The sequence below is a fragment of the Myotis yumanensis genome, unplaced genomic scaffold (genome assembly GCF_028538775.1).
Source record: "Myotis yumanensis isolate MYYU_CA2020_CCGP unplaced genomic scaffold, mMyoYum1.0.hap1 SCAF_11, whole genome shotgun sequence".
Taxonomy (NCBI): domain Eukaryota; kingdom Metazoa; phylum Chordata; class Mammalia; order Chiroptera; family Vespertilionidae; genus Myotis; species Myotis yumanensis.
In genome coordinates this window covers 59,243,753-59,297,138 of record NW_027223762.1, presented here as the reverse complement: position 1 = coordinate 59,297,138, position 53,386 = coordinate 59,243,753, and the positions used below count along the sequence as shown (strand labels likewise).

General features: G+C 47.2%; 2 protein-coding genes across 3 annotated transcripts; both read left to right on the top strand.

Annotated features, from left to right (window-relative positions):
* Nucleotides 1-2,616: 2,616 nt before the first annotated feature.
* On the top strand, nt 2,617-32,665 carry LOC139020103 (DNA-directed RNA polymerase I subunit RPA2). Of its 2 annotated transcripts, XM_070429702.1 has the most exons (15): nt 2,617-2,793; nt 3,999-4,166; nt 4,397-4,543; nt 5,760-5,892; nt 6,408-6,544; nt 7,286-7,509; nt 8,246-8,417; nt 9,694-9,865; nt 10,844-11,125; nt 12,841-12,974; nt 20,054-20,224; nt 21,252-21,408; nt 27,389-27,585; nt 28,042-28,295; nt 29,722-32,665. In XM_070429702.1, the coding sequence occupies exons 1-15, from the start codon at nt 2,617-2,619 to the stop codon at nt 30,602-30,604; spliced, it is 3,408 nt and encodes a 1,135-aa protein (XP_070285803.1). In that variant the 3' UTR covers nt 30,605-32,665. The 2 variants fall into 2 exon arrangements, with proteins under 2 accessions (XP_070285803.1, XP_070285804.1); XM_070429703.1 differs by lacking the exons at nt 2,617-2,793; nt 3,999-4,166 and adding an exon at nt 4,233-4,306.
* A 3,548-nt stretch (nt 32,666-36,213) lies between these two features.
* Nucleotides 36,214-40,226, top strand: LOC139020102 (coiled-coil-helix-coiled-coil-helix domain-containing protein 5). The gene is made up of 4 exons (XM_070429701.1): nt 36,214-36,428; nt 37,100-37,240; nt 37,688-37,853; nt 40,048-40,226. Coding segments are annotated over exons 1-4 (333 nt in total). The 5' UTR covers nt 36,214-36,426; the 3' UTR covers nt 40,072-40,226.
* Nucleotides 40,227-53,386: the final 13,160 nt, after the last annotated feature.

Sequence of the window (53,386 nt, the reverse complement as noted above, 5' to 3'; positions counted from 1 at the left end):
CTTGGAGTTTCTTTAGCCCAGGAACACAACTTGTTTTATAGCCAGGTGCAAATATTATACACTTTAACCAAATGTCTATGAAGCATTTTCCCCTGCCTCATCTCATTTGATCCTCACAGAAGTCCTGGAGTAGGAAATAGGAGACTCAGTAAAATCCTGTTTTCTTTTCATTAGCTGGAAAATGGAGATTTAGAAAGTTTAGAAACTTGACCCGACTGAAAAGAAGAAATGGTAGACCTTGAAAATGACGTCAGGTTTTCTCACTGCGCAGAATATAGTCAAACACTGCTACAGTTTTACCCTTTGTTCTCCCTGCATGATCTACAATAATAATCTCTTCATGTTGATATTTACTGCTGTGTTGCTGACATTTACCTGAAAGAGAAGTTGGGGTGCTTCACTGGGCTGGAAAAAGTTTAGCTACATCAGAAAGCAGGTCTAATTAAGCAAGTTTATTCTATATATATAAAAGGCTAAGTTGACTCGTGCATGTGTGATACATATAAAGCCCTTGCTGGCGCCAATTGCATGGGTGTGTTTCGATCTGTCATTGTCGATCATGAGTTTGGTTGGTGTCCGGTATTCGCTGGCACCCTGCCCCGGGGGCGAAAAGACCCCCTCCCTCTCTTGGGCCGGTGAAAAACTGACCTCACCACACTGACGTCCAGAAACTGCCCTACCCTGGTGGAAAGTCCCTGCCGGACAAACAGCTCCTGGAAATGGCCAAAACCGCAAGACAGACCGCAGGTTTCACCTGACCCCAGACAACCCCCACTGCCACCAGTCTCTGCCAGCATAAAAACTTGCCCCTGCTCCAGTCTGGCACGGCTTCTCCTGCTCCCCTCTCCGAGCTGGTGAACCCGCCCGTGTGCTCCCAATAAAGCCTGTTTAATCTGGTCTCTGATTGGACTCACAGTTTTTCCTTGCGGCGGCGTAAAACCTAATATTTGGCACTTCTATTATAAAGAAAGGGCAAATAGTGATATTAAAATATCCCTTCTAATTTATTTCCTTTCAATGAATCCATGCACCAGGCCACTAGTTATAACATAATGCACCTAGCAACAGAGCCCAAAGACACAGAAAGCAAAAGCTGGCAGAACTGAAGAGAGAAATAGACAATTCAACAATATTAGTTGGAACTTTCAATCCTCCATTTTCAAAAATGGATAAAACACCTAGTCAGAATATCAACAAGAAAATAGCAAACACTATAAACAACTAGATCTGACAAATATCTATAGAACTCTCCACCTAACAATATACATTTTTCTCAAGTGCACATGGAACATTCCCTGGAATGAACCATATGCCAAACCACAAACAAGCCTCAGTAAATTTAAAATGACCAAAATCATACTACATCTGTTATCTGACCACAATGGAATAAGTTAGAAATCATTAACAGAAATTTGGGAAAATCAGAAATATTTGGAAAATAAAAATACAGCCCTAAAAAAATCAATGGGTCAAATAAATAAATCACTAGGGAAATTAGAAAGTACTTTGAGATAAATGAAAATGAAAGCATACCAAAATTTATGGAATGCAGTTAAGCTCTGGCTAAAGAGAAATTTATATCTTTGAATGGCTACATTAAAAATCTCAAATCAATAGCCATTAGGTTTTTTCCACCTTAAGAAACTTTCCACCTTAGAAAAGAAAGTGTAAATCCCCAAAAAGTAGAAGAAGAAAAAAAGATTAGAATGGAAATGAACGACATTGAAAATAGAAAAACAATAGAGCAAATCAACATGACCAAAAGTTGGTGCTTTGAAATGATCTTCAAAATAGACAAAACTTTACCTGGACTGACCAAGAAAAAAAAATAGAGAACTCAAATTACTAAATTTACTACAACACAGAGGATTATAGAGGAATCCTATGAACAATTCTATGCCAACAAATCAGATAATTTATATGAAATGGGCACATTCCTAGACAGACACAAACTGGTGACACTGACACAGGCCTCTAGTGAGTATATCAAAGCTTACCAACGGGTAGAATTTAAGAGTGTGTGATTTATTGCCTGTTGATTTTACCTAAGTACCAAATGCAGCTGTTAAACACACACGAAGTTGAGGCACCTGAAGGTGCTGCTGAGCCCCCATTCAGAGAAGGTGCTTCCTAGGACTCAGACTAAAGGATCTTAAGACTGGGGGGCCCTTGGACGCTGCCATCCCCCACCTCCAGGACCCAGCCCACAGGAGGAGGGGAGCAGGCAGCGAGGCAGACCACTTCTTGAAATAGAGTGGAGCCTTTACAACTCAAATCGGTCAGAGAGCAGTCAGCTATTTACTCCCTCGAAGCCTCAGCAACAGCAACGATCCGAAAGCGATCACGGGGAGTAAGGGAACTTTTGAAGATTGCTCTCCTCGGGCCCTGGAGCGAAGGAGAACCCGAAGACAAAGCTGAGTTGGGCAGGGGGCATTCCGGCTCGGTACAGTTTCAGGCCGGCCCGTTCACGCCAGGGTTTCGTTTCCAAGTCGACCCTATAAAACGACGGACCGAGACCCGGTGGAAGTAGAGGAGCTGCATTTCCCAGCGGACCGTGGGCTCTGCGCCTTTTTCCGGCGCTGCACAGGCGTGCTTGGAACCGGCGTGTGGGGCTGCATGGATCCCGGCGGCCGGTGGCGGGGCTTGCCCGGCGGGCCCAGCCTCAAGCACCTGACGGATCCCGCTTACGGGATCCCCCGGGAGCAGCAAAAGCCGGCGCTACAGGAGCTGACGCAGGCGCACGTGGAGTCCTTCAACTACGCGGTGCGCGAGGGGCTCAGCCACGCGGTGCAGGTGAGTGCGGCTCCTCGGGGCTCCCTGCAGCTCGGCGCTCGCTGGCGCTGCTAGGTCGGGCGGAGGAGAGGGGCCCCGTTGGGCTGGAGGCGGGCGGCGGGTGGGAGACGGGGGATGGGGAGACCCAGGAGGCGGGGTGAGCGGGGCACTGGCCGGGGACAGGGTCCCAGACAGAGGGAATGGCTGGAGGTCACAGTAGAACCCCAAATAGTTGTGCTTCTTGATCGTGGCAGCCGCAGCTCGGGGCTTGAGCTCAAGCCGACCGGGGGAAGATGTGTTTGTGGTTCCTGGATTTTTATGGAATTGGGAGCCGCAGTGCTTTGTAGGACAGTAGGTGCTGGAGGGTGAGGAAGTGGCCCGCGTGGGCTGAGCTGAAGCTTCCAATCGTGACACATTGTTCTTAGTTAACCCGAGGAGAGCTCAGTGGAACAGCAGAGCTTTTCCAGGGGAGGAGGGCGGGTACCGAAAAGCAGATGCTGTGAAGGGGGGGCGGGGCAGGGAACCTGGGGGTACCACCTTTCCCTTGGCATGTATGAGATCAAGTGGAATGAAATGCACAACTATCAGCCTAAAGAATGACATTAGAGTGTCCGGTCCTGAGTCAGGAGGTGCTTCCATAACTTTGCTCTGTCAGCAGTCCTGTCAGTCTTACTACGGGTGGAGAAGCTACAAGGTAAGGAGAGAGAGGGCAGGCACTTGGTTCAGAGGACAGCTCTGTTCTGCACACAGTGGTCACTCTAGAGCAGTGGTTCTCAACCTTCTAATACTGCGACCCTTTAATACAGTTCCTCATGTTGTGGTGACCCCCAATTTCATTGTTACAAATTGAACATAATTAAAGCATAGTGATTAATCACAAAAACAATATGTAATTATATATGTGTTTTCCGATGGTCTTAAGCGACCCCTGTGAAAGGGTCGTTCCACCTCCAAAGGGGTCGCGACCCACAGATTGAGAACCGCTGCCCTAGAGCCTGCTGCAGAAGCTGACACACGGTAGACGTTCAGATGTCCAAGTTATCGCCGTATGCTCTTTGGTACATAGTAATGGTGTGAGTAGACTGGATGTAGCTTTAGCTGTCGTTTTAATGCCACATTAACATGAGAGGCAACAATGTGTGTAGGAAATTCATGGGCTTTGGAAGAGTCTCAGTGAAGAGGTACCTGGGACATGCAAGCAGTTAATAATGTGAATTGTATTTCAGGCTATACCTCCCTTTGAATTTGCTTTCAAAGATGAGCGGATCTCTCTCACTATTGTGGATGCCGTCATCAGCGCCCCCACCGTTCCCAAAGGGAGCATCTGCAAGGAGCTCAATGTTTATCCGGCAGAATGCCGGGGCAGGAGGAGCACCTACCGGGGAAAGTTGACAGTGAGTACAAGTGACAGTACGAGACTCAAACGCTGGACATGTCTACGAATATTGGTGTCCAATAAAATGTAACCAGAATTCTGCTTTGTGCTATCACCCAAGAGATCTCTTCTTTTAAATCTGAAGCATAAAATCATCTAGTATGTGATCTTTTTCCTCTTTTAAAATACTCGTTTGTTCTTGTAGATCCAAATACTTTGTTTTTTTCGTAACTAATTTTTTTCATTTAGGCTGATATCAGCTGGGCTGTAAACGGAATCTCAAAAGGAACCATTAAGCAGTTTCTTGGCTATGTTCCCATCATGGTGAAGTCCAAGCTTTGCAACTTACACAACCTTCCTCCAAAAGCCCTCATTGAGCACCATGAGGAACCAGAGGTAATTTCAGGGGTGCAGGGCACTGAATGGGCAGGCGACAATAGGAAGGACCTGAGTTGGGAGTGAGAGGACATGAAGCTTGCCAGAGGGAGTCAGTGTTTCTTTCTTCGCCTCTGATTTTGGATAGATAACGTGGAGCATTGATCTCTTGTCTGCGTACTGTGCACAACTCATAATGAGTCTCAAATGAAGCAATGTATGAAAAACTGGCTGCAATTAGGATATTATTATGATGATGGGGAAATAATTGGTAGGTTTTTCCCTAATTTTCTGAATGGTGTATATTTAGAGATATTTCTGTTTTTAAAGCCATCTTAAACGACAAAACAATTTTCTAAGATGTCTGCTTTACCGAACAGTAAGATTCTGTGAGGATATGAAGTGCCTTATATGCTTTCCCTTTGGCATTTCTTTTTAGCTGTGTCAGGTGGCTTTGCAGCATTGAGTTGTAGTAATCAAGATTACAGACGGTCTGTAATAAAAACTGTTACCTGGTGGGACGAGGGTTTGGTGTCAGATCTGGGTTTGACATTCAGCTGCTGTATTACCGGTTGTATGGCTTTGGAGCACAAGTTTAATACAATTAAACTTTGGGAAGTTTAATCTCCCTGGACCTGTTTCCTCTGCTAAAAATGGGCACAGTAGCTATCTTACTCATTATTATGAGGACTAAATGTTAGGATAACATAGAGCACCTGGTATGATATGCCTACTTAATAGTAGCTCTTTATTACAGAAATGTGATGTTGACGAGCAATTAAAATAATTTTCCTATTAATTTTAATATCTGATTTCAGGAGATTTCATATGGTTATCAGTTGTTTTTTAACGTATTTGGGAAATCATACTTGTCTGGAGGCAAAATGGTTGCTATTTTCATTTGCAGACTTTTCTTTGAAATAAGGTGTTTGTTTGTTTAATGTCATTTGAAGACTAAGGTCATTTTGGGGGACAGAAAGACAAGTTAGATCAAAGCTGTCTGAAAGTACCGACTTCCTTCCATACTTCCAGGTCCCTAAACCTTTTTCATGTACTTGAAAAGACTTAACTTACACACTGACAGCTTTCCGGGGATCCATGGCCCCCTTCACCTGCACTTTCCTCTCTTCTGCACTTTGAACAGGGTCTGCTAGGAGGTTAATTTTTGCAGTTAGTCAGTTTCATATTCACAGTTACTTATCTTTGTTTAATAAATTATAATTCATCTCTTTGGCAGGAAATGGGAGGCTATTTCATAATCAATGGCATTGAAAAGGTCATCCGAATGTTGATTATGCCTCGGAGAAATTTCCCTATTGCAATGATAAGACCAAAATGGAAAGCTAGAGGGCCTGGCTACACTCAATATGGTAAGCTCTAGTGATTTTTAGAATGTCTTAGAAAAGTTTTAAGCCATTTTTTAAAAAAGGAGTTGCATCTAAATAGAATCTTTGACATTTTTCTCTCGTATGTATATAAAATTTTATTTTTCTGTTAAGCATTTCTGTGTTAAGATTTCATAGTAGCAGATCTACTTTCTGATATCTTTCAAACTGAAAGAACGTGTGTGTATATGTTAGTCTGAGGCTGGAGGCTGGCCTGACTTTGCCAGAGGTGGGTGTGGGCCCCAGAAGTCTTCTGGTTCAGGTACCATGGCACTCCCCTCAGGGTCCCGGGCTGGCAGCCACTTGGCCTTTGTTTGGGGGAGATTTTGCACCTCGGGGGAAATTTGACAAGGTCTGAAGACATATTTTGTTGTCAATTTTGGCTTAACTTAGTGTTATGGCTCTTAATTATTTCTAAGAAGGTGAAAATAATTCAGAATGAAATGATTGAAGCAGTTACAGTGTTACTGAGTTTCCAGCTTTTTGTTCTGTTTCAACAGGAGTGTCAATGCACTGTGTGAGGGAAGAACACTCTGCTGTCAATATGAACCTTCACTACTTGGAAAATGGCACAGTTATGTTGAACTTTATTTACCAGAAAGAACTGTTTTTTCTTCCTTTGGGATTCGCACTTAAGGTGTGACTTGCTGAGTATATTTCTTTTGTTATGAAGGGGATCATTGGAAGCGTGTCTTATGCAGAATGAATAGGTTCTCTTTATCAGAGTTCATGCTGTACTTGTTACCTACTGCTCCATAACACATTACCTCGGAATTCAGTGGCTTAAAAGACATCAGTGAACGTTTCTCCCTCACAGTTTCTGTGGGCAGGAATGTGGGCAGCTCTGGCTGGGGTCTCAGAGGTTGCAGAGCGATGTCGCAGGGGCTGAGCTGTGTAGAAAGCTTGACCAGGGCTGGAGGATCCCTTCCAAGGTGGTTCCTCCGGGCTGGCAAGTCAGTGCAGGCTGTTGGCAGGAGGTCTCAGTTCCTCTCCAGTGGCCTCTCCATAGGCTGCTTGGGGCGGCCGTCTTCCCCAGAGCAATAGCCCAGTGAAGGGAGGGAAGCTGCAGTGCCCCTGGTAGCCTAGCCTTGAGAGCTAGGTGTCACCTTTTCCGCCGTATTCTCTTGTCACAAGGGCTCTGATTTGGTGTGGGAGGAAGTTATGCAAGCTTGTGAATCCCAGGAGGCGAGGATCATTGGGGCCATCTTGGTGCCTGTCTTCCAAGTGCCCTTACTTTGGAGAATTCACTTCAGTTTAACAATAGTGGAATGCTAGTGTTTCTCGGGTATTAAATAGAAAAGGAGAGACTTGTTCCTGAGTGAATTGGATGGTTTCGTTATTATTAGCAATGACAAAAAAAATCTCTTTTCTATTCTAGGCACTTGTCAGCTTTTCCGATTACCAGATTTTTCAGGAGCTCATCAAAGGAAAAGAGGACAACTCTTTCTTTAGGAACTCTGTTACTCAGATGTTAAGGATGGTGATGGATGAAGGTTGTTCCACACAGAAGCAGGTCCTTAACTATCTAGGTGAACGCTTCAGAGTAAAGCTTAGTCTCCCTGACTGGTATTCAAATGAACAAGCGGCAGAGTTTCTGTTTAAGTATGCGTGCTTTTGCCTACACTGTTTATTGGGGGTTGGGGGGTGTCACTGGTTCTTTGTGTTGATGTAGTTGGGACTGGTGAGTCATGCGGGTTGAATTTTGGCCTGGCGAAGCGGGCTAGCTTTGTTTCTGAGGCCATCTTCACCTTTCTCTGGTTTTAGGTAGTATCATTTTATTCTAATGTACTTTCTAACTTTTAGTTTGAAATAACTTCAAACTTCCAGGATTGCTGCAAAGATAGTACATTGGACACTCATGTTGACTGTTAACACTTTTACTATATTTGCTTTACTTGTCTGCACATGAGTAAATGTTGTTCCTTCTGAGCATTTGAAAGTTGCAGGCATCATGTCCCTTTATTTTCCCAAGACAAGGGCTCTGTCTTTGTGACCTGCTGTAGGTCAGCGTGGTCCAGTGCACAGCTGTGGGCCATGCTGAGTGCTTGAATGGCCAGTGCAGCTGAGAAACTGAGTTCTGAATCTTATTCCATTTTAATCAATTAATATTTAAAATAGTCCTTGTGGCTTGTCACTACCATGTTGGCCAACACCACTGTAGACCTTGTGTGAGACTATATTCTGCTCTTTTGCTGATGTTGTTGTAAGATGAAAAGGGGTTTTTCTGAATATAAATAAGGACTTTTAAGTAAACCTGAATTGGGGGTCTTGGTTAGTAGAAAGGCAAGTAGTGGTAAGCAGTTGAATCATTTTAAGCTTTTTCTTTCTATTTTGACAGCCAGTGTATCTGTATCCACTTAAAATCTAATACTGAGAAGTTTTATGTACTTTGTCTCATGACCCGGAAGCTGTTTGCTTTGGCCAAAGGAGAGTGCATGGAGGAGAATCCTGATAGTTTAGTGAATCAGGAAGTGCTCACACCCGGGCAGCTCTTCCTCATGTTTCTGAAGGTGGGTGCACACTGCTCTCCCCCGGGCCCCATTGTACCTCTGGATTGAGATGATAACACCCATGATGTAGTTTTGTGCATGTTCATAAGTTCTTGTTTTGGCAGTGTACATCTTCTCTTTTTTCTATTTGTTGTTTGTTTGCCTAGCAGGCAGGTACAGAATCAAACGTCCTAGCTTGTACCAGGTTCAAAAATGTCTGATATTTTCATGTAAGCTAAGTAAAGACAGCATCAAATCTTGGTCAGACATTGATGATAAAGTGTAAGTGGCCTGTATGCATATAGTGACCGTCAGCCCTCCTTTGCAGAGTCCCTGTTACAAATTCCCTTCCTCACTGAGGTTTACTTGTAAGCCCAGTATCAGTATTCACAGCTTTCCTGGTCCTTTGCAGATGTGCTTGGAGGGGTAATAATTGGGGTGTCCTGATGCCCACACTCCCAGCTGAGGTCTAGGAGGTGATGCTCTGCCTTGCTTCAGCTAATGCTGTGAACGAGAGTCTATTTATTTAGTACCATGTTTTTCACATTTTTGTGTTTTTCTTGGTGATTTTGTTGTTAAAAAATGGCCCACAAGCATAGTGCTGAAGTGCTGTGTGAGGTGCTGAGCACACGAAGGCTTGGATGTGCCTTACGAGAACATATGAGCGTTAGATGAGCTTTGTCAGTCACGAGTTACAGTGCTGCTGGCTGTGAGGCCGATGGTAGTACATCAGCAACATAAAACAAGGTATCTTTCAACAGAAACACACACAAAATCAGCTTACGTATTTCTCAGTTGACGAGAATGTTGTGACTTGAGACTTGGGGGAACCTAATCCTGTCTGTACCTAGGAGCAAAGGTTTAGTACCTGCTAATTCAGTGTTCACAGCAACATTACAGAGCATAGTTAACTGTCAGTCACGAGAGCTGTGTGTGTGTGTGTGTAGAGAGTGTTGGCTTAGCACAGATCAGTTCATAAGTAAGTTCATTTGGTGGTATTTCATATTTTGAATATTATCCCTAAAATGATTTAATCTAATAGATAACATAGTGGGATAAAAGATGGAGAAGACTAAAGTAAAAAATCTCCTAATTTCTTATTTAGTCAGTAATGCTTATTTAAATTCTTACTGAAAGATAAAAACTTTTGTTTCTGTCTGATCTAACCATGAAATTAGATTGAAAATTTTCAGCAGCCTAGAATTGCCCTGATAAAAATGAATATCAGGCAGAAGTTTTCTGTTATTGGTAATTTCAATATAGCCTTTCAAGTAAACATGTAATTTATTCATTTCAGGAAAAAATGGAAGCGTGGTTAGTATCTGTTAAAATAGGTATGGACAAGAAGGCTCAGAAGACCAATATGTCTATAAACAGTGAAAATTTGATGAAGATTTTAAGTCTGGGAATAGACCTTACAAAACCATTTGAGTATCTTCTTGCTACTGGGAATCTGCGTTCCAAAACAGGTGAAATTAAATAGATAGGCTTCATTTTAGTTGTGTTTTTCAAATTATTTGCTTAATGGAGGTTTATATCAGTAAGAGAGGTTCTATTTAAAAGCGAACTTTTCCCTTTCACTAAAGACATTTCACGTTATAAGTTTTGACAAGTATATATCAGTCTGAAGGGCTTTTGACAAGGTGCTGAATGGTTTAAATCCAATTCTGATGATCACATTTTCCTGTGCCTCCTAGAAAACTAAGGACAGCTCAGAGTTCTGTCTAAACCAGCCGTGGGCAAACTACGGCCCGAGGGCCGGATCCGGCCTGTTTGAAATGAATAAAACTAAAAAAAAAAAAAAAAGACCGTACCCTTTTATGTAATGATGTTTACTTTGAATTTATATTAGTTCACACAAACACTCCATCCATGCTTTTGTTCCGGCCCTCCGGTCCAGTTTAAGAACCCATTGTGGCCCTCGAGTCAAAAAGTTTGCCCACCCCTGGTCTAAACTAAAGATGTCTGAGGAAGGTCACATGGACAGGTGGTCTGAGAGGGTTCTTGTGTGGGCTCAGCCCTAAACCACTTGCATCAGAATGACTTAGAAAACTCAACTGTGGCAATTGGCCCAGAAATCTGCAGTTTTGAAATAGATGCTACTACTGATAAAGATTTTTTTAGAACTAACAACTGCTTGTGTGTTAATCAGCCTGTCTGATGAATCCCATTTAATTACTTGCTATTTTGTTTTCTGTTTATGGTTTCCCCACAGTGGAGGATGTGGAGGAAATAGGGGACCAGGAAAGGCTGATACAGTTTGTGAAATCTGGGGATTTTTACTACTTTTTGTACAGTATCCCTGCTCATCTGAGCTAGTGAACTTTGTAATCACCCACTCCATGACTTACAGTATGCTCTGAGGCTTTTCATCAGAGCCTCAAATAAAAATATACCTTTTTTTTTTCAAGTTGAGCCCATTTTTGAATGACTTTTGTTTTATTAAGGTCTTGGCTTCCTGCAAAATTCTGGACTTTGTGTCGTGGCTGATAAGCTGAACTTCATCCGCTATCTCTCCCATTTCCGCTGTGTGCACAGAGGGGCCGACTTTGCCAAGATGAGGACCACCACGGTGCGCAGGCTGCTGCCGGAGTCTTGGGGTTTCCTTTGTCCCGTGCACACTCCTGATGGGGAGCCCTGCGGCCTGATGAACCACTTAACTGCCATATGTGAGGTGGTCACGCAGTTTGTGTACACAGCGTCTATTCCAGCTTTGCTCTGCAACCTGGGTATGTGACGGTACCATTCTTGTTGTGTGTACGTTTTCACAGTTATGCTGCCTTGGGGGCTGAGCAGAGAATTCCTGCAGGAATTGATTTTACTCATCTGTGCAGGAACTGGGCTGGTTTCAAACAGCATTTAATATGGGGAGTAACCTTTGGGTCATTCTCCCTGCACCTGTTGGGTCGGCCACTGCTCTAAGCTGGAAGCAGTGTCACTTTGCAGGAAGACAGTTAAAAAGGAGCTTGTCCACTCTGTACCTGGAGGTCCTCAGACCCACAGCCCTGTTCCTGGGAGCCTGGTGGCTGTCTCTGCTTTTGCTGGAAGGCTCTCTTACATGCTATTCTTTGGGTGTGGTGCTGGGTTCGGGTTCACCTTCACACATATGATGCCCTTTCTTTGGGCATTCTTCGCTCTTGGGATCTGGAGACAGAGTTTTCTGTGTCTTTGCTGGTCTGAGTGGGGTCTCCACTGGAATTCGTATTTACACTCTAAAACTTCCAGCTCATAGGATTCAGGTGGTAGGCATTCCAAACAACCAGAAAGGCATTGAGTCAAGAGCCAGGAAATTTCTGCTTAAAAGTATTCCGCCAGTTAGATCGTGGCCTTTCAGAAGGAAATCCAACTAATTCAGAATTACTCGAGATTCAGAGGTCATAACCAGTGTAAAGTGCTGCAGGTCCTCTGTCCACGAGGGAAAAATGTTGTTCGCCACCAGTGATTAAAATGTCAGAGTGCAGGAAAGGGTAGAAAGGAGGAAAAACTGTGGAGAGGTGGAGAGTGTATCCCAAGCAGAAGCGATGGGAAGGGCTCTGGTCCGGGGGGAGACAGAATGGAAAATGCCTAACACCAAGCACGTGACCTGTGGACTTGGTAAAACACTTGCTGTCTTCAGCAGGTGGATTATGGATTGTGGGAGAGTATTCTTTTTTACTTAATTACAGTTGGTTCTTGATGTTTGTGGTATTCTGTTTTACAAAGTCACAACTAACCCCGAATTTAGGGAAGAGCCATTGCTCCCAGGGGCGCCTCATTTAACGTTGTGATTCACTAATATCGGGGTCTCAGCCAGCAGCACTCAGCTTCTCTAACACGCACTCTTCCTGAGGCTTACACAGTCTGTGCTCAGCCACACTGGCCAGCGCAGAGTTCAGGGGCCGATTAAACAGTGAAACCGCCAACAGAAGGCACAAGCATGCCGTCCACGTGGCCCAGAGGACGCTTGTTGACAGTCTGAGTTGAGACAGGAAGACGTGTGACCATAGCTGGGAGCCTGTGCGCAGGTGATGCAGATTTTTCAGAGTGGCCCCCCAGAGCGCCTTTAGGTGTTGATACTGGAATCACAGACAATCTTAGCAAGTAGGCAAATTTGCAGATAGGGAATCTGAATAATGGCGATCAAGTGTAATTAGATTTTGGGGAGGAGTTATATTTACAACCCTCAGAAATGAACATAGAAAAGGTGCACAGTGAAAGTCTCCTTGCACTCCTGTCCCTGCTGCTCTCCCCACAGGCCAGGTCACTAGTTCTTGTGTGACCTTGCTGAAATGATTTGGAAACCTAAGAAATGAAAAACATTCTGGTTTAGAGACAAGATAACTAGATATCTAAATGATGGTACAGCTGCAGACCTATCCGGAGGGAATTTCTAAGTTGGAAAAGGCATCCTGATGTGTTTGGAAAAGGCATCCTGATGTGATGACCCTGTCTGTTCCTTCCCCAGGGGTTACTCCAGTTGATGGAACGCCTCACCGACCTTACGCCGAGTGCTACCCTGTCCTGCTGGACGGTGTCATGGTTGGCTGGGTGGATAAGGAGCTTGCTGCTAGTGTTGCAGCTTCTCTCCGGCATTTTAAGGTGACCGTGAGTCTTTGTGAATTGCTCTATCCCTGGATCTTGGGTTTCAGTCCTTTTCTAGTTGATGAGTTAGTCCTAGGCAGTCTAGAGTGCTCATAGGCCTGGGGATCAGAAGCTCATTCTGAGAGTACCTGACATCCCCTGGTACTGACCTCATAGCCTCAGAGGTTGGGGTCAGTGGTAGATATTTCACCCATACACCTTTTTTTTTAGTAGTTTCACTGAGGCCCTAGTCTGCTAACCTAACCGATTTTAACTTTTTGTAAATTCTAGTGGCATGTAGGGGGCATCAAAATATGAATTTATATTTCAAGTAATGTTTAAGATATTCTAGATATGTAAGTCATACATACCCTGTTGCTATCTGGGTCTTGAAAATATATTTTTAAAAACTCAAGGAGAAGGACATTCTTTGGAATTTCCTCCTAACAAGAGTCTTGGCACAGAGAACTCCCGTATGCCCATTACCCAGATCCACCAATTATCATTTGTGTGCTCTTTATAAATATACTAGTGGCCTGGTGCATGAAATTCATGCATGAGGGGGAGGGGGGGTTTCCTCAGCCCAGCCTGCACCCTCTCCATTTGGGGATATCCCTCTCGAAATCTGGGATCACTGGATCCTAACTGCTCACCTGCCTGCCTGCCTGATTGCCCCTAACTGCCCTCCCCTACTGGCCTGATCTTGCCCCAAACTGCCTCTGCCTTCCTGATCACCCCTAACTACCCTCCCCTGCCGGCCTGATTTCCCCTAATCTCCTGCTGGCCTGATCTTGCCTCTAACTGCCTCTGCCTCGGCCCCCACCACCATGGCTTTGTCCAGAAGGAAGTCAGATGTCCGTAAGATGGCCAGTTGACCCGGTTTAATTAGCATATTACCCTTTTATTAGTATAGACTAGAGGCCCGGTGAACAAAAATTTGTGCACTCGGCGGGGAGGGGGGCGTCCCTCAGCCTGTCCTGTGCCCTCTCACAGTCTGGGACCCCTCAGGAGATAATGACCTGCTGGCTTAGGCCTGCTTCTGGGTAGCAGAGGGCAGGCCCAATCCCTAGGTGCAGCCTCCGGTCGGGCTCAGAGCAGGGCCGATTGGGGAGTTGGGGCACCGCCCCCTGTCATGCACAGAGCAGGGCGGATCAGGAGGTTGTGATGCCACCCTAGTCACGCTCAGGGTACAGCCAATTGGGGGATTGGGACACCACCCCCTATCACACTCAAGGCAGGGTTGATAGGGAAGTTGCGGTTCCACCCCCGTCATGCACAGAGCAGGGCTGATCAGGGGGTTGGGGAGTTGTCCCCTGTCATACACAGAGCAGGGCCCATCAGGGGGGTTGGGGCTCCGTACCCTGTCACACACAGAGCAGGGCTGATCAGGGGGTTGAGGAGCTCCCCCCTGTCATTCACAGAGCAGGGCCCATCAGGGTAGTTGGAGCACCGCCCCCTGTCACACACAGAGCAGGGTAGATCAGGGGGTTGGGGCGCTGGCCCCTGTCATGCACAGAGCAGGGCCCATCAGGAGGGTTGGGGCTCCGTACCCTGTCACACACAGAGCAGGGCTGATCAGAGGGTTGAGGAGCTCCCCCCTGTCACTCACAGAGTAGGGCCGATAGGGCACCGCCCACTGTCACACTCAGGGCAGGGTCGATGGGGAGGTTATGGCTCTACCCCGTCACACACAGAGCAGGGCCCGTTTGGGGGCGGAGGGCACCGCCCTGTATCACCCACACAGCAGGGCCGATCAGGCGGTTAGGGCGCTGCACCCTGTCACACACAGAGCAGGGCCGATCAGGGGGTTAGGGCGCTGCACCTTGTCACGCACAGAGCCGAGGGGCGATCAGGGGGTTGGGGAGCTCCCTCCTATCAGGCACAGAGCAGGGCTGATCAGGGGGTTGGGGCGCCTTCCCCTGTCATGAACAGAGCAGGGTGGATAGGGAGGTTGTGGCCCCGCCCCCTGTCACACACAGAGCCGCAAGGAGATCAGGGGGTTTGGGCGCTGCCCCCTGTCACGCTGATCCCGGTACCGGGAGCCTCGCTGCTCCGCTGATCCCGGTGCCGGGAGGCATATTACCCTTTTACTGTATAGAATAGAGGCCTGGTGCACGGGTGGGAGCCGGCTGGTTTGCCCTGAAGGGTGTCCTGGATCAGGGTGGGGGTCCCCACTGTGGTGCCTGGCCAGTCTAGCTGAGGGGCTGAGGGCCGTTTTCCGGCTGGTGGGTGACTGAAGCTCCCAACTGCTCCTTTTTTTCTTTTTTTTTTAATTCTGGGCCAGCTTTAGCTCTGAGGCCTTGGCTGCTGAAAGCAGGTTTCTGGCCTTTGTTTACCTTCTGTATTTGATATAATGTTGCGGTCCGGCTGGCTGAAGCCCGGCTGACAAAAGCAGGTTTCTGGGGTTTTTTTTTTTTTTTTTTTTTAAATATATTTTATTGATTTTCCACAGAGAGGAAGGGAGAGAGACAGAGAGTTAGAAACATCGATGAGAGAGGAACATCAGCTGCCTCCTGCACATCTCCTAGTGGGGATGTGCCCACAACCCAGGTACATGCCCTTGACCGGAATCGAACCTGGGACCTTTCAGTCCGCAAGCCGACGCTCTATCCACTGAGCCAAACCGGTTACGGCTGGGGTTTTGTTTAGCTTCTATATTTGCAACATAGTTGCTTAGAGTTGCAGCTGAGAGGCCAGCAAGTCAGGCGGGGAACGTTGGAGTCCGCAGTCACTGGAGCAAGCAAGCCTCCCTGTTCACTTCAGTGCATGGCTGCCGGCCGCCATCTTGGCTAGCAGTTAATTTGCATATCGCCCTGATTAGCCAATGGAAGGGTAGCAGATGTACAGCTAATTACCATGTTTCTCTTTTATTAGATAGGATGTATATATTTTTTCTTCTGAACCATTTGAGGGTAGTGTGCAGACATGTCTCCATTTCCATAAAAATTTCAGTGTATTTTTTCTAACTTTTTCTCTTTAATAGCCACAGTACACTTACCAAATTCAGGGAGGGTCAGTTTGCTGGAATCCACAGCTGACACTCAGATTACACCAGTTGCCTTAATAATGGCCTTTATAGCTATTTTTTCTTCCGGGTCTGGGACCCACTCCAGAATCATGTGTTACATGTAGTTGTCATGTCTCTGTTCTTTTTTATTCTGGAACAGTTCCTAGCCTTTCACGTCTTGACTTTTTTTAAGAGCACAGGCCAGCAGTCAGAAAAAGACAGATATCACATGATATCACTTATATGTGGAATCCAATAAACAAAATAGTTCCAGAGGCATGGATGCATGGAACAGACTGACAGATTCGGGTGGGAAGGAGGGAAGGGGAAGAGGTTAACCAAAGAACTTATATGCATAGCCCATGGGCACACAGTAGTTTGATGATGGCCTGGAGTGGTGCAGATGCTGGGGGAAGGGGGGTGGGGGGAATAGGGAGCATCTGTGTTACTGTCAACAATTAAAAATAAACTTAAAAAAAAAGTAAAGGTAAGCTATTGTGTAGACTGTCCCTGAATTATGGTCATGTGTCACTTCCTCATGGCGAGATTCACAATACCATTTTCAGGAGGCATGTGATGTTGGCTTGTTCCATGACCAGTGATGTTAATGTCAATCACTTCACAGCTGTATTTTTTAAGTTAATCTACTGTACTGTTAGAGATTCTCTCTCATCAGTAATTTGTGGAGAAATATTTGGAAGCCCTTTTCCTCATCAAATTTTCACCCACAATTTGTATTACATTCTCTGCAGAATTATTACTATTCCATTGATGAGTCTTTGCTGTGTTAATTATTACTGTTATGGTTGCCAAGTATTTGTTCTCTAACCCTATCATTTGTTCTGTTTGTTAGTTGCTGTTCTGTAAGGGAGAGCTTTCCTTTCTCCATTTATTTATTCATTTATGTACATTAGCAGATTTATAGATATTTGTTTTATTTTGTGAGTATTCTGTTACTATGATTTATTTTTATGTTCATACTAGAGGCCCAGTGCACAGATGCGTGCACCAGTGGGTTCCTCAGCCTGGCCTGTGGGGATTGGGCTGAAACCGGCAGTCCAATATCCCTCAGGGATATAGTAGTGTGCGAAGCGGCTGGGTCCGGGCGCCGCACCACTCCTGCTCATCGTGGCCCCACTGCGCCTGCCGCCACCACTCAGTAGTGCTGCTGCAGAGACAGGAAAGGCACACGCTGCCGCAGCTGTGCTCGCTAGCCATGAGCCCAGCGTCTGGCGTCTGTTGGTTAGCTAGCTGAGTGGCACTCCCACTGTGGGAGCACACTGACCACCAGGGGCAACTCCTGCGTTGAGCGTCTGCCCCCTGGTGATCAGTGCGCGTCATAGTAACCGGTCATCTGGTTGCTTAGGCTTTTATATATATAGATTGTATCAGTTTGACCCCCTAGTCCCTGTAGGGTTGGTTTTGTGTTGTTTTTGTAATTATACGTAAAATTTAACCTTTTTCCATAGCATTGAGTACATTCAAATTGTTGTGCAACCATCACCCTATCCATCCTCCAAACTTTTGCATTGTCCAAAACTGAAACTTTGTGCCCATTCAGCAATAACTTGCCATCTGCCCTTTCCTGTTGGGGGCCAGATGTAAGCTGGCAAGGTCCTTGCACCTGAAGGGGCTAGCAAGGCTGGGACCCTTACCACACAGTTTTCCCAGACTTGTTTGGATGGCGATTATCAGTAGAATGAGAACAGCCTTTCATGGCTTACCAAGAAGTCTGTAACTATTTACTGAGATATGCTGTACTGAGAACTTGTCCTTCTGCTGTGTCTCTCCCTTAGAGATTAAGAGGAACAAAGAATACATTCCTCTTGACAGACCTCCTATTCAGTATCTTGTGTATACATAGGATTGTGTGGTTAATAAACTTGCTTCAATTCCTCGAGAGCTGTAGTCCTCCCGATCCCGCTTTCCTGTCTTTCTTTTCTCAATTCCCACCTCCCTGCCTCAGCCCGGCTCAACCTGTCAGGCTGGCCCTGACACTTTCCCAGCTCCTGGTAACCACATAGACCACATTGTGTTTATCCATCATCCATCAATGGACACTTGGGTTGCTTCCACCTTTTGGCTTATGTGAATCATGCTGCTATGAACATGGATGTGCAAATTTCTGTTTGAATCTGCTTTCAATTCTTTTGAGTGTATACCTGGAAGTGGAATTGCTGGATCATATGGGATTCTGTGTTTAATTTTTGGCATCTTTGAAGAGAAATTATAAGATTTTTTCCCCTTAGACAGATTAGGTGTATTATATTAATTTATTCCCTAACAATGATCATTCTCTGATAATAGCAATGAGTAATGAGTCTTAAATTCCTGAAATAAATCCCACTTGGTCATGTTGTGTTATTTTTTTTTTAATCTTTATTGTTGAAAGTATTACATATGTCCCCTTTTTTCCCCCATTGACCCCTTCTAGCCTGTCCGCATTCCCCCCAGGCATTCACCACCCTATTGTCTGTGTTATTTTCTTTATTTAGGAAGTACTGATACTTTCTCAAATGTCAATAAGTTATTAAGATTTTTAGAATCAACATTTGTAAAGAATGCTCTGGAGCAGTATGGGAACATTGGGCCACCTGGTGGCAGGTCTGCGAGAATTCCCGTGAGATCATTTGGTTATGGTACTTGCTTTGAGGGTGCTTTCTTGACATCTTTATTTCTTTGTTTTTTTTAATCCTCACCTACGGATATTTTTTCCATTGCTTTTCAGAGAGAGTGGGAGGGAAGGTGAGAGGAGGAGAGAGAGAGAGAGAAACATTGATGTGAGAGAGATACATGGACTGGTTGCTTCCCACACATGCCCCAACCGGGGGCAGAGAGCAAAGCCACAACCCAGGTACATGCCTTTGATCTGGAATCGAACTCGGGACCCTTTGGTGCTCTGGCTAACACTCTAACCACTGGCCAGGGCTAGACACCTTTATTTCTTTATTTTTTCCTTTTTTTTCTTCCCCTACCCCCCATAGACACCTTTATTTCTAATGTGGAAATCAGTCTTTAAGCTTTCTAACTCTGTTGAGGTTTCTTAACTTTTGATTTATGAATTTAATTCGTTTTTGTTCATTCTTTCATTTTTTTTATTGGTAATGTGTTTGTGAATCCCCACAAATTCTGAGATATAGGTCTTGTTATATGTTTTCAAATTTCCTGTAATTTTGGTTTGTATTTTTCCTTTCATCCAGGAGTTAATTAATAGAAGTTTGTTGTTGTTGTTTTGCTTCTTAATTCCCAGGTAGAAGGGCCTTTTCATTAAATACATTTTAAAATAAAACCAGCCCTGGCCGGTTTGGTTCAGTGGTTGGGGAGTTGACCCACAGACCGAGGGGTCAGGGTCAAAAGCTGGTGCCTTGGTTGCAGGTTTGGTCCCTGGCCCCAGTTGGGGTGCATGAAGGAAGCAACTGGTCGATGTTTCTCTCTCTCCCTTCTCCTCTCTCTAAAAATCAATGGAAAAATATCCTTGGGTGAGGATGAAAACAAAACAAAACCAGTACTCTATAATTTAGACATCAGAAAACAGAATTTTGTTTAGTATGTCTACATGCACATTCTTTTTTTTTTTATTTATTGTTTTTTTACAGAGAGGAAGGGAAAGGGATAGAGAGTTAGAAACATTGATGAGAGAGAAACATTGATCAGCTGCCTCCTGCACACCTCCTACTGGGGATGTGCCCGCAACCCAGGTACATGCCCTTGACCGGAATCAAACCTGGGACCTTTCAGTCCGCAGGCCGACTCTCTATCCACTGAGCCAAACCGATTAGGGCTACATGCACATTCTTGAGTTACCTTTCCCACAGTCTTAGTCTTAATTCATTACCAGTTTGCCTGATAGTGAGGCTGAGTCCCCAAGAAAGTAGAGCTTTTGCCAACTCTGGGTGTGGGGTGAATGGTATTCTCCGAGAAGATGAGACTGGCAGGGCACTATGTCTGTTACCTGCATAACGAACGTAAATTCTTAAGATCTACTTTTCATATTTGACCTCCTCCCCCATTCTGCCTGCTTCCGGGTGTCAGGGTAGATGTAAAACATATTAGTCATTCTGGTTTGAACTTGCTTTTTTGTTGAAAACAGGTGTTGAGAGAAAAAAGAATCCCTCCCTGGATGGAGGTGGCCCTTGTCCCCATGACAGGAAAACCAAGTCTGTACCCAGGACTATACCTTTTCACCACTCCTTGTAGGCTGGTGCGGCCTGTGCGAAACTTGGAATTGGGCAAAGAAGAGCTGATTGGAACTATGGAGCAGGTATGTGGACTGTGTGTGGTGGGTATATGTGATTGTGTCATATGCAACTTCCACAGACTTCAGCTGTTAATTATTATTATTTTTTTTTGTTAATCCTCACCCGAGGATATTTTTTCCATTCGTTTTTAGAGAAAGTTAAAGGGAAGGGGAGTGACAGAGAGAGAAACATTGATGTGAGAGAGACACATCGATTGGTTGCCTCACACATGCACCCTGACTGGGGCCAGGGATTGAACCTGCAACCCAGATACATGCCCTTGACCAGAATCAAACCTGTGACCCTTCAGTCCATAAGCCTGTGCTCAACACTCTAACCACTGAGAAAAACTGGCTAGGGCAACTGTTGCTTTCTTTAAGTGTTACTGTTTAATAACAATTTGGCACTGGAAAGAAAGCCAGAACTGCCCAGCGGGAAGCAGTTTTCATGTGCCCCCTCACTCCGCCTACCATTGAGCCTGAGAAGGCTGGTGTCTCGTCACCTGCATCCCAAGCTCCTTCGGATGCTGAGGCTGGACCATTCCCTCATGCACAGTCTTTCCCTGCATCTTTGCAGTTGCAAAGCTCTGCACTTTGTACTACTTTAAAAATGTCTTTCTTTACTTCACTGGTTTGGCTCCGTGGATGGAGCACCAGCCCGTGGACTGAAAGGTCCCAGGTTTGATTCTGGTCAAGGGCACATACCTGGGTGGCAGGCTCAATCCCCAGTAGGGGGCGTGCAAGAGGCAGCAGATCAGTGATTCTAGCTCATCATTGATGTTTCTCTCTCTCTCCCTTCCTCTCTGAAATAAAAAAAAGAATATATATTTTAAAAATAAAAATTAAAAAATGTTTTTCTTCAAATGCCTCTTCATAATTGGTCTAGGGTAGATTTATAATGAGGTATGAAAGGCAAGTGGTCATTCTGACTGAGGCTTCCTGTGGGTCCCTTCAGTGTTCACTATACCAGGTGGGAAGGTTCCTTTCAAGTCTTTGAGTACTGAACTCAGAGAGAAAGAGTTAATGTGTTGGCATCCATCCTTCTCTCCAGCTCTTCATGAATATTGCCATCTTCGAGGATGAGGTTTTTGCTGGAGTGACCACCCACCAGGAACTCTTCCCTCACAGCCTGCTGAGTGTGATCGCCAACTTTATCCCTTTCTCCGATCACAACCAGAGTCCAAGGAACATGTACCAGTGCCAGATGGGTAAGTGGCATGGGGATGGTAGCAACCACACTTACAAAAGAGACATGTTTGTTTTGTTACTTATTTTACTTTGAAATAATTTCAAAGTCAGAAAAGTTGTGAGACTGGTACAGAGAACACCCATAAACCCTTTATCAACATTTTGTTAATATTTTGGTCTGTTTGTACTGTTTCCATTTGAAGGTAAGTTGCAGGCTTGATGCCCCTTTACCCCTAAATATTTCAGTGTCTATATCTAAATAAGGATGTTCACTTGTATAAACAAGGACAATTAAAATCAGGAAATTTAAAATTGGTATTATACTTTTTTAAAAATATATATTTTTATTGATTTCAGAGAGGAAGGGAGAGATAGAAACATCAATGATGAGAGAGAATCATTGATTGTCTGCCTCCTGCACACCCTGGGGATCGAGTCTGCTACCTGGGTATGTGCCTTTGACTGGAATCGAACCCAGGATCCTTCAGTCTGCAGGCCAACACTCTATCCACTGAGCCAAACCAGCAAGGGCTTATCATACTACTTTATGGGTCTGATTCAGACTTTGACCAGTTGTACCAAAAATAGGGGGTTTTTGTTTGTTTCGTTTTTAATATATTTTTATAGATTTCAGAGAGGAAGGGAGAGGGACAGAGAGATAGAAATATCAATGATGAGAGCATCATTTATCAGCTGTCTCCTGCACGCCCCCTATTGGGGATCAAGCCTGCAACCTGGGCATGTGCCCTGACTGAGAATCAAACTGTGACCTCCTGGTTTATAGGGCAATGCTCAACCACTGAACCATACTGGTTGGCCATAAATAGGGTTTCTGGCAGTTTTTTCTGTGTAGCACCTAGTCCAAAATCTCACATTGTATTCCGTTATCTCTTTAATCTTCTTTAAGTTAGAACATAACTTTAGTCTTTCTTTGTCTTTCTTGTTATTGACACTTTTGAAGAAAGGTAATTTTGTAAATGTTCAACGACTTGGGTTGGTCTGAGATCTTGAGATTCCATTTTTGACGACTACAGGCCGTCCACGTCATTCTCTCTCCAGTGCTGTTCATTCCTGCCTGGTAGTACCACACTATTGCGTAGTGCTTATTCAGATTTGACTAATTGTATCAAATACATGGTTTCATTTTCCTGGAGTGTAATTTCCCTTAGGCCTGAAAACTTTCTTTAGCATTTGTCACTGTTGCCAGTTGCTGGCTAAAATTTTCTTAGTTTTTATTGGTTTGAAATATCTTTATTTCCTCTTCCCTTGAAGGAACTAGGTATACAATTCTGATTTGACAAGATTTTTTTCTGGCACATGAAATACTCTTTGAGCTGTGTACTCTTTTTTTAATCCTCACAGAAGGGTATTTTTATAGAGAGAGAAACATCAATAGGCAGTCTCCCATATTCACCCTGACCAGAGATCGAACTCGCAACCTAGTTATGTGCTCCGGCAGGAAATCAAACTTGCAACCTTTGGTGTATGGGACAACGCTCCAATCAACTGAGCTGTCTGGCCAGGCTAGCTGTCTACTCTTGGTCTCTCATTTCTAATTAGAAGTCGTCAGTTTTAGGTTGTTTCCCTGTTTTTAAGTTTTATTTATTTATTTTTTTGCCGAAACCGGTTTGGCTCAGTGGATAGAGCGTCGGCCTGCGGACTAGGGGGTCCCGGGTTCGATTCCAGTCAAGGGCATGTACCTGGGTTGCGGGCACATCCCCAGTGGGGGATGTGCAGGAGGCGGCTGATCGATGTTCCTCTCTCATCGATGTTTCTGACTCTCTATCTCTCTCCCTTCCTCTCTGTAAAAAATCAATAAAATATATTTAAAAAAAAAAAAAGTTTTATTTTTTTCTCTGTCCTTAAGATTTTCTCTTTATTTTTAGGTTTGTAACAGAATGACTATGGTATGCCTACATATGATGTTCCTTCTTAAATCTGTTTGTTTTAAATTTGTAAAGTTTTCTGCCATTTTTTCTAAAAAATTGCTGCTGTCCATTCTGTCTCCTGAGATTTCAGTTATGCAACATGTATGTGAATCATTGCTGTCCCATCAACCATTGGTTTCTTTTCTCTTTTTTTATCTTTTTATCTTCACATTGAATCATTTTTATTCATCTGTCATCATATTCAGACTTTTTATTCTATTTTAGAGTCCAGAGTGCTAACCATTACACCATGGAACCACCATATTATTTCAGATATTTCATTTTCTAGCCTAAAATTTCCATTTGTTTCTTTTTTATAGTTTTAATTTTCTCTAGAATTTCATCTTCATTGTGAACATATTTTCTTTTATATCTTTGAGCAGTTATACAACCAGTGTTTTAAAATAATTATCTATTAATTCCAATGTCTGGGTCATCTCAGGATGTCTCCATTCACTGCATTTTTTTCTTGAGTATGGGTATTGATTCTCTGTGTCTTTTATATCTAGTAATATTGGATCATATCATGGACATTGTGAACAAGTGATATGTTTTGAAGACCATGGATTCTGTTACGTTCCTTTGAAGAGGATTGGTTTTTAGATGTAACTGATAGATAACTTAGCTAAACAAAGCAGCTGAAGTCACTTTTGAAGGCTGCTTGGAAATGTTCCATGTATGTATAATTCAGGACTCCACCAAAGATCTGGGATTGGTTCATATGCAGAATTTAAGGCTTTCCCTGTGTGGTTCTCTCCTTTCTGAAATCCCTACCCTCCCTCCTGCCCCACCCCAGCCCCTCAGTTTTTAGTTGCTGTAGTGCTGTGAACTCTTTTTTTTTTTTTTTTAAATATTTTATTGATTTTTTACAGAGAGGAAGGGAGAGAGATAGAGAGTTAGAAACATCAATGAGAGAGAAACATCGATCAGCCGCCTTCTGCACATCTCCCACTGGGGATGTGCCCGCAACTGAGGTACATGCCCTTGACCGGCATCAAACCCGGGACCCTTCAGTCCACAGGCCGATGCTCTATCCACTGAGCCAAACAGGTCAGGGCAGTGCTGTGAACTCTTATGTTTCTTGGTTCTTAAAGCCAGTCACACTATGAGTTTCTGCCCAAGTTTTAGCCACTACACTGAGTCATTAGGCAAAAAACCAAACAAACCACAGAACAAAACCTGACCTGGAAATTCACCCATTGCAGTTTCTTTTGCCCGAATGTAAATTCCTCTCTAGTTTCTGACTGATTTTGGTTACTTTACAATACCTTCAGGTGGTGTATATATTTGTTTGTGGTTACTTTTTTTTTTCCCTGGGTCTTATGTGCTGAGGGTGGTTGTGAAGAAGGAACCCTCTACAACTGGAAGCTGGAAGTCTCCGTTTCTATATTTTAAAGAATTCCACTAGGCATGTATATTTATTTTAGTTTTTAAAATCATTTTGGTTGAGCCTTGGCCAGTGTGGCTTAGTTGGTTGAGTGTCCTCTCATGAACCCAAAGATTGCCAGTCCAATTCCCGTTCAGGTTACATGCCCAGGTATTGGGCTCAGTCTCCAGTAGGTGGTGTACAAGAGGCAGCCAATAGATGTTTTGCGCTCGTGTCGATATCTCTCTCCCTCCCTGTGTCTTCCTCTCTCTCTAAAGATCAATTTTAAAATTTTTAAAAAAATCATTTATGTTGAATTGATTCTCTGTACTGAGAAGTGGAATAAAGAAGACTCTTACCTGCCCCCTGTATGCCAGTACCCAGAATTAACAAATAGTGATATTTTGCTTTGTGTGTAAGAAAGTAATTAGAGCTCTAACCAGTTTGGCTCAGTGTATAGAGCGTTGGCCTGTGGACTGAAGGGTCCCAGGTTGCATTCCGGTCAAGGGCACATGCCTGCATTACGGGCTCGATCCCCATTGTGGAGCATGCAGGAGGCAGCCAATCAATGGTGTTTCTCTCATCATTGATGTTTCTATCTCTCTCCCTCTCCTTTCCTCTCAAATCAATAAAAAAAAATTTTTTTAAGTTATTATATAATAGCTACTCTCCCCTTACACCCTTACTCTTCCCCAGTAACATCCCCCTTTTATTATATACTAGAGGCCCAGTGCACAAAAATTTGTGCACGAGGGGGGGTTCCCCCAGCCCAGCCTGTGCCCTCTCGCAGTCTGGGACCCCTAGGGAGATAACGACCTGCTGGCTTAGGCCTGCTCCCGGTGGCAGAGGGCAGGCCCAATCCCTAGGTGCAGCCCCTGGTCAGGCTCAGAGCAGGGCCGATTGGGGAGTTGGGGCACCGCCCCCTATCACACTCAAGGCAGGGTCAATGGGGAGGTTGCGGCGCCACCCCCAGTCACGTACAGAGCAGGGCTGATCAGGGGGTTGGGACGCTGTCCCCTGTTACAGAGCAGGGCCGATAAGGGGGGTTGGGGCTCGTACCCTGTCACTCACAGAGCAGGGCCGATAAGGGGGGTTGGGGCTCCGTACCCTGTCACTCACAGAGCAGGGCTGATAAGGGGGGTTGGGGCTCCGTACCCGTCATGCACAGAGCAGGGCCCATCAGGGGGTTGAGGAGCACCCCCTGTCATGCACAGAGCAGGGCCGATCAGGGGGTTGAGGATCTCCCCCCTGTCACTCACAGAGTAGGGCCGATAGGGGTGTTGGGGCACCGCCCCCTGTCACACACAGAGCAGGGTGGATCAGGGGGTTGGGGCGCTGCACCCTGTCACACTCAGGGCAGGACCAATGGGGAGGTTATGGCTCTACCCTGTCACACACAGAGCAAGGCCCGTGGAGGGGGGTTGGGACACCACTCTCTATCAACCAAAGAGCAGCGCTGATCAGGGGGTTGGGGTGCCACCACTGTCACACTCAGGGCAGGGCCGATCGAGAGGTTATGGCTCTACCCTGTCACACACAAAACAGGGCCCGTGGGGGCGGGGTGGTGGGGCCCTGCACCCTGTCACACACAGAGCAGGGCCGATTAGGGGGTTGGGGCACCGCACCCTGTCAAACACAGAGCCGCAGGGCGATCAGGGGGTTGGGGAGCTCCCCCCTATCAGGCACAGAGCAGGGCTGATCAGGGGGTTGGGGCGCCTTCCCCTGTCACGAACAGAGCAGGGCGGATCAGGGGGTTGGGGCACCGCACCCTGTTACACACAGAGCTGCAGGGAGATCAGGGGGTTTGGGCGCTGCCCCCTGTCACGCTGATCCTGGTGCCGGGAGCCTCGCTGCTCCGCTGATCCCGGTGCCAGGAGGCATATTACCCTTTTACTATATAGAATAGAGGCCTGGTGCACGGGTGGGGGCTGGCTGGTTTGCCCTGAAGGGTGTCCTGGATCAGGGTGGGGGTCCCCACTGGGGTGCCTGGCCGGGCTGGCTGAGGGGCTGAGGGCCGTTTTCCGGCTGACGGGTGACTGAAGCTCCCAACCACTCCTTTTTTTCTTTTTTTTCTTTTTTATTCTGGGCCAGCTTTAGCTCTGAGGCTCCGCTGCTGAAAACATTAATACAGTGTTTCGGTCTGGCTGGCTGAAGCCCGGCTGTCTGAAAACCGGTTTCTGGGGTTTTGTTTAGCTTCTGTATTTGCAACATAGTTGCTTAGAGTTACAGCTGAGAGGCCGGCAAGTTAGGCGGGGAACGTTGGAGTCCGCCATCACTGGAGCTGGCAAGCCTCCCTGTTCACTTCAGTGCATGGCTGCCGGCAGCCATCTTGGCTGACAGTTAATTTGCATAAGGATATGCTGATTAGCCAATGGGAAGGGTAGCGGTCGTACGCTAATTACCATGCTTCTCTTTTATTAGTGTAGATGTGTCCATAAACCAGGTATAGAATTGTTTGGGGTGTGTTATATAGATATACATAAATGGTATCATATTAAATGAGTTTCTGTCCTTTTTCCCTCTCAGCACTGTTTTCATGATCTGGTTGTGATACATGCAGGTTTGTTCATCTTCACACTATAAAGCATAACCACCATGACTGATCTGTTCATTCCTCTATGGTGAATATTTAGTTGCTCCCAATTTTAAATATCACCTTTATAACCAAGGGAAAAACAAAAGGCTAAGGTGTTTTTCCTTTTGTAGGTAAACAAACTATGGGCTTTCCACTTCTCACTTATCAAGACCGATCCGATAATAAGCTGTATCGTCTTCAGACCCCACAAAGCCCTTTGGTGAGGCCGTGCATGTATGATCACTATGACATGGACAACTATCCAATTGGGACCAATGCCATCGTTGCTGTTATTTCTTACACTGGCTATGATATGGAAGATGCCATGGTAAGTTTTACCAAGAGTAGTTCCATTCTTTTAATATTTAATTTTAAAATTTAACTTTACTGTGTGGTCACTGTGTCCTCAAGTGCCTAGTATTTGTTGAGTGAGTGTCCTGTTAAATGGTCAGTCCCTACTCAGAATGAAAAGTGGTAGCCTTGAGGGTTATGAACTAAATATTCATATATGCATATTTCATGTATATCGCCTGTGTAGTTGAATAAATGTCGAGTGAATATAAAGTAGTGTTGGATATTTTTACCTTTTGTGTTTGTTCATGATTGGGGTTTGGACTATTTAATTATAAATTAAGTGCTTGGGTTTTAGTAGTGTAGGTGACTGAGAAAAGGTGGATAGATTTTAAATCGAATGCCAGGTAACCTAAACCAAGTATAATTATGACCAGTCTTATTTTGAAAAATCCTCATTTTTCTGCACTCCCTTGATTCTTTCACTTCATAGATTGTGAATAAGGCTTCTTGGGAACGAGGTTTTGCCCATGGAAGTGTCTACAAATCTGAGTTCATAGATCTCTCTGAAAAAATTAAACAAGGAGATGATAGTCTGGTGTTTGGAGTCAAACCTGGTGACCCGCGGACTGTGCAGAAGTTAGATGAGGATGGATTGCCATTTATTGGAGCACAGCTGCAGTATGGAGATCCCTATTACAGCTATGTAAACCTCAACACTGGCGAGAGCTCTGTGATGTTCTACAAGTAAGTTGCAGTGCCAGGTGCTCATTTTAAAGGCTATTCTTAGTGAATTGCTGGGAGCTGTTGAAAGTAATCTTTTAACAGGAAATTTTTGGAGAAAAAAGAAGTGATAGTTGTTATTGACTCAATCGTAACTGAATTGGCATTTACAAAATGAGACAAAGTTTGCTGTCATACTCCCTTTGCTTTTCTACTTGTCAGTCTCTTATAATTGGTGAGAGTTCTCCCGGCTTATTTTAAAAGTATATTATTGAGACTTGATCATCTCATGCATGTTAGGAATATTTCCCGGCTAAAATTTTATCATACCTCCTGTTAAAAATAAATTTTTAGCTTATTTTACATCTGTAAGAGTGGATTCAACAGTAGATCTTCATAATCTATAATAAAAGCGTAATATGCAAATCGACCGAATAGCCAAATAGTAGAACGATGGTCCGGACACCCTTCTGGACAAACCCGGGGCTGCGAGGGCCTACTCTTGAACGAATTTTGTGCACCGGGCCTCTAGTCTATAGTATATATAAAAGCCTAAGGAACAAACAACCAGTTGCTATGATGTGCACTGACTACCAGGGAGCAGATGTTCAATGCAGGAGCTGCCCCTTGGTGGTCAGTGCACTCCCACAACGAGAGCGCTGCTCAGCTGACCAACCCTTCCCAGCGGCCCACCAGCCCAGTAGCAGCCACTCGCTCCCTCAGTAGTCCTGCAGGTCCGATCTCTGAAGAATGGGCCAGGCACCAATGGACTGGCGCCGCTGGCACAATCTCGACAGTGCTGCAGGCCTCCTGGAAGTCAGCCTCAGGCACCGCGGCTGCTTCCCCTCCCTAGACATTCTGGAAGGAAGAAACGATATAAAAGTGGCCATTAGGTGACTCACAACAACTGGCATGAAAACTGGCGTGAACGTCAGTGGGACAGATCCAGATCCTGATCCTGGGCCGGCAAGGGCTTCTTACCACCCGCCCAGAGGGCCGATCGCATCTCGGCTCCCCGCCCACCCCCCTCGGGATGGGCGCCAGATGCAGGGCTCACAACTGGCAAGCACTGCTGCTGCAGTGTGAGCCTCTCCCGATTGGGACTGACTGGGCCCGAACCTGCAGCAGGCACAGCGGGGTCGGAATGAGTGGGAGCAGCAAGTAACGTTGGACTGCTGGTTTGGGCCCGATCCCTGCAGGCCACCCTGAGGGACTCCACCTGTGCATGAATTCGTGTCCCAGTTCTTTAGTACTTTCATAATAGTTGTTCAGAGGAACAGAGTTCTGTAGTTAACATAACCAGCAGCCCTATTCATAGATACTTCCAGGGAAAAGAAAGATAAGACTGTTTTTTGAATCCTTTATAAAGCACTAGTTATATATAAAACTTATATGCCTCTATAAGCTTAAAGAAATGGTTTGACCTTTTATATGGTTTAATTTTTCCTAGGAGTAAAGAAAATTGTATTGTGGACAACATCAAAGTGTGTAGTAATGACACTGGAAGTGGAAAATTTAAATGTGTTTGCATCACAATGAGAATCCCTCGGAACCCAACCATTGGAGACAAGTTTGCCAGCCGGCATGGGCAGAAGGGCATCCTGAGCAGACTGTGGCCAACTGAGGACATGCCCTTCACCGAAAGTGGGATGGTCCCAGACATTCTGTTCAACCCTCATGGGTTCCCATCCCGAATGACTATTGGTATGTTAATCGAGAGCATGGCGGGCAAGTCTGCAGCTCTGCATGGTCTCTGCCATGATGCCACACCCTTCACCTTTTCAGAGGAGAACTCGGCCTTGGAGTACTTTGGTGAGATGTTGAAGGCTGCTGGCTACAACTTCTATGGCACTGAGAGGCTGTACAGTGGCATCAGTGGGGTGGAACTGGAAGCAGATATTTTCATTGGCGTGGTTTATTACCAGCGGTTACGCCACATGGTCTCAGACAAATTCCAGGTCAGAACCACCGGAGCCAGAGACAGAGTCACTAACCAGCCCATCGGGGGGAGAAACGTCCAGGGTGGGATCCGTTTTGGGGAAATGGAGAGGGATGCTCTGTTAGCTCATGGAACTTCTTTTCTCCTTCATGACCGCCTCTTTAACTGTTCTGACCGGTCGGTAGCCCATGTGTGTGTGAAGTGTGGCAGTCTGCTCTCTCCGCTGTTGGAGAAGCCACCCCCTTCGTGGTCAGCCATGCGCAACAGAAAATACAACTGTACTGTGTGCAATCGTAGTGACACTATCGACACTGTCTCTGTGCCTTATGTTTTTCGGTATTTTGTAGCTGAACTGGCAGCTATGAACATCAAAGTAAAACTAGATGTCATTTAATTGATGTGGCCTTTTGGGTTAGGTGATCTGTCAGATTAAAACAAAATGTAACTTCAGTAAAGATGTTACCCTGAAATTTTTTTCAAGGTTGTGACAGCCCTCAACCAAGACCTGGCAAATAAGAATTCAAGGTTCTGAGTCTTTCTGGTATAATAACCAGTGAAATTGATTTCCACTGTATTTGTTCGAGAAAACGTTACATTGAGGAATAAAATATATAGGGAAGTTCCCAACCCCAGGGTCTTAGTATGCTGCTCTCAGTAGATGGTGACTATCACTGATTGTCCCTTTAGAACAGGTGTGGGGAACCTTTTTTCTGCCAGGGGCCATTTGGATATTTATAACATCATTTGCAGGCCATACAAAATTATCAACTTAAAAATTAGCCTGCTGTATTTGGTCAAACAATTAACTCACCCCTAATGCCTTGGGAGGGCCAGACTAAATGATTTCGAGGACCTTATACAGCCTGAGGGCCCAATGTTCCCCACCCCTGCTCTAGGTCACCATCCGGTGACCTGAGAGGTCTGAAAGGTTGGCAACTGCTGCTCTAGAGCATTGTCCATCTAGAGTCCCAACATGATGCAGGCCATGTGTGTGATTTTGTATTTTCTAATGTCCATGTTAAAGTGAAAAAAGGTAGAAATATTTTTTAACAATTTCATTGAAATATACTAAACCCAGCCCTAACTGGTTTGGCTCAGTGGATAGAGCGTCAGCCTGCGGACTCAAGGGTCCCAGGTTCGATTCCGGTCAAAGGCATGTACCTTGGTTGTGGGCACATCCCCAGTAGGGGGTATGCAGGAGGCAGCTGATCCGATGTTTCTCTCTCATCGATGTTTCTAACTCTCTATCTCTCTCCCTTCCTCTCTGTAAAAAAAATCAATAAAATATATTTAAAAAAAAAAAAGAAATATACTAAACCCAGATTGTAGGTTTTAACCTCAGTTGGGGTTTGTGCAGGAGTCAACTGATTGATGTTTTTCTCTCTCTCTCTTAAATCAAAAACATACTTAAAAAAACAAACACTGCACATCTTTATTGTATATAGTTCACCATCTGGGGTAATAAACATCACCTCTGAAAGCTTCCTGTGCCCCTTTGGGTTGTTTTGGTTTTTTATTTATTACTAGAGGCCCAGTGCACAACATTCGTGCATTCGTGGTGTCAGGAGAGGAGGCAATGGTCACCGGGGCAGGCGTTCTGCCACCTCGCAGTTCCCCGCCTCCACTCCTTCCCTTGCCACCGCACCACCACCACAGTGGGTGGGCAGGCGGCCCCTGCGGAAGGGAGAGTTTGGGAGTGAGATCCTCCTTCCCTCCACCTCGCTGGCACTGTGGCAGGTGGGCAGGCGGCCCCCAAGGAAGGAAGAGGACAGGAGTGAGACAAACCCTTGTGTTGAGGGCTGGCCTTCAGAGCGAGGGAGCTGCTCTGCTAGTATGAAACCCCGACTCAGAAGCAGGTCATCTACAAATGGTTTAGTACCAGGGGTTAATTGGGGTTGGCCGCAGGGACCATGGCAGTTGGCTGGCCATAGGAGGTTGGCTGTGGGAGCACACTGACCACCAGGGGGCAACGCTTAACACAGAAGCTGCCCGCAGGCCCCATGCCAGCCAAGGCAGGTGCCAGCAGGGTCCCATCGCCCTACTGGTCACCCTGCAGAGAGGGGGCAACAGGTGGGGGCGGGGCCCGCAAACAGGTGGCACTAGGCCTGCCAAGGCAGGTGCCAGTGGGGGGGGTCCCCCCCGCCCCGATCGCCCAGCCAGTCGCCCCACGGATCGGCCCTGATCGCCAGCCAGGCCTAGGGACCCTACCCATGCACTAATTTCGTGCATCATGCCTCTAGTATTTATACAAATAGAAGCATAGTTTGTGACCTTCTGAGGTTGGCTTTTTCCACTCAATTGCTTGAGATGCATTGAAGCTGTTGGATATATCAGTTGTTCATTCCTTTTTGCTGCTGTATGGCTATGCCAGTGTGTTCAACCAGTTACCTGTAGGAGCACATTTTGGTTGTTGCCAGTTTTTGGTGTTTACAAATAAAGCTGCTCTGAAAACTCATGTACAGTTTTTGTGTGAACATACATTTATCTGGGACAAATGTCTAAGAATTAAATTGCCATGTGGTGGTGGTGTGTTGTCTTAGAAGAAACTGCCAAACTGTTTCAAAGTGGCTGGACCATTTTACATTCCCATCAGCAATGAATGAGATCGATCGTTTCTTCCACATCCTGACAGGCACTTGATAGTGCTCCTGTTTTATTTAGGCTGTTCTGACGGGTGTGTAAATGATGTCTCAGTGGGGTTTTAATTCGCATATCTCTAATGGTTGACAATGTTTAACATCATCTTTTCATGGGCTTTTCTGCATTTATATCTACTCAGTGAAATGTATCTTTTGCTCATTTTTCTAAAATATATTTTTGTAGATTTCAGATAGGAAGGGAGAGGGAGAGATAGACATCAATGATGAGAGAGAATCATTGATCAGCTGCCTCCTGGAGGCCCCCTACTGGGGATCGAGCCCACAACCTAGGCATGTGCCCTGACCTAGAATGAATTGTGACCTTCTGGCTCATAGGTCGACGCTCAATCACTGAGCCACACATTTTTGTCACACATTTTATCTATACATATGTGATGAACCCCATAATACATTATTACCTTTGCTCTAAGCAATTATCTTTTCAAGAAATTTATAAAATAAACTAGAAGCCCAGTGCACAAAAATTTGTGCACTCGGGGGGAGGGGGTCTCTCAGCCCGGCCTGTGCCCTCTCACAATCTGGGACCCCTCGGGGGATGTCCACCTGCTGGCTTAGGCCCGCTCCTTGGGGGATTGGGCCTAAGCTGGCTGTCAGACATCCCTCTGGCAGCACGGGAGCCCTCGTGGAATGTCCACTTGCCAGCGGCGAGCAGGCCTAGCTGCAGTCGCACATCCTTAGTGCTGCTGAGGAGGCGGGAGAGGCTCCCGCCACCACCACTGTACTGGCAAATGTCAGCCTGGCTTGTGGCTGAGCAGAGCTCCCCCATGTGGGAGCGCACTGACCACCAGGAGGCACCTCCTGCATTGAGCATCTGCCCCCTGGTGGTCAGTGTGTGTCATAGTGACCAGTCATTCCCAGTCGTTCTGTTGTTAGGGTCAATTTGCATATTACCTTTTTATTATATAGAATTACTTAATAACATCACATTTACCATGTCTGATGACATTTATATACTGGACTTCTACCTCATGGCGTTTTTCTTCAACCTCCAGGGCTTATTTCAGTGTTTCTGTAGCATTCTTAAGCTTTCTTAGGTGGGATGGGGGCTGCCATCAGGCCTAATTGTCAGCTGTGCTTCTGACCAACTAGCTATAGATTGAACACCTCCTTGGGTTCAACTAATTTGCTAGAATGGCTCACAAAACTCAGAAACATTTTACACACCAGATCACCAGTTTACTATGTAAGAATATGACTTAGGGCCCTGCTGCGTAGCTCAGTTGGTTAGAGCATTGTCCCGATATGCCAAGGTTTCAGATTCTATCCCCAGTCAGGGCACATAAAAGAATCAACCAATGAATGTATAAACAAGTGGAACAACAAATTGATGTTTCTCTCTCCCCCTTTCTCTCTCTAAAATAAGTAATTTTTTTAAAAAGACTATTTAAAAAAAGAAGCAACCAATGAATGCATAAATAAGTAGAACGACAAGTTAATGTTTCTCTAGAATCAATTAAAAAACGTAAAAGGCCCTGAGTAGTGCACTCAGTGGTTTTACTGTCGGCCCAACTACCAGCCGGGGTACATGTGAGAGGCAACCAGTAGATGTTCTCTCTGGCACCAACATCTCTGTCTTTCTACTCCTTTCCCTCCTTCCACTCTGAAAAGCTATGGAAAAAAATATCCTCAGGAGAGGATTAACAACAAAAAACAAAAAAATGTAAAAGTATATGACTTGGGAAGAAATAAAAAGGGCAAGGTCTGGGGACAGCTTGGAGCTGCCACGCTCTGAGTGTGCCACTCACCAACCCAGAAGCTCCACAAACCATTTGGGGTTTCTATGGCGGCTTCATTCCTTAGGTGGGCTTATTACACCACTTCCAGCCCCTCTCCCCTCCCTGATGCCAGGGGGGGTGAGACCGAAAGTTCCAACCTCTAGTCACAAGGCTGGTTCTGGAGACCAGCCCCCCCTCCTCAGTGAGGTCCAAAAGTCACCTCAATAACAACAAAAGACCAACCTCTGTTGCTCTCATCGCATGTGAAATCCCAAGGGCTTTAGGAGACTTGTGCCAGGACCAGCAGATGAAGATCAAATATATATTTATTATAAATCATATCACACCTTTGGTCACTCTCCCAACACTTCCCCTTCCCTTCCCAGAATGATCACTCTCCTGGTGAATGACCATCACTAGTGTGTTTTTCGTGTTTATTTTAGTAGTTGTCTGTCCCTCCTAGCATGCTCAGCTCCAGGGTGATATTTCTTTCTAGTGCCAAGACAGCAAATTCAGTCCACCACTCCTCTGCCCACCCAGACTGTGGGGACCCACCAGTGACGAGGAGACAATACAAGGCTCAGATCTGCTTCACCCCAAACCCCGGGACACCGACGTCTCCCTTACACTCGATCTCCAGGGAGCCACAGCCCAAAGGCGGCCAGAAGTCTGGGGGCTCAAGGCAGCTCCCCTGCTGGGTCTTCAGGGAACCTCCTTACAAGCCCAGCCACATGCCTCCCGTGGGGCGCCCGTGAGCTGGGCTTCGGGATGATTCGGGGACAGGACGTGGGGCCGGCTGAGGACATCTGAGGTCACAGAGGAGAGTCCTATTCCTCCCTGTCCGCCCACGAAAGGCCACCGGAAGGCTGTGCGGGAAGGAGAACGCAGGGGGCGAAAGGTTTTCCTTTGGCGCGCGTGGCGCCAGATCCGGGTCACGTGGCCGGCTCAGGTGTCAGCTCGGGAACGGCTCCTGCACTGGCGCAGACTAAGCCTGTCGGGGGGCGGGGGTCACTGTCACACCCCAGTTCCAGAGCCACGCACGTCGAGGCCCCGGCTGTCTGACTCACGGTCAGGGCAGCCGGTCTCTGAAACGCGTGTGCTCCTCTTGCCAGAGCCGGGGGCGTTCTGCGTGCTCCCGGGGGCACGGCGCCCCACTGGAACACAGGCCCGGCCGCCCGCCGCAGAGGCGCGGGTCCAGCCCCACCTCACTCCCCGGAAGCCTCGCCGCACCGGGAGGGATTGCAGAGGAGCCCGGTGGGAACTCACGCCCGCAGGTGGCGCAGACCCGGCCCGGCTCTGAGGCGCGCCCCTTCCCGCCGGCTCCCCGCAGGCGCCCGAGCCAGCGCTCCGAGAGGACCGACTGCGTAAGGCCAAGGCCGAGCCGCGAGCGGCCCGAGTTGAGGGTCGGCAGCAAAGGGCAGGCGCGGGCCACTAGTTTTCCAGTCGGGTCCGGCCCCACAGGGGTTCGCACTCCTGAGCGCCACTCTTTCCTTGGTGCGGAGGCACCGCCGTACTTTCCCATATTTACTTCCGGTGCAGTCTGGAAGTCGCCTGGGAAAGCCGGAAATAGGGTTGTGGCCACTGAGCGGGCCGGATTCGGAAGTGGCTAGCAGGGCGCCGCCATGACAGGGGGCGGAAGCCGGGGTAGGGCGCCGCCATGACAGGTCGGGGCGGAAGCAGAGGTAGGGCTCCGCTCTGACGGATTGGCGCCAAAAGCAATAGGGCCGCTTGGCCGCTGTGTGAACGGAGTAAACAAGGCAGGGAGGGCGCCGCCAAGACAACCTGACACCGGAAAAGGCGGGACTCTCCTCCGGACTGTTTCTCCCGGCACCTACCTCGACATGTGAGTAGCAGGAGCACCTTCCCTTTACCTTCCGCGCACACCTTCTTGTATGTGACCCGGACCTAAGTCGGAATCCGGGAGGAGAGGTGGTCTCTGTTCCTTGAACCTCCGGACTCCGCGCCCTCACCCCTCCCCGCGCGTCCAAGCCCCGCCCCCCTCCTCCTGGGAAGAGAGGACTCCCACACCCAGGCAGCTTGCAGGACTCCAGGCCCGGCCTCGGAGCCCCACGTTCCGCCCCCGGGTCACCCCACCTTCTCTCTTGAGACGAACCCGGGCCCAGCCCTACCTGGCGCTTCCAGATCGTGTCCTGAGGACCCTGACCCATGAGGGCCTCCAGTGGCCCTCTGGTGCCCTGTCCTCAGGTCTCCGCGCTAAGACTGGTTGCGAGACCCTTCCTTGGACCCAACCCCACACCCACCTGTGGCTCCCAGGCCCTCCCAGAGCCTTGGGTCCTACTTCTAAGGTCCCATGGGGGGCGGGAGGGGAGCTCCAGGACCCTCTGCCCTACCCTGACCGCGCATTAGAGTGACCAGATATGTTCAAGGACCCTCACCATCTATCCAGAAGCCCCTGGCCCGCTCCACAGCCCGGCACCCCGCGGGCCCTGCCGTGGGACCGTGAGACTCAGGGACCCACCCCACACCCTCCACCCCTACCCGCGTGTCCCGCAGGCAGGCGGCGCTGGAGGTCACTGCCCGCCACTGCGGCCGGGAGCTGGACCAGTATGGCCAGTGTGTGGCCGCCAAACCCGAGTCCTGGCAGCGGGACTGTCACCACCTCAAAATGAGCATCGCTCGCTGCACCTCTAACCAGTGAGTGCGGGACAGTCCCGGACTGGGGCGGTTCGGAGGGGGCTGGGAGTGCTAGAGGGCAGTGCAGGGGCTGGGAGTGCAGGAGGGCAGTGCAGGGGCTGGGAGTGCAAGAGGGCAGTGCAGGGGCTGGGAGTGCAGGAGGGCAGTGCAGGGGCTGGGAGTGCAGGAGGGCAGTGCAGGGGCTGGGAGTGCAAGAGGGCAGTGCAGCGGCTGGGAGTGCAAGAGGGCAGTGCGGCGGCTGGGAGTGCAGGAGGGCCGTGCAGGGGCAGGCAGCAGGGGGAACAGTAGGGAGGTGGGGAACAAGGGTGTGGGCAGGGGCGGGGAGCCAGTGCCGGAGTGGGTAATTCGGGGGACCAGGCAGTACCAGAGGTGGGGCCATTGGGTGGGGGGTGGACAGTGGGGTGGGGTAGTGCCAGGAAAGTCGAGCTTGAGGTGCCCTCCCTGCAGCCCAATCATCCGTCAGATCCGCCAGGCCTGTGCAGAGCCCTTTGAGGCCTTTGAGGAGTGTCTTCGGCAGAATGAGGCAGCCACAGGCAACTGTGCGGAGCAGGTGCGCCGCTTCCTGCAGTGCGCTGAGCAGGTGCAGCCGGCGAGCCCACCTGCAAGTGTGCAGGTAAAGACCTGAGGTCACCTCAGCCCCATCCTCCCAGCACCGACCTTCACATGCATCCAGAATTCACAACACTCACCTCTTGCCCCATCCATAGCCCCTGCTTTAGTCCAGCCACCTGCCCTCCAGGACACCTGTCCCATGTCCCCCTGGCCTCTGTAAACCCGTACAGTACCTGCTTCCGCACAGTGACCAGAGAGCACCTGAGAACTGAGAACTGGTCACATTACTTCTTTGATATTGTTCACACCGAGGAACAAAATCCCAGGTTTGGGCAGCCTCTGTCTTCCTCAGGCTAACTGTTCAATCTTCTTCACCCTCTCCTGCCCCTCAGCTGTCCTGGCAGGTGTGAGGTTGGGGTAAAGGTCTTACTCTTTTTTTTCTTTTTTTAAATATATTTTATTGATTTTTTACAGAGAGGAAGGGAGAGGGATAGAGATTAGAAACATCGATGAGAGAGAAACATCAATCAACTGCTTCCTGTACACTCCCCACCGGGGATGTGCCCGCAACCAAGGTACATGCCCTTGACCGGAATCGAACCCGGGACCCCTGAGTCCGCAGGCTGACGCTCTATCCACTGAGCCAAACTGGTCAAGGCAAGGTCTTACTTTTTTTAATGTATATGGTCCTTTAACAGATACAGTATTTCTATGGTATTACAATTTCATGGATGTGCCCAGCCAGTGGTAGCTCAGTGGTTGAGCATCAGCTCATGAACCAGGAGGTCAAGGTTCAATTCCAGGTTGCAGGCTCAATCCCCAGTAGGGGCTGTGCAGGAGGCAGCTGATCAATGATTCTCATCATTTATGTTTCTATCTCTCTTCCCTCTCCCTTCCTCTCTCTGAAATCAATACAAATATATATATATATATATATATATATATATATATATATATATATATGTATTTTTTAAAAAAAAATAAAATAAAAATTTCATGGATGGGCACAGTTTAAAATAAATGTCTATAAAGACTCCTTAGTGGGGCAATTTTGGGAAAAGATTGAGAAACCCGGTTTAGATGTTTTTGGGACTGTGAGCCCCAAAGACAAAGATCACCTCTTCACCAGCCCTTCTGGTACTCTCTCATCTGCCCCTCCCTGTCTGCGGCCCCGTCTTCCCTTCTTGCTCCCAGGGGAGAGGCTTTCTCTTGGCCTCCGTGCTCCTTTCAGTCCTTCCAAATGATTCATTTTCTGCAGTGGTCCCCAAGTGTTGCGAGCGAGTCTGACTGGGTTCTGATTTACTTAAAACCCTTTCCAGAGACCACGTCTCAACTTGGTGCTGCCTACGGGCCCTCCCCCTTCCTCCAGTCCTGTGTTCCAGCCCCAGGGAATGGAACTTACTCCACCTCATGTCTGTCCTGCTGGCAGGCTTTTATCTAGCTGTTTCCTTCCGCCTGGACTGCCACCTAGTCCTGCTCACCTCCCTCAGAAAACCTTGTGTGATGGCCCCTCCCTATGCCGGGCTCCCACAGTCCCTGACTCCCTAATTACGGCTTACACGCCACTGCTTTGTAACCACTACCCTCCCATCGCTTGTTTCAGAGAAGTTCTTGCTGAAACGGGGGCAGAAGCCCTGTCACCTGGACCTCAGTCTTGTGTTTTCATGAGGCAGGATAAGTGAAAGGTTCAGGCCCCAAGAACTCCCAGCAGAAAGGACTTTTAATTCTTCTCAGGAAATATTCTTAAGGAGCTCATGCTGTTCACGCTAGTTTCTTAGTCATATGTTGGTGATGTTTTTTCAAGATTTTGGGGCATCTGAATAGTAAAAACCCCACCTTTCCATCTTAGGATCAGTTGCTCCTTTCCTCCTGAGATAAGCAACCAGCCTGTCCCCATCTCATAAAGTATGCTGTATGGTTTAAAGTGCCACCTACATCTCCCCACATACACCTCTCTCTACCCTGACCTCGTTTTCTTTGTAGATATTCAGTCGAAATATTTTTGTTCATTTGTTGTTGTCTATCCCTCCTGAGTCGGAGACTTGTGCCTGCCTGCGTCCAGTGCTGGGTCCCCAGTACCTGTAGCAGTGCCAGGCACACAGTAGGTGCTCAGTGCATACAAGCTGCCTTCCTTGCTCCCAGTGACAGTTCACTAGGTCCCCTGTCCATGGGCTCCACAGGCAGCCTCTGCTGTGTCTACACAGTCTCCCCAGGGCGGGCACAGACGGTGGCAGATGATGATGTGTTTTCCACAGGCACAGCCACTTCCTGCCTCCTGAGGACTCTGGACCATGTGAAAGCTGGACAGGAGTGACTGGCCACTTACTGCCCCCAGCCCTGAAGAGTGAGTGACCAGATGCTATTCTCAGGGCCCTGGATATGGGCCCAGTCTCTGGACATCGGGACACTCAATAAATAAAGACTGTGTACACCAGGCTTTGATTCCTGCCTTCAGCACTGAGGGCCCTAGACTCCCTTCTGGGACTTCCAGAAGACTGCACGGGACATCCCTCACTCTCCAAGGGGCAACTTCCGTCTGTCACTGAGGGCTGTTTTTGTGGGCACTGACCACCTAGCACTTCTGCCTGCACTGTGGGCTTGAGCGGCTCCTGCCATTAGAAGAGCCCTGAGCAGCACTCAGCACACAGAAGGGGGTGCCATGTGGATCCAGGCAGTGGCTGCTGCAGCTTCTTCCTCTCTCTTAGGGTGTCAGGTTCCATGGGCACAGCTGGTGATCACAGGCTCTAGAGGGCAGGTCTGCAGGAGAAGGACCCCAGAGTGCTGAACTCTGCACGCCTGGGGCTGCACCCAGATTTACTATTCAGACCTGTTGCTCCCCTGGAGGTGACTCCAAATCTCCAGAAATTGGAGTGACTTGCCAATGCTGACTAGAATGGCCATTTGAAACCTGAGGCTGTGCCTGGCTTTGAAAAAATGAGCTAGAGTCTGTCCTGGGGATATGATCTTTAAGACAAAGGCAGTTGGCCTGGGAGCTAAGGTGTAAGTCCAAGTGGTCAGGGTGGAGGGAGCAACGTGGTCCCTGAAGGGCTGTGGGGATCTGGTGGCTTTTGTTCCCAGCTCCAGTTTCCTTGGGTTGTAGACTGAGCCCTCCAATTTCTGGCCAACTTCACTTTGCCTGAGTGGATTCAGTTCCGTGTAACTGAAAAGTGTGATAACAGACAAGACAAGATCCAGACTACATTTCAGAGTATGTTCCGGTAGGCTACGTGGTGACCTCAGGGGTCCAGGGGAGCCAAATGGAAGCCTTAAACCTTTACCACACACCATTGGTCAAAGCAAGACCTGAGACAGGAGTGGCGGGGGTTGGAGGGGATAGCACCTCTCAATGGCATTTGGCTGCGAAGACTTTTTGCCCATGTTTAAACTACCATAAAATCTTCATAGTTTCTATTCCTGGGTGTTGGTGAACTATTTTTATGAGTTTTTCACATGATATGAACTTTCAAATTGCTATAAGTTTGTTAAGAATATCATAATTCTTGTTTTAAGGTCTACAGAATCTAGTGGAAGCCCCTTTTCCTTTCTGGTGTTGGTTATTTGTACCTTTTTTTTTCTTCATCATGTTGACAGGACTTTTTCAATTTTATTAACTTTTTCACAGAATCTGGTTTTGGCTTTGTTGATGTCTCTATTTGTGTATTAATTTTTAATTTTCTCCTCTTTATTTCCTTCTTTTTGGATTTAATGTTTGTTTTGTTTTGGGGGTATGGTTTTTTTTTGTTGTTGTTTATTTGCCTTTTTGACATGATTGTTTAGCTCACTGGTTTTCAATCTTTTTCTAATGCATGCACTTAAATTTCCCATACAGCATGACTTTCTACTTTGCTTTTTTTATTTATCTCAGATATAGAAATTTAAAATTGTGTTTCTTAATTTCTAAACAATTGGGAATTTTTCTAATCATCTTGCTCAATTGCTATTGGGATGGAAACATGTTTTACATGATTTCCATTTTTTTTGAAACATGTTGAGACTTTATGTCTGGGAACATGGTCACTCTTGTGAATAACCCTGGGTTCACGGTGCACTGTCTAACTTGGGTTCTTCCAGCACTGGACTTGGGGACAAGGATTTGAGAGATGCTCCCTTGTATAACTAAGGGCCAGTTAAACAGGAATACCTCCTGCCTACTGTTTGTTACAGGAAGAGGACACACTGGAGCAGCATCAGTGACATAAGAATAGGCCCCACAATGAAAGGTTGATTCGTGGTAAGGGGTCCAGAGAGGCCAGGGGCTGGGTGCTTTGTCCTTCCTTCTATTAAAGAATGAGGCTGGAGCCCTAGCCAGTTTTGCTCAGTGGATAGAGCATTGGCCTGTCGACCGAAGGGTCCCAGGTTTGATTCCAGTCAAGGACATGTACCTAGGTTGCAAACTCTTCCCAGGCCTGGGCCCTGGTCAGAGCACGTGCAGGAGGCAACTAATCCATGTGTTTCACATTGATATTTCTGTCTTTCCCTATCTCTAAAAGTCAATGGAAAAATATCCTCGAGTGAGGATTAAAAAAAGAAAGAAAGAAAGAATGAGGCTGGATACACTTTCTCCCTCAGATCAGGAGCCACCTAGAACACTTTAGAACCAGGGCCCAAAATGAGGGCTCAGCTGGGATGTTTACATTTTGCTGGTCATCTATGCATATCCCAAAGCAGCCTCAACTACCACCTCGATCTGACAAACCTTCACGTCATCCTACACACAACATCACCTCCTCACCATTTCTCTCTTTCTCCGCTTTACCTTTTGTTCAGAGCACGCAGCACATCCTGACTTCATGTTATGCATGTGGTGGCTGGTTTGACTCTTTCATGCAAACATGCCATCATGACAAGCTCTTTGGTTGAGCACTGCACTTCTAGTGCCTGGCCCATAGGAGATGCTCAATACATACCTGATAAAGGAGCCAATGAATGAATTCCTCTTAACCCAAATACAAATTTGATGAGATCCCAATCAAAATTCCAAGGGAATTTGGTCAAATGATTCAAAATGCATACATACTAAAATTTAGAATATGTGTATCTTTTGAAACAAATTTTATTTGCAGGAAGTAATTCAAAACCCGGCTGGAGTGGTTCAGTGGCTGGAGCATGGACCCATGAACCAGGAGGTTATGGTTTGATTCCCCTGGAAACATGGCTGCGTTACAGGCTTAAGACAGCTAATCAATGATTCTCATCATTGATATTTTCTACTCTCTCCCTTTCCCTTACTCTCTGAAACCAATAAAAATATATATTAAAAAAAGAAACTCCATATCCTTTATCAGTCATTCCCTTTAAAAAAAAAAAGGGAGAGAAAATAATTGAATAAATGTTCAGAGGTCGTCACAGAATTATTCATAAAGCAGAAAACAAAATAATGTTAAGTCCATTAATAAGAGGTAAATTATATAATTTATGACGTAGCAGGAGAAAAGATACTAGATGTTATTTTTCAGAAACATTTTTAACATTTGAAGTAGAATATATTATCAAACAGAAATATAACATGATTTAAAAATATAGATAAGTGCATATTTACATATATGACTAGCATATCTGAAAGGATATGTATAAAAATATATGTAATTATTTCCAATTTAGTATGTGGGTGGTCACTTATTTTAAGCTTTTTTCTACCTACAATCACAAATTATTTTTTAATCTACTTTTTTTTTTAAAAAGAAAAAAATCAAATCTAATCCAATTTCTTTATTGTAAAGATAAAGAAATTGGCCTCAAGATTTAAATTGTGTGTGTATTTGAGTATTGAAGATGAGGATAAAGAAGTGTGTCTAGTGTAATTCACCTGGAAAGATGAACCTGTTTGGTTTTGCCAAAAGGTTGGCAGTTGTTTTAATTTTTTCTGAACCAAATTGTGTTTGTAAAAATAAATCCCATGACTAGCCACAATTCAGAAGTTCATGCACTTGACTAATTGTATCACAGACATTAATACAGCAAAACACAGACCCACAAATATCTCAGTTTTGTACCTTCCTTCATCCCCACACACATTTTCTTGTTTCTACATGGGTCTATTCTGCCTTGTTCATTTCTCAGAATAGTCTTAGGACTCTCGATTGCCTTGCTCTCTGCTGTTAAATTTATATTTATTTCAATTTTCATTCTATTCAACCTCATCTGTCCATTCTTTAAGCTTCTTGCTATTCTGTTTTCTTTGATTTTCTTCTCTTTAAAATCTCATTCTCACATAGTTGAAGAAAAAAATCTATTTTAATATCATATAAAGTCACAACTTCTTAAATGGTTTTAGTTCTCATAGTTTTTCACTGTTTGTACTAAATGTTTTACTCAAGTTTCTTTCACCTTATTTTTACATTTCACATAACCTTCTTTTAGTCCTCTACCTTCCCTTTATCACCTCACTATAGAGTGTATCTCAGAAGACTTGCCTCTGGTTCAGTTCATCATTCTCCTTTTGTAAAGTACAATTTCCATTTAATTTTTTCCAGAGAATGTTGCTTCAGTCCTTAAGGACTTAGCTCCTTACATGGGCTTTGGTGGAGGTCATGGGGCAGCCCCTGAAGGTCTGACTCGGGTGAGGGTATTCGATCCCCCCTCTCCTCTGACCCTTGAGTGCCCCCCAGACAGGCTCCCTCACCTCCTGCAGCCTCTTCTTGGACCTTTGGATGTTCTGCATCAGGCAAACCTGGAGGGCTGCTTCCGCCAGAGTGGAGGGCAGGGTCATAGAGGTCATGCTCACCTTACCCCATTCCCCCCACCACGCCTGACCTCACACCCTGGCCATCTGACCCAAGTCAGCTGGTACCAGTACCACCCCGACCCCAGCATGCTCTGATTCTGGATGCCTCCCAGCTACAACGCTCACTCGGTGTGTGTGACCTTAGGCCTGGGCCTGGCTCCCTGACCCGTTCCCTCCTCTGGAGAGTGGGAGACCTCCACCGAGCTCACAGGTTCTCCTGAGGACTCAGTGTCATTCCTGTCATCATTGTTCTCGCCCTCAGCCCTCCAGGAGGGACAGGGCAAGGAGCTCTGCACAGTCCTTTCCTGCCCTGAACTCATGACCACCCTGTGAGGCCTGCAGTACAGGATGGTCACCCCTCCGTGTCAATGATGAGGAGACTGACTGGGTGCTCTAGGGGCGCAGTGGGAAGTCTCAGGGAGCACACCCCTCTGTCTCTAGTCCAGCCAGTGGGACCTGAGGCCAAGCAGCCTTTTTGTTCCCCTTTCCCGTGGGAATCCCCATCCCTGGGACAGGCAGGAGGCGCTCCCCTTGGAGGTGTGGAGAAGACACAAGTGGCAGCAGGGCCCTGGCATCCTGAGGACAGGCTGGGCTGGTTTGGGGAAGAAACGTACCCCACCCACCTGTTCACCCAACAGCCTGGAGGAAGCTAAGGGCCAGCAGGAGGGGCCCACGTGGAAGCCAGAGACCCGCTCAATGTGCCAGCTCTGCACCCCAGCCTGGAACAGCCCGGCCACCACCCTGTGTGCCATGACCGGGGCCTCCTGACCCTGAAACTGCCCCCCACCTGCCCATGGACCAAACAGATTCTTCTTCCTGGTAATTGGGACCGAAAGGGTGAACATTTTCAGAGGATCTTTAAGGGACAAACCACCACAGCCGCATCCTGTACAGTCCCCCCTTCCCTCACGCCCTCCTCTCTGCAGACCTCCAGGCTCGCTCTACCTTGATGAGCTGTGCCCTCCTCAGTGAGTTGTCTCCCTCACACAGATTTTGGAATGTAACTGCCCACCTCCTGAGGGGAGGGAAAGAGGAAAGACATGTTTAGGAAAGATGGGGGAACGGGTTAAGGGCAAATTTGTTTTGACAATGTCATGTTTCAAACTGCCCTGGTGAGGGTATCACGGGGTTCCTCTGAGCAGGAAGGTCTCCGTGGGACTGGGGCAGGGCTCTCATGCTGGTCACGCGGGCCCCCTTCCTATGTCTATGGAGCAGCGATGTTTTGATGATTTGGGAGTTTCAATTGGGCATAGTGTTCTGGTGCTGGAAACTTGAAAATCTCCACTCACACAGACTGCAGCACTCATTCTGCTGGGGTTGCTGGCCCTCTGCTCTGGGCTGAGCAGCAGCAAGTGGCTGGGCTGGTGAGGCCCACAGATCAATAAGTGTGGGGAAGCACAGGACTTGGTTGGAAAGTCTGGAAGGAGGAATCTCTCAAAGGTCAGGGGCCTCTGGGGGACCTTGCTGAAGGTGGCAGCTCCTGCCTTGACTTTTCCAAACAGGTCTGAGCCCAAGGTGTTTACTGGAATCTTTATGTTTAGTCTTTAGATGTCCTTGCTTAAAGGACACTGCAGATGCATGTGTCTTCTCAAGGCTACTTACCCTGCTGATAGTATCTAGAAGTTAATTTTAGTTCAAGCTGTTGCTACAATAAAAGCCTAAGGAGGCAGGAGAACAGGGCTGTTTGGGTTCTCAAACAGCAGTCCCTTAGCCGTTTCTTTCACAGAAATGTGTGTCAGAGTAGTCATTCATCTGTCATTCAGGGTCTGCCAGTCAGCCCAGCAAAGAAGCTCCCTGTGACCTTTCAGAGCTGAGGACACCTGCAGCCGCAGCCACAGGAAATCCACCCTCAGTCCTACACCTGCAGGAAACCGAATTCTGCCCACAACCAGGGTGACATTGGAAGCATCTCCTTTCCTCCTAGACACTCAGGGGAGACCACCGTCTCAGCCAAAACCCTGGCTTTGTGAACCCCAAATCAGAGGGACTGCTTACGCACGCCCTGCTCCTGACTGCAGAAGCTGTCAGACAGTCACGAATGTGTAGTGTCACTAGGTTAGTGATAACAGCAAGGAATAACTACGCTGCATCCTTTATCAAATCAGGTTCTCCGTCCTTAGTTGACTTGTATAGAAGAAACTTCCTACTGGAGAGGGTGCTCATTCATGACACAGTTTCCTGAAAATGAAAGTTACCTGTTGCTTTGATGGGAGTTCTCTGTGGGGCCCTGTGCAGCTTGGTGGAGAAGGAGAGCTGTAGGCCTCTGTGAAGGCCCAGAGAGGAAGGGCTGAGGGGCAGGAGCTGCAGGGGTTCGGAAGAGAGGACACCTGGTCCACAATTCACTCTTTTAAATGAGTAGTTTAAGGCTTTATACTTATCAGGTGGATACTGGAAAGTGCTATGGGCTGCTTCTGAGACGACCTCCAATGTTACCTGCTTCCTGTGTAATCCCCTCCCCCTGAGTGTGACGTGGAATGTGTTGGGGACAAGTTCCTCAGCCAGGGACTTGACCCCTCTGGATGCAGGAAATTGGAAGAACACACGAGTGACAGTAAGTAGGTGGGACATGCTTTATTATGAACAAAGCAGCTGCAACTGGCTGGTCAGTGTCAAAAGAGGCCTCGTGCCAATTAGTGACATCGGTGCTGCATTAACATAAGCAGGTTATATAAGGCTGTGCCTGCACAGTATGTATATTGCTACCGCTGAGTCACTGCCCTCGTGCACATGAGTAGGGCCAAGGGGACTTTAACATAGTAATACTGCTGTGTCCGTGCCTGCACACATACGTATGGGGAGTAGGCCTTGAACCCCTGGCGTATTCTGGTCAGGCCCCCACAGAATGTCAATGTTGTGACTGACTTCTTGCTAGTAGACTCTCTCTGCTGCCCTCTTGCCTTGTATGTTTTGATGATGTTGGGGAACCCATGTGACAAGAAGTGGTGGGTGGCCTCTCGCTGCTGAGGGAAGCCTCTGCTTACAGCCAGAAAAATACTGAAGCCTTTAATCCTATAACCAAAAGAAACTGAATTCTGTGTGAGCCCAGAAGCAGAACTGTCCCCAGCATAACCTGTGATGAGCCCCACATCCCAAGGAACACCCTGTTGCAGCCTCCTTAGACCTTAAGCAGAAGACCCATCTGGGCCTGGACTCCTGACCCACGGAAACTGACATGATAAAACTGTTAATGTGGTGATATTGTTATGCAGCAATAGCTTCTAAGGTAGAGACCTGTGTATTTGTCACAGACATTGAAAGTGAGAATTAAGGGTTTGATCTATTCAAATTTTCTCTGCATACTGATTATATCTGAATAGTTTTGCTAACAACTGGGATGAGTACAGCAACCAAAGAGGTCTATGTGATCATATTGGGCATATCTGATCTGTATCCAAAACAACCTCAGGGGCCCTGAGGTGAACTGCTCCTGTCTGCTGAGGGCCTGCTTTCTGGCTCATTGACAACCTTCCCTTCACTGGGTCCTCACTTTGTGGAAGGGGCACTAATGCCAGTCAGGAATGCTCCACTCTCATGACCTAAGCACCACCTTCAAACATCATCACATACAACATATATGGCTTCCACATGGGAATTTCAGGGGGCGGGGGGGCACAAGTATTCAGTCCTCTCAGCACCCTCCTTCTTGGATTGAAGTCTGCGGAGAAGAGGCATATGAGTTAAACGCTGAGGGTTGGCATTCCAAATAAAGAAATGAGGATGTACCCAGATCCCAAGACCACAAAGTGTTTGGGGACGCTCAGGAGATGATCTTAGTGAAGACATAGGTTTCAGCCAATTTTATATTTCAGGATAAAGAATTTGAACTTCATTTCTTAGGCCATAAGCTGTTTGTTGAAAAAAAAATATAAATATATATATATATATTAGAGGCCCGGTGCACAAAATTTGTACACTGGGGGCGGGAAGGGGTCCTTTCAGCTCGGTCTGCGCCCTCTTGCAGGCCAGGAGCCCTCAGGGGATGTTCAACTGACGGCTTAGGCCGGCTCCCCATCCTTAGCGCTGCTGTGGAGGCGGGAGAGGCTCCTGCTACGGCTGCTGCACTTGCCAGCCAACTGTGAGTCTGGCTTCTGGCTGAGGGGCGCTCTCCCTGTGGGAGTGCACTGACCACTGGGGTTAGTTCCTGCATTGAGCATCTGCCCCCTGGTGGTCAGTGTGCATCATAGTGACCAGTCCTTCTGTTGTTCAGTCTATTTGCATATTAGCCTTTTATTATATAGGATTCCTCACCTGAGGATATGTTTACTGATTTTAGAGAGAGGGTGGAAGGGAAGGAGAGAGAGAGAGAGAGAGAAAGAGAGAAACATTGATGTTGTGCCCAGATTACAAGATTCCCAAGAAACCACATCAGGGAGCCAATTCGATGTAAAAGCATAAGAATCTGTATTCAAGTTAACTTGAGCTCTCCATCCACCAGACCCACCGACACATCGGCTAGCCAAGTGGCCAAGAGAGACCGAACCCCTCCCAGAGACCGGTTATATAGGGGAGGGTTGGAGTAAGGGAGGAGAAAGGACTGTGCTTTGCCGATTGGCCAGGCACAAGTCGATGTCCCGTTCCTGGGTGTGGCTAGCAGAGGATGTAGCCCTTACCCTGGGGGAAGGTGGAGGGCGTAGCCTTCGCCCTTTCATTCCCCCCTTTGTCTTGGAACTTCCGGCTCAATCATGAGACGGACTGCTTTTCCATTCCACCGTTGCTAGAGGCTCATATTGGATATACCTTAACAAATGGTCTGGTGGAGGGGAAAGAAACTATTTTAGCTTTAGCAACTTCTATTGAAATAGGATTTTTCTTCTTAAAATTCCTCCATGGCTATCAAAAAGCCAAATTAAGATTAATTTATCTACTGTCCTGATGTTTGCATAAACACAACAAGAATGGTAACTGACTATCTTTGCTGGAATTTCATGGTTGAATCTTAATGTGCCCCGTAGGGCCAGGAAGCCACGCTACCCAGCTGCCATCAGGCCCGCCTGCAGTATCTGCTGAGTTAGGTGAATTCTTCACCTGTAGCAATTCCACCTGAGTCCATGCTCCAGGTTTTAAGGCCCATCTCAGTAGCCCTCCTACCCGTTGCAGTTCAGAGTGTGTGGGGGTTCCGCAGGAACGTAGAGGCATCCCTACTGCTCCCCTTCTACTCTTACCAACCGCTAGTGATGGTAGGGCATGGGCCTGACGCTCCAGCGCCAGCCATCTTCAGGGCTTCCAAGCAGGATACCAGGCTTTCTTCGTGGCATTTTTACTGGCTTCAAGTCTTTAGAGCTCAGACAGGGCTCTTTAAAACATGATACTCCAGTCAAAGTTTTCCGTTAATAAAACCACTATTAGGAACCGGTCTTATTGAATCTATGCAAAGAAACGTATTGCCATGTTAGCAATGCCAAATTTCGGAGGAATTACATAAGAAGAAAGACATACTGCTCTACTCTAAGATTTTTTGACTTTCTTTGCCAATTCCTTTTAATTGTTGGTATTAAACTTTCTTTCTATGTATAACCATGCCTCAGACCTTCTACTCTAAACAGGCTTTTTTCAGACTACCCCTGACATGGGCATGGTCACAAAGGCCTGCAAGCAGTACACAGGCTGCCAACTGTTAGCTGTCTCTCAACAGAGACCAAAACCTGATGGGCACTGTTCCCTGCCCAGGTGGGCACCTGCCCTCTTGGCAGCTAGGCACCCTTTACTTTTTGGGGTTCACCCCATATAGTTTCCTTCCAGGACAGCTAACATACATTCAAACCTGCAAGAGAACTAAAGGTCAATATAACACATCAATACAATGAAACATAATATTGGGATTATGGCCGCTTCAGGCAGCCACATCTTCTGCTACTAAACATGTGATCCTATAAATTGTCCTTGTCTTTTTGGAGCCATGTCCATGAAGATGCAGGCATTATCTAAGTCTATTGTGGGGGCTCCTGGCGACAGGAGTGATCGCGAGTTATGTCACCAGCATCAGGCAGGTGGAGCACGCCGTAGCTTGAGCTTCAGTGGGTTGCGTTGATCTCTTTCGACGCTCCATTTGGTGATGAAGTCTTTTTGGACCGTGGATGGGTCCGCTGACCGGACGTGAGTGTGATGGATCCAGGTCGCAACGCCGTCTAGCAGTGGGGGTCGTTAGCACCACAGTGTAGGGATCCTTCCAACGTGGCTCAAGAGTTTCTTGATGAGGCCTTTTGATGTAGACCCAATCTCCTGGTCTGTGTCGATGAGGAGTTGGAATTGGGCTGGTCTCATAGATGGCACGAAGGCGTGGCCAGATGTCCTCGTGTGCCCTCTGGAGCCCTCTTAAGGCCTGCCAAACATGATTTCATAGGGAGTAAAGCCGAGGGTATAAGGGGAGTTCCTTACCCGGTAAAGGGCATACGGTAGGAGAGCCACCCAGTCCCCGCCAGTCTCCATGGTTAATTTGGTAAGGGTCTCTTTTAGAGTTCTATTCATTCTTTCTACCTGACCTGAACTCTGGAGTCTATAAGCACAATGTAGCAAATGCATAACGGCTGTCTGTGTAAACGTTAAGCCGCTTTCCAGCCCCCAGTGTCAGTGCCTTGGTGAGTGCAATGAGTTCTGCTCGCTGAGCTGATGTCCCAGGGGGCAGAGCCTCAGCCCACACAGTGTTTGTGTTGGCAACCACCGCCGCACCTGCGTACCTGCACCCGTTCCGCACGAAGCTGCTTCTATACCTGCTCCAGGATTCCCGCACAGTCATGTAGTGGGGCATCTAGGTCAGGGTCAGGTAGCAGGGTAGCAGGGTTGAGGGCCGCACTGGGAAGGAACCGCACTCTAGGGGGGTTGAGCAGCAAGCTTTGATAGTGGGTCATGCGAGCATTGCTCATCCATCTATCAGGAGGCTGTTTTAGGATCCCTTCAATGGCATGCGGGGTTGTGATCCAGATCTCCTGCCCCAGGGTCAGTTTGTCAGCATCCTTGACTAAGAGCGCGGTTGCTGCAATGATTCTTAGGCACGGTGGCCAGCCGGCGGCTACAGGATCCAGCTTTTTAGACAAATATGCTACTGGGCGACTCCAGGGGTCTAAAGCCTGGGTTAAAACCCCTTTTGCCACTCCTTTGCGCTCATCTACAAAGAGGCGAAAGGGTTTTGTAATGTCTGGTAGGCCCAGGGCTGGAGTAGCTAAAAGAGCTTTCTTTATCTGATTAATTCCAAAATCCCAACCCAGCACAGAATATTACATAGAAAATCAAAGTTCCCAGTAAACAACAGAGATGCTTATAAACATCAAATAAACATTTACACTTACACCTTTTCAGTGAACAAGTATTTTTACAGCCTTGGGCTCTTGAGCAGATAATAGGAACATCATCCAAGTCCCCTGATGGGGGCCTGACAGGAACAGATGTGGGGGCCTTTCCCACATCCCAGGACAGGATTCTTGATCTATGTCTTATTTAGATAGAAACGGTTTTTATCATAAACAAACAAACAAATTTAAAACCAAGAAAATCAAGGCCAGAAGTACCCTCTGATGTTTTAGGGATACCAAGGAAGGAGAAGTTAGGCAGTGTCCAGCCCTTCTCACAATCCACCACCAGCGACCAGTTCCAGCTTACTGGTCTATTATTTATTTAACATTTCTTTTCTTCCATTACACCAAAGCTATGCTTTCCAGTTAAAACTTTTAGCCTTAATTTTTAGGTGATATGTAAATAATTAACATTCCTCAGATTAACAATACATTCAAATTTAATAACAAGGATACATATTTAAGCAATAAGGATAGATCAATTTACAGAAACCAGTTTTTACCTGAAATAATTGTACTTTAGAAATTAGATTACTGCTATCAGTCTCTCTTAAAGACTTTGACATAACCTTTGATTGTCCTTAGTTTAAGGAAAGCAGGGTTTTCTAGATTTAAGAGATTAGTTTAAAAATAAATCCTCGAAGCAAGCACGCTTGCAGCCCCATAAAACTCTGCCTTAAAGCTCCACCCCTGAGTAAATCAGAGGGCGGGGCCTTTGCTGTTTCAAGATGGCGGCCCCCAGGGGAGCAGCAAACCATGCGGCCACGGCTGCCAAGGCTTGGAGCCCAAAATGGTGGCTGTACCAATAAGCAAAGGCATTTAGTTACCACAATAACACAATTTTTCCCAATTCAATCCGAACATTTCTTTGTCAGGTTCATCTCTGCCATTTTTAAGGCCAAAACAGTCTCGGGTTTTTATTCTGTACTTTCCCTTTACACGTGCACAGAAATCCCACATGCATTTTAAAACTTTTACATTTCTAGCTGGGGCGATCTCCATGGGAAGAGGCCAGCTTGCATCCAGAGCTGCCGCCGCCCCCGGCCTCCCGGGTGTCCGGCCCTCAGGCTCCGTGGGGGACCTTCCCCCGACCCGATGCTGACTGGGGCCTCGCTGCTCCCGCCTCCCGTGAGCGACGCGCCGGCCCCGCCCCCCGCGCTCCACCTGGCTCCACTCATTCGCCACAAGCCCGGGGCCAACGCCGGCCAACACAGGCCGCCGCCGCCGCCTCTCCCGTCTCATCCCCGGGGCGCGACCCCGAGCACGACTCGGCCTCGGCGCGAGCCACAACCCCGGCAGGACCGGGGCGGGGAAGGGGACCCCATCGCTGCGACGGGCCCCGCGACCCCAACCCTTTCGACCGTTGGCCGTGTGCAGGGCGAGGAAGCTCCCAAATGGGAAAAACTGTGGCCTCGGGGTCTCTCCCAGCACCCGCCACTGACCGGGCCGGAGGCCGAGCCCCCAGGGCCGCTGCCGCAGCCTAGCCGCCTGGGCTCGCGGCGCGGCCGGGCTCCGGGGCAGCCGCGCGCCGGCTTCAGCCTCCGCATCCAGGCGCATCTTTCCTTTCCTGCGGCCCGAGGCACA

What these genes read in the sequence shown, in the direction of transcription:
- LOC139020103 (XM_070429702.1), top strand. Translation starts at nt 2,617, where the DNA reads ATGGATCCCGGCGGCCGGTGGCGGGGCTTGCCCGGCGGGCCCAGCCTC. An exon ending in GAATCTGCGTTCCAAAACAG is followed by an intron (nt 9,866 to 10,843) that starts GTGAAATTAAAT and finishes TGTTTTATTAAG; the next exon opens with GTCTTGGCTTCCTGCAAAAT. An exon ending in CATGTACCAGTGCCAGATGG is followed by an intron (nt 21,409 to 27,388) that starts GTAAGTGGCATG and finishes TTCCTTTTGTAG; the next exon opens with GTAAACAAACTATGGGCTTT.
- LOC139020102 (XM_070429701.1), top strand. An exon ending in GCTCGCTGCACCTCTAACCA is followed by an intron (nt 37,241 to 37,687) that starts GTGAGTGCGGGA and finishes CCCTCCCTGCAG; the next exon opens with CCCAATCATCCGTCAGATCC. An exon ending in GCCCACCTGCAAGTGTGCAG is followed by an intron (nt 37,854 to 40,047) that starts GTAAAGACCTGA and finishes TGTTTTCCACAG; the next exon opens with GCACAGCCACTTCCTGCCTC.